Source organism: Mytilus californianus, unplaced genomic scaffold (genome assembly GCF_021869535.1).
Source record: "Mytilus californianus isolate M0D057914Y unplaced genomic scaffold, xbMytCali1.0.p SCAF_4, whole genome shotgun sequence".
In the NCBI taxonomy this organism is placed as follows: domain Eukaryota; kingdom Metazoa; phylum Mollusca; class Bivalvia; order Mytilida; family Mytilidae; genus Mytilus; species Mytilus californianus.
This window is the reverse complement of record NW_026262690.1, coordinates 12,454,707-12,526,795: the sequence shown is the minus strand read 5'-3', so window position 1 is coordinate 12,526,795 and position 72,089 is coordinate 12,454,707. Positions and strand designations below refer to the sequence as shown.

Genomic DNA, 72,089 nt, shown 5'->3' with positions numbered 1-72,089 from the left:
GAGTCCCCGCCCGAAAAGAAAGAAATAGTCTAACTCCAAGATACTATATACCTGAATCACGTGCTTTTTACTACGTGGAGCTTAAATTAGAATAAATAACGAATATGGAAAGTGAAACTACAATTCATAACATAAGGTCCGTTGGCAAATAGAAGAAAAAGAAGATTTTTTTTGGCAAAGGGTACCGGGGTAATCCTCTTTGTGTTCAAAATATACATGAAATATTTGCCACTGCCTCTTGTCTCGGTTCTATGAAAGTTTACCCTGAGTTTTCTATCTGTTACGGGAGAAAGGAAGAAAGACCATTCACAATTTGTCTTACATTTGTTTTTCTCTCTTTCTATTAAATAAAAAAAAATTAAACCTTTCAGATGTAGAGTTTATAAGAAGGAAATATTTCCTGTGGAACACCCCCACCCCCACCCCTTTTTTTTGTGCTCTCTATTTTCAACCCTCTAATCTAATTAAAATTAAAACTTTGATTTCTAACCGATCTATTCATGTACCAGACCGGCAACTTTTTTTATTTAATTAGAAAATCTACAGTGCTGTTATACACATGCATATTGATTGCTTGGAGTCCCCGCCCGAAAAGAAAGAAATAGTCTAACTCCAAGATACTATATTCCTGAATCACGTGATTTTTACTACGTGGAGCTTAAATTAGAATAAATAACGAATATGGAAAGTGAAACTACAATTCATAACATAAGGTCCGTTGGCAAATAGAAGAAAAAGAAGATTATTTTTGGCAAAGGTTACCGGGGTAATCCTCTTTGTATTCAAAATATACATGAAATATTTGCCACTGCCTCTTGTCTCGGTTCTATGAAAGTTTACCCTGAGTTTTCTATCTGTTACGGGAGAAAGGAAGAAAGACCATTCACAATTTGTCTTACATTTGTTTTTCTCTCTTTCTATTAAATAAAAAAAAATTAAACCTTTCAGATGTAGAGTTTATAAGAAGGAAATATTTCCTGTGGAACACCCCCACCCCCACCCCTTTTTTTTTGTGCTCTCTATTTTCAACCCTCTAATCTAATTAAAATTAAAACTTTGATTTCTAACCGATCTATTCATGTACCAGACCGGCAACTTTTTTTATTTAATAAGAAAATCTACAGTGCTGTTATACACATGCATATTGATTGCTTGGAGTCCCCGCCCGAAAAGAAAGAAATAGTCTAACTCCAAGATACTATATACCTGAATCACGTGCTTTTTACTACGTGGAGCTTAAATTAGAATAAATAACGAATATGGAAAGTGAAACTACAATTCATAACATAAGGTCCGTTGGCAAATAGAAGAAAAAGAAGATTTTTTTTGGCAAAGGGTACCGGGGTAATCCTCTTTGTATTCAAAATATACATGAAATATTTGCCACTGCCTCTTGTCTCGGTTCTATGAAAGTTTACCCTGAGTTTTCTATCTGTTACGGGAGAAAGGAAGAAAGACCATTCACAATTTGTCTTACATTTGTTTTTCTCTCTTTCTATTAAATAAAAAAAAATTAAACCTTTCAGATGTAGAGTTTATAAGAAGGAAATATTTCCTGTGGAACACCCCCACCCCCACCCCTTTTTTTTGTGCTCTCTATTTTCAACCCTCTAATCTAATTAAAATTAAAACTTTGATTTCTAACCGATCTATTCATGTACCAGACCGGCAACTTTTTTTATTTAATTAGAAAATCTACAGTGCTGTTATACACATGCATATTGATTGCTTGGAGTCCCCGCCCGAAAAGAAAGAAATAGTCTAACTCCAAGATACTATATTCCTGAATCACGTGATTTTTACTACGTGGAGCTTAAATTAGAATAAATAACGAATATGGAAAGTGAAACTACAATTCATAACATAAGGTCCGTTGGCAAATAGAAGAAAAAGAAGATTATTTTTGGCAAAGGTTACCGGGGTAATCCTCTTTGTATTCAAAATATACATGAAATATTTGCCACTGCCTCTTGTCTCGGTTCTATGAAAGTTTACCCTGAGTTTTCTATCTGTTACGGGAGAAAGGAAGAAAGACCATTCACAATTTGTCTTACATTTGTTTTTCTCTCTTTCTATTAAATAAAAAAAAATTAAACCTTTCAGATGTAGAGTTTATAAGAAGGAAATATTTCCTGTGGAACACCCCCACCCCCACCCCTTTTTTTTTGTGCTCTCTATTTTCAACCCTCTAATCTAATTAAAATTAAAACTTTGATTTCTAACCGATCTATTCATGTACCAGACCGGCAACTTTTTTTATTTAATAAGAAAATCTACAGTGCTGTTATACACATGCATATTGATTGCTTGGAGTCCCCGCCCGAAAAGAAAGAAATAGTCTAACTCCAAGATACTATATACCTGAATCACGTGCTTTTTACTACGTGGAGCTTAAATTAGAATAAATAACGAATATGGAAAGTGAAACTACAATTAACATAAGGTCCGTTGGCAAATAGAAGAAAAAGAAGAATTTTTTTGGCAAAGGGTACCGGGGTAATCCTCTTTGTGTTCAAAATATACATGAAATATTTGCCACTGCCTCTTGTCTCGGTTCTATGAAAGTTTACCCTGAGTTTTCTATCTGTTACTGGGAGAAAGGAAGAAAGACCATTCACAATTTGTCTTACATTTGTTTTTCTCTCTTTCTATTAAATAAAAAAAATTAAACCTTTCAGATGTAGAGTTTATAAGAAGGAAATATTTCCTGTGGAACACCCCTCACCCCCACCCCTTTTTTTGTGCTCTCTATTTTCAACCCTCTAATCTAATTAAAATTAAAACTTTGATTTCTAACCGATCTATTCATGTACCAGACCGGCAACTTTTTTTATTTAATAAGAAAATCTACAGTGCTGTTATACACATGCATATTGATTGCTTGGAGTCCCCGCCCGAAAAGAAAGAAATAGTCTAACTCCAAGATACTATATACCTGAATCACGTGCTTTTTACTACGTGGAGCTTAAATTAGAATAAATAACGAATATGGAAAGTGAAACTACAATTCATAACATAAGGTCCGTTGGCAAATAGAAGAAAAAGAAGATTTTTTTTGGCAAAGGGTACCGGGGTAATCCTCTTTGTGTTCAAAATATACATGAAATATTTGCCACTGCCTCTTGTCTCGGTTCTATGAAAGTTTACCCTGAGTTTTCTATCTGTTACGGGAGAAAGGAAGAAAGACCATTCACAATTTGTCTTACATTTGTTTTTCTCTCTTTCTATTAAATAAAAAAAAATTAAACCTTTCAGATGTAGAGTTTATAAGAAGGAAATATTTCCTGTGGAACACCCCCACCCCCACCCCTTTTTTTTGTGCTCTCTATTTTCAACCCTCTAATCTAATTAAAATTAAAACTTTGATTTCTAACCGATCTATTCATGTACCAGACCGGCAACTTTTTTTATTTAATTAGAAAATCTACAGTGCTGTTATACACATGCATATTGATTGCTTGGAGTCCCCGCCCGAAAAGAAAGAAATAGTCTAACTCCAAGATACTATATTCCTGAATCACGTGATTTTTACTACGTGGAGCTTAAATTAGAATAAATAACGAATATGGAAAGTGAAACTACAATTCATAACATAAGGTCCGTTGGCAAATAGAAGAAAAAGAAGATTATTTTTGGCAAAGGTTACCGGGGTAATCCTCTTTGTATTCAAAATATACATGAAATATTTGCCACTGCCTCTTGTCTCGGTTCTATGAAAGTTTACCCTGAGTTTTCTATCTGTTACGGGAGAAAGGAAGAAAGACCATTCACAATTTGTCTTACATTTGTTTTTCTCTCTTTCTATTAAATAAAAAAAAAATTAAACCTTTCAGATGTAGAGTTTATAAGAAGGAAATATTTCCTGTGGAACACCCCCACCCCCACCCCTTTTTTTTTGTGCTCTCTATTTTCAACCCTCTAATCTAATTAAAATTAAAACTTTGATTTCTAACCGATCTATTCATGTACCAGACCGGCAACTTTTTTTATTTAATTAGAAAATCTACAGTGCTGTTATACACATGCATATTGATTGCTTGGAGTCCCCGCCCGAAAAGAAAGAAATAGTCTAACTCCAAGATACTATATTCCTGAATCACGTGATTTTTACTACGTGGAGCTTAAATTAGAATAAATAACGAATATGGAAAGTGAAACTACAATTCATAACATAAGGTCCGTTGGCAAATAGAAGAAAAAGAAGATTATTTTTGGCAAAGGTTACCGGGGTAATCCTCTTTGTATTCAAAATATACATGAAATATTTGCCACTGCCTCTTGTCTCGGTTCTATGAAAGTTTACCCTGAGTTTTCTATCTGTTACGGGAGAAAGGAAGAAAGACCATTCACAATTTGTCTTACATTTGTTTTTCTCTCTTTCTATTAAATAAAAAAAAAATTAAACCTTTCAGATGTAGAGTTTATAAGAAGGAAATATTTCCTGTGGAACACCCCCACCCCCACCCCTTTTTTTTTGTGCTCTCTATTTTCAACCCTCTAATCTAATTAAAATTAAAACTTTGATTTCTAACCGATCTATTCATGTACCAGACCGGCAACTTTTTTTATTTAATAAGAAAATCTACAGTGCTGTTATACACATGCATATTGATTGCTTGGAGTCCCCGCCCGAAAAGAAAGAAATAGTCTAACTCCAAGATACTATATACCTGAATCACGTGCTTTTTACTACGTGGAGCTTAACTTAGAATAAATAACGAATATGGAAAGTGAAACTACAATTCATAACATAAGGTCCGTTGGCAAATAGAAGAAAAAGAAGATTTTTTTTGGCAAAGGGTACCGGGGTAATCCTCTTTGTGTTCAAAATATACATGAAATATTTGCCACTGCCTCTTGTCTCGGTTCTATGAAAGTTTACCCTGAGTTTTCTATCTGTTACGGGAGAAAGGAAGAAAGACCATTCACAATTTGTCTTACATTTGTTTTTCTCTCTTTCTATTAAATAAAAAAAAAATTAAACCTTTCAGATGTAGAGTTTATAAGAAGGAAATATTTCCTGTGGAACACCCCCACCCCCACCCCTTTTTTTTTGTGCTCTCTATTTTCAACCCTCTAATCTAATTAAAATTAAAACTTTGATTTCTAACCGATCTATTCATGTACCAGACCGGCAACTTTTTTTATTTAATAAGAAAATCTACAGTGCTGTTATACACATGCATATTGATTGCTTGGAGTCCCCGCCCGAAAAGAAAGAAATAGTCTAACTCCAAGATACTATATACCTGAATCACGTGCTTTTTACTACGTGGAGCTTAAATTAGAATAAATAACGAATATGGAAAGTGAAACTACAATTCATAACATAAGGTCCGTTGGCAAATAGAAGAAAAAGAAGATTTTTTTTGGCAAAGGGTACCGGGGTAATCCTCTTTGTGTTCAAAATATACATGAAATATTTGCCACTGCCTCTTGTCTCGGTTCTATGAAAGTTTACCCTGAGTTTTCTATCTGTTACGGGAGAAAGGAAGAAAGACCATTCACAATTTGTCTTACATTTGTTTTTCTCTCTTTCTATTAAATAAAAAAAAATTAAACCTTTCAGATGTAGAGTTTATAAGAAGGAAATATTTCCTGTGGAACACCCCCACCCCCACCCCTTTTTTTTGTGCTCTCTATTTTCAACCCTCTAATCTAATTAAAATTAAAACTTTGATTTCTAACCGATCTATTCATGTACCAGACCGGCAACTTTTTTTATTTAATTAGAAAATCTACAGTGCTGTTATACACATGCATATTGATTGCTTGGAGTCCCCGCCCGAAAAGAAAGAAATAGTCTAACTCCAAGATACTATATTCCTGAATCACGTGATTTTTACTACGTGGAGCTTAAATTAGAATAAATAACGAATATGGAAAGTGAAACTACAATTCATAACATAAGGTCCGTTGGCAAATAGAAGAAAAAGAAGATTATTTTTGGCAAAGGTTACCGGGGTAATCCTCTTTGTATTCAAAATATACATGAAATATTTGCCACTGCCTCTTGTCTCGGTTCTATGAAAGTTTACCCTGAGTTTTCTATCTGTTACGGGAGAAAGGAAGAAAGACCATTCACAATTTGTCTTACATTTGTTTTTCTCTCTTTCTATTAAATAAAAAAAAAATTAAACCTTTCAGATGTAGAGTTTATAAGAAGGAAATATTTCCTGTGGAACACCCCCACCCCCACCCCTTTTTTTTTGTGCTCTCTATTTTCAACCCTCTAATCTAATTAAAATTAAAACTTTGATTTCTAACCGATCTATTCATGTACCAGACCGGCAACTTTTTTTATTTAATTAGAAAATCTACAGTGCTGTTATACACATGCATATTGATTGCTTGGAGTCCCCGCCCGAAAAGAAAGAAATAGTCTAACTCCAAGATACTATATTCCTGAATCACGTGATTTTTACTACGTGGAGCTTAAATTAGAATAAATAACGAATATGGAAAGTGAAACTACAATTCATAACATAAGGTCCGTTGGCAAATAGAAGAAAAAGAAGATTATTTTTGGCAAAGGTTACCGGGGTAATCCTCTTTGTATTCAAAATATACATGAAATATTTGCCACTGCCTCTTGTCTCGGTTCTATGAAAGTTTACCCTGAGTTTTCTATCTGTTACGGGAGAAAGGAAGAAAGACCATTCACAATTTGTCTTACATTTGTTTTTCTCTCTTTCTATTAAATAAAAAAAAAATTAAACCTTTCAGATGTAGAGTTTATAAGAAGGAAATATTTCCTGTGGAACACCCCCACCCCCACCCCTTTTTTTTTGTGCTCTCTATTTTCAACCCTCTAATCTAATTAAAATTAAAACTTTGATTTCTAACCGATCTATTCATGTACCAGACCGGCAACTTTTTTTATTTAATAAGAAAATCTACAGTGCTGTTATACACATGCATATTGATTGCTTGGAGTCCCCGCCCGAAAAGAAAGAAATAGTCTAACTCCAAGATACTATATACCTGAATCACGTGCTTTTTACTACGTGGAGCTTAACTTAGAATAAATAACGAATATGGAAAGTGAAACTACAATTCATAACATAAGGTCCGTTGGCAAATAGAAGAAAAAGAAGATTTTTTTTGGCAAAGGGTACCGGGGTAATCCTCTTTGTGTTCAAAATATACATGAAATATTTGCCACTGCCTCTTGTCTCGGTTCTATGAAAGTTTACCCTGAGTTTTCTATCTGTTACGGGAGAAAGGAAGAAAGACCATTCACAATTTGTCTTACATTTGTTTTTCTCTCTTTCTATTAAATAAAAAAAAAATTAAACCTTTCAGATGTAGAGTTTATAAGAAGGAAATATTTCCTGTGGAACACCCCCACCCCCACCCCTTTTTTTTTGTGCTCTCTATTTTCAACCCTCTAATCTAATTAAAATTAAAACTTTGATTTCTAACCGATCTATTCATGTACCAGACCGGCAACTTTTTTTATTTAATAAGAAAATCTACAGTGCTGTTATACACATGCATATTGATTGCTTGGAGTCCCCGCCCGAAAAGAAAGAAATAGTCTAACTCCAAGATACTATATACCTGAATCACGTGCTTTTTACTACGTGGAGCTTAAATTAGAATAAATAACGAATATGGAAAGTGAAACTACAATTCATAACATAAGGTCCGTTGGCAAATAGAAGAAAAAGAAGATTTTTTTTGGCAAAGGGTACCGGGGTAATCCTCTTTGTGTTCAAAATATACATGAAATATTTGCCACTGCCTCTTGTCTCGGTTCTATGAAAGTTTACCCTGAGTTTTCTATCTGTTACGGGAGAAAGGAAGAAAGACCATTCACAATTTGTCTTACATTTGTTTTTCTCTCTTTCTATTAAATAAAAAAAAATTAAACCTTTCAGATGTAGAGTTTATAAGAAGGAAATATTTCCTGTGGAACACCCCCACCCCCACCCCTTTTTTTTGTGCTCTCTATTTTCAACCCTCTAATCTAATTAAAATTAAAACTTTGATTTCTAACCGATCTATTCATGTACCAGACCGGCAACTTTTTTTATTTAATTAGAAAATCTACAGTGCTGTTATACACATGCATATTGATTGCTTGGAGTCCCCGCCCGAAAAGAAAGAAATAGTCTAACTCCAAGATACTATATTCCTGAATCACGTGATTTTTACTACGTGGAGCTTAAATTAGAATAAATAACGAATATGGAAAGTGAAACTACAATTCATAACATAAGGTCCGTTGGCAAATAGAAGAAAAAGAAGATTATTTTTGGCAAAGGTTACCGGGGTAATCCTCTTTGTATTCAAAATATACATGAAATATTTGCCACTGCCTCTTGTCTCGGTTCTATGAAAGTTTACCCTGAGTTTTCTATCTGTTACGGGAGAAAGGAAGAAAGACCATTCACAATTTGTCTTACATTTGTTTTTCTCTCTTTCTATTAAATAAAAAAAAAATTAAACCTTTCAGATGTAGAGTTTATAAGAAGGAAATATTTCCTGTGGAACACCCCCACCCCCACCCCTTTTTTTTTGTGCTCTCTATTTTCAACCCTCTAATCTAATTAAAATTAAAACTTTGATTTCTAACCGATCTATTCATGTACCAGACCGGCAACTTTTTTTATTTAATTAGAAAATCTACAGTGCTGTTATACACATGCATATTGATTGCTTGGAGTCCCCGCCCGAAAAGAAAGAAATAGTCTAACTCCAAGATACTATATTCCTGAATCACGTGATTTTTACTACGTGGAGCTTAAATTAGAATAAATAACGAATATGGAAAGTGAAACTACAATTCATAACATAAGGTCCGTTGGCAAATAGAAGAAAAAGAAGATTATTTTTGGCAAAGGTTACCGGGGTAATCCTCTTTGTATTCAAAATATACATGAAATATTTGCCACTGCCTCTTGTCTCGGTTCTATGAAAGTTTACCCTGAGTTTTCTATCTGTTACGGGAGAAAGGAAGAAAGACCATTCACAATTTGTCTTACATTTGTTTTTCTCTCTTTCTATTAAATAAAAAAAAAATTAAACCTTTCAGATGTAGAGTTTATAAGAAGGAAATATTTCCTGTGGAACACCCCCACCCCCACCCCTTTTTTTTTGTGCTCTCTATTTTCAACCCTCTAATCTAATTAAAATTAAAACTTTGATTTCTAACCGATCTATTCATGTACCAGACCGGCAACTTTTTTTATTTAATAAGAAAATCTACAGTGCTGTTATACACATGCATATTGATTGCTTGGAGTCCCCGCCCGAAAAGAAAGAAATAGTCTAACTCCAAGATACTATATACCTGAATCACGTGCTTTTTACTACGTGGAGCTTAAATTAGAATAAATAACGAATATGGAAAGTGAAACTACAATTCATAACATAAGGTCCGTTGGCAAATAGAAGAAAAAGAAGATTTTTTTTGGCAAAGGGTACCGGGGTAATCCTCTTTGTGTTCAAAATATACATGAAATATTTGCCACTGCCTCTTGTCTCGGTTCTATGAAAGTTTACCCTGAGTTTTCTATCTGTTACGGGAGAAAGGAAGAAAGACCATTCACAATTTGTCTTACATTTGTTTTTCTCTCTTTCTATTAAATAAAAAAAAATTAAACCTTTCAGATGTAGAGTTTATAAGAAGGAAATATTTCCTGTGGAACACCCCCACCCCCACCCCTTTTTTTTGTGCTCTCTATTTTCAACCCTCTAATCTAATTAAAATTAAAACTTTGATTTCTAACCGATCTATTCATGTACCAGACCGGCAACTTTTTTTATTTAATTAGAAAATCTACAGTGCTGTTATACACATGCATATTGATTGCTTGGAGTCCCCGCCCGAAAAGAAAGAAATAGTCTAACTCCAAGATACTATATTCCTGAATCACGTGATTTTTACTACGTGGAGCTTAAATTAGAATAAATAACGAATATGGAAAGTGAAACTACAATTCATAACATAAGGTCCGTTGGCAAATAGAAGAAAAAGAAGATTATTTTTGGCAAAGGTTACCGGGGTAATCCTCTTTGTATTCAAAATATACATGAAATATTTGCCACTGCCTCTTGTCTCGGTTCTATGAAAGTTTACCCTGAGTTTTCTATCTGTTACGGGAGAAAGGAAGAAAGACCATTCACAATTTGTCTTACATTTGTTTTTCTCTCTTTCTATTAAATAAAAAAAAAATTAAACCTTTCAGATGTAGAGTTTATAAGAAGGAAATATTTCCTGTGGAACACCCCCACCCCCACCCCTTTTTTTTTGTGCTCTCTATTTTCAACCCTCTAATCTAATTAAAATTAAAACTTTGATTTCTAACCGATCTATTCATGTACCAGACCGGCAACTTTTTTTATTTAATTAGAAAATCTACAGTGCTGTTATACACATGCATATTGATTGCTTGGAGTCCCCGCCCGAAAAGAAAGAAATAGTCTAACTCCAAGATACTATATTCCTGAATCACGTGATTTTTACTACGTGGAGCTTAAATTAGAATAAATAACGAATATGGAAAGTGAAACTACAATTCATAACATAAGGTCCGTTGGCAAATAGAAGAAAAAGAAGATTATTTTTGGCAAAGGTTACCGGGGTAATCCTCTTTGTATTCAAAATATACATGAAATATTTGCCACTGCCTCTTGTCTCGGTTCTATGAAAGTTTACCCTGAGTTTTCTATCTGTTACGGGAGAAAGGAAGAAAGACCATTCACAATTTGTCTTACATTTGTTTTTCTCTCTTTCTATTAAATAAAAAAAAAATTAAACCTTTCAGATGTAGAGTTTATAAGAAGGAAATATTTCCTGTGGAACACCCCCACCCCCACCCCTTTTTTTTTGTGCTCTCTATTTTCAACCCTCTAATCTAATTAAAATTAAAACTTTGATTTCTAACCGATCTATTCATGTACCAGACCGGCAACTTTTTTTATTTAATAAGAAAATCTACAGTGCTGTTATACACATGCATATTGATTGCTTGGAGTCCCCGCCCGAAAAGAAAGAAATAGTCTAACTCCAAGATACTATATACCTGAATCACGTGCTTTTTACTACGTGGAGCTTAAATTAGAATAAATAACGAATATGGAAAGTGAAACTACAATTCATAACATAAGGTCCGTTGGCAAATAGAAGAAAAAGAAGATTTTTTTTTGGCAAAGGGTACCGGGGTAATCCTCTTTGTGTTCAAAATATACATGAAATATTTGCCACTGCCTCTTGTCTCGGTTCTATGAAAGTTTACCCTGAGTTTTCTATCTGTTACATGCCAAGAAATCCTCGCTAAAAATTCCGGTCGACCTCCTACGGCATCTATTAGTAGTTAAAGATTTGATTTCATTCAATAAATTAATTTATGACCCGCGTATACGTCTCACTTAAAACACAGCCATATACCAAATGGTCAAAATTAATCATCCATGTAATTTGCTCTATGGGATGTTTGCAAAATTTCAACGGAGGCAATTTCTTGGCATGCGTGCGGGTGTATATTTGTATATAGCGCATTAGCCCACAGGATTTTTCAGTATACGAATATGGCCCGGATAGAAAACAAAGAAATATTTATGCCAACGTTAAAAACGTTAATAGTGTAATACAAATAGACAGGAAATACGAAAAAAGAATTGAAAAACATTGATAAACAAAATTTGAATCTGTTAACCGAGACCCTGGCATTAGCCATGCTACTATGTAGGATCATCTGCCACAACAAATAGTATCATGCAGTACAGTACAGGGATTCAAGAGTATGATCTCAGAATCCGCTCTCATCCCCATTTTCTATCCCTAACTATTTTGTTATCAAATGTATATAGTTTTATCTAAATGAATTTTTCAAATGTACATACATTATTTTGATTTTTTGATTTTGTTTCTTTTTAATTTTCTTGCTACAATGTAAATTATAAAATTTTATAATCGACGCCCGGCGAATAATCTTCAATAATTGAAGGATCGCTAGAAACTTAAAGAAGAAGAAGAAGAGGATGCGCCGATATAGAACGGCGATTCATACCTGTAGAAAGGAGATCAAAGAAAGAATTGATTAACGAAAGAAGAGGAATATGGTGCTCCTAAGAAGGGAGGCTCATAGAAAGCTTTGATATATGCGCATGCGTGAATTTTTGGTAGCCATTTTTTTCCATCTTACACGCTGCAAAAGAAAATAAAAAAATAGGTAAATATTGCTATGTCTCTGTTCACACTTAAACACTTTGCCTTCAGTTGAAAACTTTATCATTTCAGCAATCTGTAGATAACATAGCATAAATAAAGACAAGTATGTGCAGCTTTACGAAGGCAGACGGAAGTTATTTTGGTGGAGAAAAAAAGAATACTTGAAAACCCCAAATGACCAAGTCAGATAAGTTATCAGTAACTCATGACTGAGAAAACATTTCAGTTAATACGGTAGTCGGCGGTTGTGTGAAGAGCTATATTTTTATTACGTTTTAACTGATTCATCGATCTGTTTGGCTTGTGGATGTTGTTTTCTGTACGTTTGTGTCGCCTAGCGGTTGATTGACGAACTAAAATTGCTTTTCAGAATATTGTGTGGGTTCGTGGTCTAGTGGTTAAAACCGATGGCTACAATGCTGCAGGTCCCGAGTATGATTCTGACTCGGGGCACTGGAAATTTCTGTACATCAGAAGAAGTTAAAACTAGAAAGAGTCCTTAAAGCCAAAACACCTTATCGCTATTCCTGGCTGACCCGAGAATCTGTCCCGCTTGAACTATTGACATCATACAACAATCACTTTTCCATTATGGCGTCAGATATTTTGTATTATGACGTCAAAATTTTACGGGAACCTGTGTGATGTCCAGTAATGGCGGACAAATAGCGATAAGGTGTATAAAGGCCTTGGTTGGTGAAAGTTGCCCCTGACTTTGACCTGGAGATCAATCTGCTGATATCTCTTCAGTTTGTCTGTTCCCGCCGAGCAGCCCAGTGGTTCTTTCGAGTACTTCAGCTTCCTCCACCATTATGTTATAATAGACTCTGCCCGGTGTCCTAGCACTCCCTTTGTGTTGGGGTGGGGATTGTCCTTGTAAATATTGTAAATACGTTAGTCACACATCTCCATTAATCCTGATTGTTCGTGTACACGGATTCTACTGAACCCTTGCAGCTGTTAAGGTGTGCTCCGAAAACGGAGGGATCTACGTAGAAACATACTTTGCAAAGATTAACGATAAAATTGTGTTTATTTCAGTTCGGTATCCGGTCGTTCCGGCCCCAAACCGATCCGGCCCCAAGTCAATCCGGCCCAAAGTCGATCCGGCCCAAGTCGATCCGGCCCACGTCGATCCGGCCCCACGTCGATCCGGCCCCATAATAAATGATAAGGAATAAACTATATAGACATTTAATCAGTATAAATGGGAATTGTAAAAAGTATCAATGATGGATGACAACAGGTGAGTAAAGTATGAATATATTGGAGTACCAGTAAGATGAAAGATTTAAAATTTTTAAATGGTTGTGATTGTGTCTGTTTGTATAGCAGCTTCAGCATAATAATATTAAGGTATTTTCCTTGATAACTTTGAATGTCATGGCGATTTTTTAATTATTTAAATCACACTTAGAAGAGATAAATAAATATTTACAATCCAATGAAACCTGTAAAGTTTAACTCATTATAATGACTTGTTTAATCAAATCATTAGTCTATAATAATTGGTTTGTTTATTCAACTATTGTCTGATGATTGTGAACTAAGGTAATGCAACTTGTAATCACTTAATTCAATCAAATCCTGATTGATTAAAGTTACGCAATCAACAAGGCCTTTATAGTTTGATCTTTTGTTTGGTGTTATGTCTTATAATAATTATTTGCCGGTATTTTTTTTTCAGGTAACATCAGAGGCTTCTATAACACTTTTCTTTTTTTTTGTAATATCGAATGTAGTCAATACATTTTTTTTAAAGTTGACAATATTTTGAATAGTTGTGTGTAGATAAAATAAAAACAAGTTATATGAGTATCCATTATTCTTTATTGCAAGATAATAAATAAACAATTACACTGAATGCACATTTTCAGAAAGGATTCGGCAAATCAAACAACGTTTCTCAATTTGAGAAATTTTAAGAACAAAGATTGTATGTATCAGCTTCGAGATCGTCTAGTACCATTGTGTATGTAACTATTTGTTATTACACAGGATGAAAGACTTGTAAAGATCACATTCAGTTGAAAGAAAATGCTAATTACTGCTGATTAATGTTGATGTCTTTTGATTGTCCTAAATTCTGTTATATACGTTTTTAATATAATTATACCCAATAATTTTGAAAACTTGTAATGAAAACATAATCAACCTAGTTGTTTTATACTCATGTAAAGACAATATGTCAAAGGCTTTTTTTTTTACCGTACTGCAGTACACATTTTACATTATAATAAAATTCTATAACATTTATGAATTACAATTAATATATATCTTTATTTTTATTCCTTATAAATATATTTTTATTGGGGCCGGATCGACTTTAAATATGGGCCGGATCGACGTTGGGCCGGATCGACGTGGGCCGGATCGACTTGGGCCGGATCAACGTGGGGCCGGATCGACATGAAAGCTTTCAGTTCAAATAAACAACTGATATACACATTTGTCATCAGTGTCAGGATGTTTATTATATGTGAATCCCAGCCTTATCCCTTTTGGGATTTCAAGTCAGAGCAATCTCTGAATCCCTTTTCAAGTCTATATTTGATAGAATTTTTACAAACTACCTCACCTCAAACTGGCACCTTTTACACCTGAAGCAGGATTGATTAGATGCACATATTTGCCCTTAAGAATCCGTTAAAATTTTGAAAGTACCTTTAAAAGGCCACTTATGTTTAAGCAAGTATGGTATTTGACTTTACAGCTCTTTTCATAATGGTAGCAAGACAAAGGTTTGTTTGGCTTGCTTTGTTTGTATCAATGTTTGCTCAAGCATTGTCATTAAGATTGACATCTGAACACAATATAAAAAGGTGGATTTAAGGTAGCACAATACAAAGATTTTTTCACCCCCAATCAGACAACTTTAAACTGATGTAATTTCTTTCATCCAGCTTTAAATTTTATAAATGAGGTACCAAAAGAAAGAAGAAAGATTAATCTTTCAAATGGTGAAAATGTCAATTTGACATAATTATTACATAGTTATTATGTAATTAGTTGCTATATTGAGATGTCCACACTTGGATGAAAATAGCTTCTTTGTTATTCATAGCATCCCAAAATATTTTATAGATTCTTGTAAAACACTGTTTGACCTCCAAAAGGGTGTCTCAGATTTTTCCTATTGTATTTCATTCTCTCATGAACCTTAATGAAGTTTGCAACCTATATTCATAAGAGATCACTAAATTTGATTGGGTATAAAATTTGTTCTATTGATGTTTTTGGAAATCTGAGACACCCTTTTGAAGATAACTGGTCAAGGAACAACGTGTGAAAGTCAGAAATATAGGGGCACCCATCTAGGAGGTAAATTCATTTAAAACTACATTTTCATGACAAAAATGAATGTGTCTCAATTGAATAAATAAGGATTTTCCTACTTGTACCCCATTAACTTCAATATAATTCACACATGTACCATTGGGATATTTCAGGATTGGCCTTCAATCATAAATCAATTAGGTTTTGACCAGTAAGAAAGCATTCAATTTCAGCAATTCTAAATATAAAGAGAAAATGCACACCCTATGCATCAAAAACCAGATCTGGCGGGAGATGTTATATCATTATTGACCTTGTAAGTCAGTTGCTACTGATATGGTCAAAACTCCACCAACCATGATAAATCTTTACTACTAATGGTCTCAGAAGTTTAATTACACATTGCATTTACTTTTTTCAATATGGATTTTATTCATTTAGTACATAACATATTTTGTTTTTTGATTGTTACAAAAAGTAAGTTATGCATGTGTACACAAAATGATCAGTTGGTCAGTTTAGGGGATCCTTATGGGGGATTTTTAGAATTGTAATTGTATACAAGGACAATATGGTGTTTTACACAAAGTAGATTTTGTTCAATTTTGCAGTTTGAAAATGAAATACTTAATTTGTATTTTTTTTAAAAAGAATTCACATCTAAACATTCTCCCCCAAGAAATTCCAGTACATTAATTGTTATAAAATTACATTTGTTTAATTTCTGTACATTTATATTTTGATTCCCTCTATATCTTCAAATTGTTACTTTGTTTTTTTTCTCCTGGCAGCTCCATTAATGAAATGTATTATTATTTGGAATTCATTTTCTTCATTTTTCCATTAATCCCTAATCCACCTCTTTTTCGTAACTGTGATTTGTATTGCTGGTCAGTGGTCATAAAGCTATCAAATGATTCTATTGATTAACCTCAAAGTACTGCCCACATGTTCTTATCTTGTATCAGTCAGACACGTGCATTTGTTTATAAAACTAATTATCATCAAAACTCATTAACAGTTCAAGATATGTAAATGAATTTTTCTTCTGTGGTTTTGGAATATTAAGAAGTAACAAAAACAGCTTAAAATGAAATTTTGATAAAATTTAGTTGCTTTTGTATTGTGCTACCTTAAACTTGTATACATTATATATAAATTTGATTGGACATTATCAAATAATCAAATTTACCTATACACAGGTTTAACTCCGCCTACTTATATTGTTTGCAGATGTCAATCTTAATTACAAGGCTTGAGCAAACATTTATACAAACAAAGCAAGCAAGCTAAACAATCCTTTGTCTTGCTAGCATTATGAAAAGAGCTGTAATACAAAAAGGGTCATTGTGGTTCAATCTTTCAATGTACGGTAGTTTGTCAAATCATTGGACACTGGTTTCCTGTTTTACAATTTGTTATTGTGGTCAGAAATCACAACTTTTGAACCAGTTAAAGTAATTTGAATGACTGATTATGTTAGTAGTTGGCGAGTGTGAAGGCACTTTGAAAACAGCTGCAATAAGTTGAAGGACTTGAACATTGATAGGGACAAGAATAATCGTGTGTTCATGATTTACTGACCGACCACATAGTTTGGCTTTGACCATCATGTTTTTGTGAGGCTTTCTTCCAAAACCTTTCGGCATCGACTCATTTGTTGTAACAGTAACTATTTAATTGAAATTCTTGACAGAATTAACAAATACCATGTTCATTGACAAAATGCAACTGGCGATTTATTTATTATTATACTGGAACCTGACTACATTAAGACACATTTTTTTCCCCATATTGAATCAATATTTCTCCAGGATTTTCAAAAAATATATTAATATTCTGACCTGCAGACCCGATTATCTAATGTTTCCCACCATAATATGATATATTATAACAAATAAGATAATAATTTCCAAGAAAATGAAGGACCAGCAAAAGTTTGCCTTCTGTTCAGTCCTTGGTCTGACAGAAAAAAAAATGAAATTGCATCTCTGCCACATTGAGGGTTTATCAGGGCCATAGTTAAAAGACTTGCATCGACCCTTCTGCAACTATTATATGCAAAACAATCAACTTCACATTATAAAAGGAATAGCACATATTATACATATATATAAATTGTGTGCAATATGTATGTGTTATATAAATAAGTCTAAATTGAAAACAATGTTCAAACCTATGATTGCGTTGGATGAAAACTGCAATTTTTATACGTGTGCATGTAAAACAAATTTCTTGGTAGAGTGGTCTAAATACAGCACAAACAACATTTTCCAAAAGACCAAAAAAGTGAAAAGTATATTTTAACAAATCACATTTGACTAACAGTGGAACATCTGTCAGATGTTATTAAACCCTGCTGACTGCCATTGACGATTGCCAAATAAATTGATCACGAGATGTAACATGGATCTTAATTATTAATTTAGTACCAATTAGAAAACAATAAACTTGCGGAGAAGATGGTATACCGCAAACATGAGGTGCAAAAATTTGTACACCATATCCGGATTTCGACAATATATGTCTCTTCAGTGATGTTAGGGATCGAAATGGTATTTGGAAGGCCATATAATTTATCTCAATTTAGGATAGACTCTTGAATTTTAAAGAGTCGAAATAGGATGAACGGATCATATAAACCTGAAGGAAAACATGTAGGACTCTAAAGTGCAATGGGGACGCTAAAGTGCGATGGTCACACTAAAGTGCGATGGTCTGCGCTAAAGTGTGATGCCTCCATACGCTTAAGTCCAATGGTCCATGAAAGTATAGACGTAAGAAACTTAGTTGGATTATGATGTTAACAGTTGTTTATACAAACCAAAAATGCACATGCTGGAAGATAAATTAAAATATTTGATTAACTACTTTTAAACCAAATGTCCATGACATTATTTCTAACCTAACTGTGCTTTGTCCGCTGAAGTAAATGTTATTTTTTTTTCGGGTGCTGGAAGAAGGACTTGACAATGTGTCCTGCAGTCGACCATTTTACTATATAGATACAAAATAGTATACGCATAGGTATCCTGTATCCTGCTTCTATTGGAAGCGAACGGACACATTTGATTAAATCATTGTTTACTTTGCGGTCCCTGTTAAAATATTGTCGATTTTTTTGAAAAGTAACATTGGTGAAATAAAGGTACATGTTTTCAATCGTAAATTATAACAGTTTGTACATTGTAGGAAAATATAACATGTATTTGTACTCGCTACGAAAAAGGAGGAAGCTCGAGGCGAACTTCGCCTTTCTCTCGCATTTACATTAAAGCTTGTACAAAAAAATGTTCCTTATATTCCGACAATGAACGAATTTTGTATTTGTAATTTACAATGACGACTGTAAGGGGAGGTGTTCAGATTATTGATAGACTGAGTGAATGGCAAGCTACACCAATTATCCAAATATTTAATACGCCCGAATTGTTAAAAAAATTTATAGTATTTTGTGACATCTAAATGACTTTTTGGCAATTATTACCTGGTCGGTCTTCTAAATTTAGAAACAATCATGTAAGCCTGCCGGTAAATTATAAAGTTGTCACACGTGTTATACCTGAGCATACTAGCTTTTGAAAAAAAAACTATTTTTTAACATCCATGTACTTTAACATTTTAAGCCCTCGAACCTTACCTTATTCGTCCATCGCACTTAAGCGTGATATACCATCGTACTTTAGCAAACAAACAACCATCATACTTTAGCGTAGACAATCGCACTTTAGCGTGACTATCACACTTTTAGAGTACCATCGCATTTTAGAGTCCTATAAATATAATACAAGCCCAAACGAAAAAATATAAACAAGTCTAAATTGAAAACTATGTTCAAACCTATGATTGCGTTGGATAAAAAACGCAATTTTTATACGTGTGCATGTAAAAAAAAAATTCTTGGTAGAGGGGTCTAAATACAGCACAAACAACATTTTCCAAAAGACCAAAAAAGTGAAAAGTATATTTTAACAAAACGCATTTGACTAGTAGGCAATTAAATGAATTTCTTGATGTTTGTTGTTTTAGACCCTGATGCCAATAGATGAACAAGAAAAGGACCGCCCTGGTAAAGTCTTTGTAGGAGGTCTGACACCTGACGTTGCTGAAGAAGATCTAGAAAAAAAGTTCACTGCTTATGGTCGTGTAACAGAAGGTACAAATATCATTATAATATGTTAAACTATAAAAATCACAGTGATCACCTCATATTACACATATGGTACAAACTTCATAAACACCATAACTTTATGTCTCCTACTCACAAGATAAATAAAAAATAGCTCAATAGATGGTGGTGCAAATTCTAAGTAATTGACCTATATTTAGATAAAATATGGTTGAAGCAATTATTGTCAAGTCTGGCCTCAGTAACCAAATAAGACAATGACATATACATATTAACTTGCAAACAAATGAATCTATATCATGTATATTTATAAATATGTATTATGTAAGTTGTTGTCTAATTTCAGATTGAGGCCAAATTTACATGCATGCAACTAATCATTAACCATTTAATATCTGATTCAGTAAGTAGTTCAATTTTTTTCAATACAATTTTATGATAATGATAGGTAATTTTTATTGTGAGAGACAATGATATGACATGTCCTTGAAATGAACAGGATGGAAACAAGGTTGTTCCATTAAGACTAGACTTTCATTCTTTACCTGCAAACCTACTTTGGAAATGTCTAGTTTTATGCATTTTCAAATTCTAGAAATTTTAAAATATTAAAATTAAACCTAAAATAAAGTAATCAATCATAAACATTGTAAATATGTTTTTCAGAAAACAAATTATTTCTATAGCATAACATGTTTTAATGAAACAACCAAAAGAATATTATTGATAATAATTTCTGTAACATAGCTGTATATAATTGCAATATTAACATTGTAGTCATACTAATCAGAGAAAAAGATACCAGTCATTCAAGAGGCTACGGATTTGTAACATTTGAAAACCCACTCGATGCTGAAGATGCAGTGAAAGATTTAGATAAAAAGGTACATATAAAATAAGGAGAAGTGGTACTATTGCCAATGAAACAACTATTTAACAGAGTCCAAATAAAGCAGATTTAAGCAACTATGTCACCGTATGACCTTCAACAATGAGCAAAACCCATATCGTATAGTCGGCTATAAAAGGTCCCAACATGACTAAATGTTTAACAATTCAAAAGTAAATGAAAAAAAACCAGATATGACCGGCAGTAGCTAGGACTACCAATGAATTACAGGCTCCTGGTCTACCAATAACATATAGTATATGGAAGGGTTTAACATGTCTGAATGCTCAACCCTCCCCTAACTTGGAACAGTGCTATAACAGCACAACATAAGAACAAACTGTCAAAATTATAAATAGACAGGTTAAGGTGTATTTGTTCCAAAAAACATATATAACCAACCCTGCCCTCCTGGCAGCCTGGTATGTAGGTCAAATTATTTGAAATAAATATTTTACATAGACTATATGCATGATATAGGGAAACATTCATGACTTAAACATTGCTGAACAAAAAATGTGTTGACTATAACCCTTGCTTGAGCCGGAAATGTCCTTAAAATGTTAAGTTGTGGCAATAAGGGGTAGAAAACAGAATTTTATTTTGTGCAGGTCTTTGGTTAAGATGCAATGAATGACTTCTTTTTAGTCCCCTACCGACAAAGTCAAAGGGGTCTTAAGGTTTGCACTCTGTCTGTCTGTCCATCTGTCAGTCCGGCAAATCAGTTTTCCACACTTTTGTTCTTCGTCCTTGAAGATATTGATTTGATATTTGGTGTATTGCTTTATCATGACAAGTTACAGATCAAGTTCGAATTTTGTTCCGGTCTGATGATTTGGTGCAGGTTTATGGTCCTTGGAATTATAAAATTAACTCAAATTATCAGTTTTCCTCTTTTTTTTCGTCATGCTTGAAAATATTGATTTGATAATTGGTATATAGTTTTATCATGACAAGTTACAGATCAAGTTCGATTTTTTGTTCCTGTCTGATGATTTTGTGTAGAGTTATGGTCCTTGGACATAGAAAATTCACTTAAATAATCAGTTTTCCACACTTTTTTTCATCATGCTTGAAGATATTGACTTGATATTTGTTATAAAGTTAACACCATGACAAGTTATAGATCAAGTTATCATTTTGTTCCAGTACAATGAATTTTTAACCGGTAGGAGACTATGTATTGCCATGCGATACTCTCACAATGCTTGTTTAAATTCAGTTATGAGGCAGTGACAAACTTAGATAGTAAAAAGGTAAAATTAAGTTGTAATACAGTGATAGACTGATCAAAAGGTAAAATGATCTTAAGAATCCATGAAAGACACAGTTAAAAGGTCAGCTTAAATTAAGATATGGTCAAGACAATCAAAAAAGTAAAATTACATTAAAATGTTGTAAAAGACTTAGATAAAAAGGTGAAATTAAGTAAAAAATGTTGTAAAATAGTTACTGCAAATTTAGAAATCATTGTGAGAATTTTATTAATGCGAATAATGTCTGTGTTAGTATCGCAATAATGAGAACTCACATTCACATATCTGATACAAACATTTGTGTGCAGATTTCCCTAAAATCACAATACTGAATCTCAATAATTTCTGAATTTACAGTATATAGCTGTCCAATTTTAACATGCATGGTACCCAAGAAAATCACTTTCTTTCAAAATTTGGAAACCACCTATAGAGGCAAAATCAGAATTTCTTTAACTTTATCAATGTACTTGACACCCACACTGGTAGACCTATTTGGCAAATGACCGCGATTTTTGGATAATCTGCGCGGAACGGAAAATAATTAGAGGTTCATCGTAAATTTGCTGTGTCACAGAAAATTATGCATGTCATCCGGAGATTTACCGTGTCGGCGGGAATTTGCCGTTTGTCCGATAAAACTGGTGTGTATTGAGTCATTGATAGAACCAGTGATGCGTGAGCGACGGTTATTAATAGATCGTTGTATATAGATGTTTACATAATCCATTATACAGTGTCGACGGGAATTAGCCGTTGGTCCGATAAAACTGGTGTGTATTGAGTCGTCAATAGAACTATTGGTGCGTGAGCGACGGTTATTAATAGCTCGTTGTGATATATACAATGTTTACAGTCAGATAAAAAAAACTGTCGTATTACCCTTTTCAGTCGAGATAATAAAGTTACTTAATATTTAAATATCGAATTTGGTTATTGTTCAATAAAGAAAAATCTATTTTAATGTGACCGATGAACAGGATGAATACACGTGGTAACTTTGAAATACACAACTACAAATATTCTCACCTTATAAAATTCTTCTTTATTGTCATGTTTAGAAAAGAAATCAGTTCCTGTACTAATAGTCTTATTACTGTAGATGCCGTAATCCGGCAAGATGTCACATACTGATTTGACACTTGTTTAATAGAAAAATATATGTATATGTCCGAGGCCAGAGATCATTTAAATTTCATTGGCAAATATGAATTTTTACTACGATCTGATTTACCTGTGTGATCCATTAATCTTTATTAATGAAATGCACATTTATACTCCTAGGGGTTGAAGGCATATATAAACAAAACAACATGATTCGATGAGATAATAACAAGTTGCGAATTGTAGTCCGAATGTGTATACTAGTATATAGGAACATTTGGACATTATTTCATATTCATAATTAATTAGTTCATCCGTCATTTGTTTTATTGAATTACTATTCAACTGTGGTTATACAAAAAGAACCGTTTATTGGAACTAAAATACAATGAACCATCTGTTTATTTGATACAGGTGTCAACATTGAATTGAAGCTTTACATTTCTGACGGACAGGGGAAAGTTTTAACCTTAGTTGATATCAGGGGTCAACTGGTATAGCAGTATGTTGGTAATACACCGACCGTCGTTTCATAATATGTATATGTATTTACGCACAATGCAGTCCTTTCAAACTCGATTTCGCTAACTCGTAGGTTGTCTTTTAGACAAATAAGTTCCATTTAAAAGATATGAAAGTTGCGTACATGTATACCTCAATGCACGTCTTGTAAACTAATCTGTTACATTGTGAAAAATAAATAAGTTCTAATTAAAAGATTGGAGGGTTATTTTACATGAATAAAAGTTTTTCTGATCATTATTGTTTTTCAATTATTTTTGAGAGTGCGATCTTAAAACTAAGTTCGTCCCGACATGCATGGAATATTTGCCACTGGAAGTTAAGCAACCAACAATCACTCATCTTAAAATATGCCTGAGAGATAATATTCTTTTAAATTTTAATTGTTAGACAGTTTCTCCGTTTATTATAAAGCACTTTCAGGTGTAATGTTAAAGTGTATATTATATACATTCCGGGATGAGATTAATTTACTATAATTGCCAACAAAAAAAAAAGAAATGATGTTACGTTTCTTTTAATTAAAAATTAGACTGTAACGAATGTAGACCGAACATTTTAAATAATGAAATAATGCACGCCAAAAATATCTGTAATCAACTTGATCTTAAACTTGACTTCGCTCACAAAAGAGAATGTTAAAAATAGCTCAGATCAATTGTGTCGACTGCACGAGATTTTCCAACGGCGGGAAATATCATGTAACTATAAACACAGGTGATGTTACTGACCGATTGTGGAATGTCAATTTAGGGTTAAATTTGATGTGTAATGATTGAAATTATTGTGCGCGATAAAGTTGAGGCTCTAGAAGGTTCATTTCAATTTATAACCGAAAATCTAAAATCAAGTTTTTTTTTCAAATCAACGTTTAAGTTTTGAATCTTGTGGGAGGGAAACTTTATTTTGTTTGTTTTTTAGGGGCAAAGGGGGTTACCATAAAAGTCTATAGGAAAATTAAATAAAACAATTTCGAAGGTCAGAACTTGTAAACTAATGAAAACAATAATATAGCGAATTAGATAACTGTTATTAGATTGCAATAACATGACGGGGTTTTTTTTGTTTCGGGAGTGGGAGTGTGATTACCTTATATACTTGAGATGTTCCATTTTCGGCATTATTTGTTTTAGTTTAACTTGTTCTCGGTGGCGGATCCAGATTTTTTTATATAAGGGGAGGGGGCACTAACTGCTAATATCATTCTTAAGTGATTCCCTATATAATCAACATTTATTTTCCCACAAAAAGGGGGTGGGCACCGTGCCATTCCCCCTATATAGCCGACCGAGCAATGTATAGCCAGTCAAGGTCGTTAAAAACTTCCATATATATGTATAGCCAGTCAAGGTCGTTAAAAACTCACGGTTCTATTAGTTTCATTATATCTTCATCAGCATAACTGTATCGGGAGCATTCGAGTAAGGTAGCACTCCATAGATAGGTGTGTAGTTTCGCATGTATGACACAAGCGCTGCAGTTGGCCTAATGTATTAGAAGGCCAGGATTGGAAGATTATTAAACATTCTGTGGCTCAATTTTAATTTTATTTTCTAACTGTGAAGTGCTACCTAAGCCGTGGCCTGCAGAACCCTACTCATATTTTTAAAGGGTGTTCCAAAAGCACATTAAACCACTTCCAGCATTATACAGGTCGTGAGGTACAATTTGTTGGGGATGAGATTTCAATTGCTGTTCGTTGGGTTAATTTCCTATAACTACGAATTTTCGTTTTTTTTTCATCAGATTTGCCCGAATTGTCTATTCTGTTAACTCCATGTAGACCCTCACACGCAATGTTTTGTCATTTTTTTACCACGAATATTTATATTTGTCAACAAATTAGACAACTTATTTAGTTATTTTTTGTATGTCGAGGATAACTTCAATGTAATTAAAAATCGATCTCTCATCGCTCCCGTTTTCTGATATCTTGTCAAGTTGATTTCCAAATGTTTTTTTTATATTTAAGAATTGAATGCTTCTTTTTGTAACTTCATTTGGGTGTAAAAGCGTTGGCCGAAGTACCTTTTGTATGAAGCGCGGAAGCGCTTCATTCTAAAAATGTGCGCACGGTCAATGCTTTTACACCCCTATGAAGTTACAAAAAGAAGCATCCAATACTTATAATTACATTGTTAATTAGCTAGGATCATGAAAACACGATTTTTATCATTTTTAAAGGCAGTGCTTTAATGCCTTTCTAGTTGCCGTGTTAATCTTTCTTTCCGCGATATCCAACTTATCTACGTGGGGGGTCATTAGGCTCCAAGTAGATCCGGAAAATGTTGATTCTCTCCTCTTCTTATTGTGATATAAAATGTTTTTTGTTTCATTTCATTTACATTGGAAAATAGAGAAACGATCATTGTGTTTTGTTAGTTTTAAAAACTTTTGATATATTTGTATTTTACATTATAAGCAGTCAACCGATTGACAAACTAGAATTATTTGACATGTTTGAATTCCGTGTGGAAAGAGGTCTGGTTAATTTCGAGTGTTATCTGCAAACTAGATGTTTATAAATCATTTCAGTCGTTGATATAATAATTAAAGGTCGACTGAACATGAATTATATTATACAATTTAAAGCGCATTTCTGTTTATGCACGCGAACCCGTCTAACGTTATTGTTATTTTCGCAGTTATATAAAGTAGCAAATTATCGTTCCTGAATAGGTGGCGCCGTGGTAGCCGATCCTGTTCTTCAACTTCCGGTTTCTGCACTGCAACTATTACAGTTGCATTTTTAGTTAACGATTCGCATGCCAAGTACTTGTTGTTGTGTACCTGGATGTCATTTAAGAGGAGGACATGCATTTCCAAATGACTTAAAAAAGAAGGAAAAGTTGGATCAACGCCATGGCCCATACGCAGATTGGACGAGAACACGATGAAATCGTGGAGTCCATCTCAATCAGCTGTTGTTTGCAAGGCAGATTTTACTGAAAAAGACTACGTGCAGGAAACTATTCATGGTAAAACTCTATTTTCTTTTTAAAATATATAGTTATATATGTAATCGCCATGCGAATAAACCAAAGTCTGTTTACAACCGCAATTATCGGTTTAGAATAAAAGGGGGTGGTTACATTGTAATTCAAGACGTCATAATTTTTTGGATTACGATTCAATGTGATCTGTTTGAGATTTTTTGGTGCTTGCTACAATTATAATGATTTCTTACAAGAGGTATATCATACTGAGAATTATTTTAGCAGTAATTATGCTAATGTAGTAACGACAGGAATGCATAAGCTATGCCTCATAGACTTTCTTGAAAAATATCAATGACAATGTTAACAGGAACAAAACATTGACATGCTCTCATCTATATTATAGTTATTTAGGTACAAACAATGTATGTTTGTTGCATACGTCTCTCATTGTTTGTCCTTTGGATTTACATAACATACATTTTGATGTACATTGATTCAGGCTAACATAGTTTTATCCAGATTGTAATGAATAAATCTAGTTAATATTTTGCCAGGTAGTACAAAGTATGCATTGCTAATGGAAGTTCATTTAATTATCAAAAAACTAATGTTTTATAACCTTTTTCAGGGCGCAAACCCACCATACAGAGACTTAAATCTACTGCCATTCCCAGCCTATTTTCCTGGACCAAGCAAGAGACTGAATCGTCCGCAAAAAGAAAAATCAGGGCAGTTTCCTGTGAAAACAAAAGAACTAAACTTGATGAATATTGTAGTAGAAATCTAGAGGAAAGTTTTGATTATAAAGTTGGTTTTCCTGAAGAAGTCATTCATACTGCAGACAGGATTTATGACTGTCCACCACCAACTGCCGAGCTAATGTTGAGCTTCACAGATGGAATTACGCAAACACCATCAATGCCTATATTTTCAGCAGAGAATTTTGAAATGAAGACACGTGACACAGCCATGCATTTTTATACCGGTATTAGAGTTGTATACTAAATTTTTATTTGTTTTCACCACACTTGGTCCAGCAGCACATTGTTTGAGATACATATATTTTCAAATTGATAGGGTGTCATTTGAAAATCAGTTTTTTTATGACTTTGATGAAATTGAGGCATTATACAACCAACTTTGAACTGTCTAGATTCTAGATTGAAACTAGTGTTAAGAATATTGTGTAAACATGGATTGTTTTTATGTCTAAACAGTGGCGTGAGGCTAACACTTGGCCATTAAGTGGTTTAGTCAGGTATTTTTCGCCATCCAACTTCAAATTAAAGTATCCTACAACTTGGATTATTATTGACAGCACAGAATATCCCGTGATAAAACCTAAAGCTCCTAGAGCTCAGGCAACCTTTTCATCATATAAAAACAGAAACACTGAAAATACTTGTATGTTCGACACCTGGTGGTTTAGTCAACTATGTTTCTAATGCATATGTTGGTTGTACCAGTGACTGTGAAATAATTGAAAGATGTAGAATAGTTCAATTATGTGATCCAGGTGACAGTGTGATGGCAGACAAAGGTTTAAATGTGCAAGATTTGTTTGCTCACTTTTTTTCAAAAAAAGAAACAGAATTAGTTCCAAAACTCTTATACGGGATAGAAAAGTCTCCAATTAACACGTGCACATAGAGCTAATTATTGGACTTGGCAAAACATACAAAATTCTAATAAATCCTATGAATGGAACTGAAACAAAACTTTCATCTGAAATAACATTTAGTTGTTTTATGTTGTGTAATTTTAGAACTTGTATTGTGCCAAAGGATGCATAAATAAAAGTGACGCAATGAAGTTTGTTCTGATATAAATATATAAATATTATTTACAATTACATGCACATGTAAATTGTAATGCATATAAAAATAAGGAGATGTGGTATGATATTCAGTGAGTTTATCGAACCAAAGTGCATAAGAAATGGGTTAAGCAGTTACAGGTGTTACTGTTACCGTACAATCTCCAACAACATGAACAATTAGAAAAACTTGTACCGTGTAAAAAATTTCAGAGATCTTACAACTAAGTTTGACTTTGGTGAATTGTTTATATCTGTTGATGTAAATATAAAAAAGAAGATGTGGTATGATTGCAAATGAGACAACTCTCCACAAGAGACCAAATGACACAGAAATTAACAGCTATAGGTCACAGTACGGCCTTCAACAATGAGCAAAGCACATACCGCACAGTGAGCTAAAAAAGGCCCCGAAATGACAATGTAAAACAATTCAAACAAGAAAACTAACGGCCTAATTTATGTACAAAAAATGAACGAATAACAAATATGCAACACATCAACAAACGACAACCACTGAATTACAGGCTCCTGACTTGGGACAGGCACATACATGTACATACAGAATGTGGCGGGGTTAAACATGTTAGCGGGATCCCAACCCACCCCCTAACCTGGGACAGTGGTGTAACAGTACAATATAAGAACGAACTATAAAAATCAGTTGAAAGAGGCTTAACTCATCAGATGGATAAATACAAATACAAGTGGACGTGGCCGGGTAGTTGTACATCCAAACAACAAATAGACACTTAAGTACAGATCTGAGAGTACTCGCATTTACTGACAGCATGTTCAAAGCCACTAACAACTGATAAAAAAATCTTGCATCTAAGACTAAATTATCAATCCGTAAGCTCCCTTTAGAATTTTATAAATTTTAGATTTTACATTTCTGAGTTGTGGGGTTTTATTCATTAAAAAAGGGGGGATTTTCCAGTTTTTGGACAACAACTCAAAAATGTTTTAAGCAGTTCGCATGAAACTTTGGTGAATTATTTATAGCTATTGATGTAATCTCCCTATTGATTTTCATAAATTTCAAATATGACATTGAGAAGAAATTGAACTTTATTTGTTTATAGTCTGGCAACAGATTTATTAAGTATTGCGCAACAGCACAGTGTATTGCACAACAACAAGAAATCTTTTATTGAATATAAATTCAATTCATATAACCGATTTCCAGAGTTCGCGAAAACTTATTTTGACCCGTCGGTCATTATAATATGTCAAATATTTAATTACAATCCAAATTCAGACCTGTATCAAGCTTGAATATTGTGTCCATTTTTGCCCCAACTGTTCAGGGTTGGACCTCTGCAGGTGTATCCAGCTGCGCTCAGCGAATCAGTTTATTTCTTAATTAAGAACTCCTTTTTGTCGAGCCTGCGAATTTTGTCGCAGAAAGCTCGACATAGGGATAGTGATCTGGCGGCAGTGTTAGCTAACTTCTTAAAAGCTTTATATTTTAGAAGGTGGAAGGTCTGGATGCTTCATACTTTGTATATTGATGCCTCATGTTATGAAGTTTCCGTCAGTCACATGTCCAATGTCCTTGACCATGTTGACCTCATTTTCATGGTTCAGTGACTGCTTGAAAAAAAAGTTCAGATTTTTTGTAATGTTAAATTCTCTCTTATTATAAGTAATAGGATAACTATATTTGGTATGTGCGTACCTTGCAAGGTCCTCATGCCCGTCAGACAGTTTTCACTTGACCTCGACCTCATTTCATGGATCAGTGAACAAGTTTAAGTTTTGGTGGTCAAGTCCATATCTCAGATACTATAAGCAATAGGTCTAGTATATTCGGTGTATGGAAGGACTGTCCAACTGGCAGGTGTTATCTGACCTTGACCTCATTTTCATGGTTCAGTGGTTATAGTTAAGTTTTTGTGTTTTGGTCTGTTTTTCTTATACTGTATGCAATAGGTCTATTATATTTGGTGTATGGAATGAGTGTAAGGTGTACATGTCTAGCTGGCAGGTGTCATCTGACCTTGACCTCATTTTCATGGTTCAGTGGTCAAAGTTAAGTTTTTGAGTTTTGGTCTTTTTTCTAATACTATATGCAATAGTTCAACTATATTTGATGTATGGAAATATTTTATGATCTATTTGTCAGTCACATAGGTTTTTTTTTTACTTTGACCTCATTTTCAAGGTTCATTGCTCAGTGTTAAGTTTATGTGTTTTGGTCTGTTTTTCTTAAACTATAAGCAATAGGTCAACTATATTTGTTGTATGGAAGAATTGTTAGCTGTACATGCCTGCCTAGCATGGTTCATCTGACGTTGACCTCATTTTCATGGTTCATTGGTCAATGTTTAGTTTACTTGGTTAATGTTAAGTTTATGTGACAGTTGTAATAAAGCTTTATATTTAGGACTATCAACATAATATCAATGATTAGTAAAGAAGGCGAGACATTTCAGCGTGTGCACTCTTGTTTCATTCATAAATTACTTTATACTTGGAAATATAATTTTGCTTGGAGTTATAGTTTCTAAAAAAAGTATTGTCATTGAAAGAGTTGACATGTTGCAATGTACATTATTCTACATAGTTCTATGGTACCAAATCAAAAGTTTATGTAAAAGAAAGAAGTCAAGGGTTTCCAATCATAGTTAAGTTACATACATTTTTTTTGTACCTGAGGTCGTTGAATATAGATCATTTTATATAAATAAGGAGATGTGTTATGATTGCCAATGAAACAACTATCATCCATACATTGTACTTACCAGTAACAAACCACATTGTTGAATAAAATACAGTTGATAACATTTACTTATTACTAAAAAGAAAATGCCAAACTATTTTAAACAGTATTTGACTATAAACATAGATAAAAAAAGGTACAAACTGGACATAATGCACTAGTTCATAAACAAGTGAGAACAATCGCCTTCATATAGTGCTCAGAATATGACATTCATAAAACTTGTTCAATATCATTAGAGAACTCTAAATCTTAAATACTGAAAGCCACCTCTGATATATAAGTACAATGTACTATGCAAGATAATGATATAACTGGACTAAAAATACACACAACCTGTAATTAACTGCCTTTACAGCGCTTTCGCGCTTTGATTTTATTTAATTTGCCTGTGCACTTTACTGTTGGATCTCGTGTCATCATGAATGATAAATTTCATTGTGTAATGAAGTTGATTAAGGAATAACGCGAGATTTCAGTTAGCCACTCAGAATAACGTATTATAATGAAACATACATCTAATGTAATTATATATTTGTACCACTTATTTTATATTCAGATTATAAAAATAATCCCGAATACAAGTACTCCAAATCCCTGATAGCCCCCCTGAAACACCATACCTATATCAATTTAATTAATTCTTAAGACAACCATTTAACTTCAAAGGGGTGGGTGACTGCTTTTTCCCCCTCATAAAATCATATTCTGATCCCCAATTTGATGAGAGAAAAAAATATTGTGGTTAGGCAGATGACAAAAAAATATTCCGAATTCCAGATTTCCCCATACCGTTTATTTTGAGAAAAAAATTGCTTGGTAACAGTTGGGAATAACGTTGTGTTCCAAATGATTTCTGACTCAGACCAAACCCCCTAACCCCTTGAATTTAAATGTTGCTCCTATACACGTTACTATCATGAATTTTCTATGTTTCATGTATATTTCAGGTCAGGTCCCAGGACATACGCTGTGTTCAAAATTATAAAAACGTATAAAATTTATGATTCGTGTACGTGTAATATGTCTCAAGAAAATGGATTGAATTAAGTACTATAATCATTTTTTTTTATTTGTACAAAAATACACAAAGGCAATGAAAACCGTGTGTGCGCCAAGAACGGTCAATACGTATGACAACTCGGGGGCTGATTTAGGGGGTGGGATGGGGGCAGGCTGTCCAGGTCCCTCCTTATGAAACTACATATTTGGTTAATTCAGACTTTTATTTGCACCTACCCTAATAATTCAGTCGTTATATTCCGCTGATCTACGATTACTTCATTCACAAGTATATAGGAGAAATCGATTACGGGGAGAGACTGAATTTTTCGGGTTTAGTTCAACTCCGACCTTCTTTAGTTTGTACAATACAGCAAGTCTATTTAATCCATTTCTCCGCTGTTTTCGTTATATATAGCACTTTCGTCATACTTAGGCTAGGTCTCAAAGAGTGGGTCATAGATATAAACATATCTAGAAAAAATGCTGTGAAGGTAATATCTTGGATGTGCCAGAGATATGTCTCTGGATGTGCCAACTAATAAACGTGTCAACGCTGTACCATAGGATTTGTATAGTAATATGAAATTTCAGGGTATTGGTGCATGGTCAAGTGGTTAATTAAACTTGGATTATCAATGAGCGAGAATTAATGGCCATTTTAAATTAATCGTAAGATAATGGTGATTGAACTTTTTTATTATTATTAAATAATGAAAGCTTTTTCAGAGGGACGTAAAAGGGGGCGTTCTTGCACGGAAGAACGCGAAATAACATTGCCATTTCACTATGAACGAACAATTAAAAATGTCTTGCACGTTGATCTTTTTACCGATTTCACGAAACACGGTGAATAACGAACCTGTTTTCACAGCTGCACGTGAAATAAAAATGGCAAAACAAGTTGCACGAAAATAACCCTTTACCACCCTCTTTTCAGATATAGGGAGTGACGGACAAAGTTTTAACTCTTAATGAAAGTGTTCTTTAATTCATAAGTAATAAAACATAAAATTAAAGGCATGTTAGGCCCTTCTGTCAAACGGGAAAGATGCGCTTGAAAAATAAGTGGCTGGGTACCAGTCTTCACGATAAACTTTTGAATCCACAAGCCGGAAGCTCAATTTTACGAACATTTAAGTTGGAATCTGTTGGCATGTAGAGAAGAATTTTACAAGCCCCAAAACAATTCTGTACGCCATGGCTGTAGGACTCGTGGTTAAGCTCGAAGACTGGGGTACGAATTAATTTTAATAGTAGTTCACCATGCAAGAAGATCGAATGTATAAATACAATATAGTTTTAAATATAGTGTGGCAGAAGCGGATTTAGAAGGGGCAGGTCCCCCCTTTTCTGGAAAAAAAAAATTGGTTGATTATGTAGGGAATCACTGAAGCATGACTAGAGCGAGCCCCCTTTTAGGCAGCCAATGCATATGAAAATTTCTGGATCCGCCACTGGTGTGCTAGCTAATAAATGATATATTTTTTACTACTTTTATTTTTTTTAATCCTTGGTCCGTCTATGTGAAATAATCTAAGCTTCATCAGGTACTCACGCGGAGAAATAAAATATTGAAGTGATTTGAGTACCGATAAATTAAATGTCTCCTTGGTAGCTGGTATCCCTTGAGGGATTAATAAATTGAACTCAGGCCATAAAAAAGAATATGTTTGTTTGCCCTAACCCTACCTATCCAGAAAATAGCTGCTACTCAAAATCTTTTATTGCCCTGATTTGAAAAGTTTTTTTTAAATCAGATAGTCCTGTATACTAAAACATATCTGATACTTCAACTTCTCTTTGCCGAAAAAAGAAAGAAAATGCCTGCCTACCTACCTACCCACTGTCTCTACCTTTGGGTAGGGTTTGGGCAAACTAAAATATTTTTTTAGTGTGGCCTCATGTGTGTCGGAATAGGTATAATAAATATATTTCATTTTACAGTATTTTACAGTTTTTATGATTATTAATCAACTTATGGTACGGTAATAACTTTTATTTTTGTTTTTTTTTTATTTTTCTTTTGTGTCAATTTCAATTTGTCCTCGTTCTGTGAACAAAATAACACGGCTACACATTTTAAAAGACAAAACACAATTATAATTCGATCAACACTTTGACTTATTATACTAACTTAGCATAAAAAAACCCAGATAAACGAGTTGCATGCTCCTTAAAATCATTTCAGATATTCTATAGAATTTTTAATTCACCAGTAAATCAGAAAATTATGTCCATCTTCAACATTTCTTTTTTCATTTGATGTGTGTTATATCATTTTAAATATCTTACAATGCACATAAAAAAGACTAGGTTTTTGCTATGTCCAATATTACGTGCGATGATGCGTAGCTGCATGGTAGATACTACATGAATTACATCATTTTGATTATCTTTGAAGTCACTCACACGTGGCGGTGTACACATAACACACAATATATGACTTTAAATACCTGGGGCAATTTATACTTCCGTTTATTGTCCCTTTAACTAGCCAGTGTATCTGTGTATAATGTATTTACCGACCGTGCAAGGACTGTAGGTTGAAATAAACAATTAATTTCCCCATAGGCGACAATGATAGCCTTTTTCGAGATACAGACTTTAGAAAGTTGATTTTTTAAACGAAACCTTGCTAGAATTAAAGAAAAGTTATTAGGACAGTATTTTTTGGTCCAAAAAATATAGGTTCGCGTTGCTTTTCTTAGCGTAATTTGTACTTATCTCCCATGCCTATCAATTTTGCACATAAAAATACGTGTCTCATCCTAGCGTTTAAAAGACATCTCAGTTCCGTTAGGGCCAAGGAAAATAATTTATTTGGCCTTTGGTATAATGCAGAATGCACGAAGTCTCTAATAACAAAAAATAACGGGCGCACATATCAACCAATCAGGATTAGCTATACTCTTAATTCTGAATACCATGTTATGCTCATAAAATGGCTGCGCCCATAAAATCTAATGGTGTATTGTAACCTATACGGTATTTAATACTTTCTAGAATCATGCAATTCATAGTTCGTTAGATGCACAAATATATATGCCACACAAAAATCATCTTCAAAACGTTCTGGCATTACTCTCTGAATTTTCACAATTTTTTATCAGAGGTGACCCCAGTCAAAAAATGTGAAAAAAAAATTTCTGATTTTTTGAGTAAATGCGGGTACTGCTAAAAAGGGCCTGAAGATAATGTCCACTTTCTCCAATGATTCTTTATATGTCATCAAGTACTGATTATATTGATACCAAAACCGATCCAATATGTAACTACTACGGTGAATTTTGAACAACAGTTTTAAATGAAACCATTTCCGTATAAAAGTACATTTTTGAAACAGACTATAGCATTTCAAAATATGAAAAATGTGTAAATATTTGTGTTTAAACATCGAAAACTATTCGTTAACTACAAAATGTCATGCCTATTCTAATTTTTATAGTCTGCCATTCGAGTGAACATTTCAATGTTCAATGGGGGTCATTTCTGTACATTTTCACTGAATTTGGTAATTTCGATAACAGCATTTGGATCGAGATTGTCATGTTTAAAAATCGATTTGTATATCCAAACTCTAGACGTGTACGTGCTTTTTCAAACAAATCAGCAGAAGTTCAGAAAACGACATATTCTCTCCACAGTAAGTCAAAAGTCGAACCCACCCTTGTTTCTAAGGTAAAACGCAATACAAATATGAAACAGACTATAGCTTAAAAACTAGTTAATCAATAATTCATTTGTCACCAAAAAATACGGTTTCACATCAAATATCAAGTAAAATTACTGTTTTTGACACTTTTTGAGCACTATGATAAAGAAATGTCGACGCTGTATAGGTTGAAATAAACAATTAATTTCCCCATAGGCGACAATGATAGCCTTTTTCGAGATACAGACTTTAGAAAGTTGATTTTTTAAACGAAACCTTGCTAGAATTAAAGAAAAGTTATTAGGACAGTATTTTTTGGTCCAAAAAATATAGGTTCGCGTTGCTTTTCTTAGCGTAATTTGTACTTATCTCCCATGCCTATCAATTTTGCACATAAAAATACGTGTCTCATCCTAGCGTTTAAAAGACATCTCAGTTCCGTTAGGGCTAAGGAAAATAATTTATTTGGCCTTTGGTATAATGCAGAATGCACGAAGTCTCTAATAACAAAAAATAACGGGCGCACATATCAACCAATCAGGATTAGCTATACTCTTAATTCTGAATACCATGTTATGCTCATAAAATGGCTGCGCCCATAAAATCTAATGGTGTATTGTAACCTATACGGTATTTAATACTTTCTAGAATCATGCAATTCATAGTTCGTTAGATGCACAAATATATATGCCACACAAAAATCATCTTCAAAACGTTCTGGCATTACTCTCTGAATTTTCACAATTTTTTATCAGAGGTGACCCCAGTCAAAAAATGTGAAAAAAAAATTTCTGATTTTTTGAGTAAATGCGGGTACTGCTAAAAAGGGCCTGAAGATAATGTCCACTTTCTCCAATGATTCTTTATATGTCATCAAGTACTGATTATATTGATACCAAAACCGATCCAATATGTAACTACTACGGTGAATTTTGAACAACAGTTTTAAATGAAACCATTTCCGTATAAAAGTACATTTTTGAAACAGACTATAGCATTTCAAAATATGAAAAATGTGTAAATATTTGTGTTTAAACATCGAAAACTATTCGTTAACTACAAAATGTCATGCCTATTCTAATTTTTATAGTCTGCCATTCGAGTGAACATTTCAATGTTCAATGGGGGTCATTTCTGTACATTTTCACTGAATTTGGTAATTTCGATAACAGCATTTGGATCGAGATTGTCATGTTTAAAAATCGATTTGTATATCCAAACTCTAGACGTGTACATGCTTTTTCAAACAAATCAGCAGAAGTTCAGAAAACGACATATTCTCTCCACAGTAAGTCAAAAGTCGAACCCACCCTTGTTTCTAAGGTAAAACGCAATACAAATATGAAACAGACTATAGCTTAAAAACTAGTTAATCAATAATTCATTTGTCACCAAAAAATACGGTTTCACATCAAATATCAAGTAAAATTACTGTTTTTGACACTTTTTGAGCACTATGATAAAGAAATGTCGACGCTGTATAGGTTGAAATAAACAATTAATTTCCCCATAGGCGACAATGATAGCCTTTTTCGAGATACAGACTTTAGAAAGTTGATTTTTTAAACGAAACCTTGCTAGAATTAAAGAAAAGTTATTAGGACAGTATTTTTTGGTCCAAAAAATATAGGTTCGCGTTGCTTTTCTTAGCGTAATTTGTACTTATCTCCCATGCCTATCAATTTTGCACATAAAAATACGTGTCTCATCCTAGCGTTTAAAAGACATCTCAGTTCCGTTAGGGCTAAGGAAAATAATTTATTTGGCCTTTGGTATAATGCAGAATGCACGAAGTCTCTAATAACAAAAAATAACGGGCGCACATATCAACCAATCAGGATTAGCTATACTCTTAATTCTGAATACCATGTTATGCTCATAAAATGGCTGCGCCCATAAAATCTAATGGTGTATTGTAACCTGTATAGCCAGTCAAGGTCGTTGAAACCTCCATTTGTTATGATGTATCTCTGGCTCCATTGATGGACTCCCATAATATAGTCGAGTGCGGATCCCGGATTTTGAAAAAAATGTTGGAGATCGAAAAGACAACATTAGAAATGGGACTAATGTATGAAGTTTATATTATGCATATACCATTGAAGCAGCCTCGATGATAAATTGTCATCTAAGACGGTATAAATTAAAATTCTGTATGACATGTCACGAAGAGGAGTTGAGATATATGCGACATATTTTATTAAATGTCCTCACAAAGGTGGTCTATTTCACATGTTTTCGGACATTAAATCTATTTCTTGTGTGACAGTTTGCTGACTGTTAATGTTCATCATAACCTTTTCGCAAATAGGGCCGTATTTACACTACAAATTTCACTCTGAGTACAGACAAACCTGTGCATCTTGAAAAGTTTTAGAGTATTGGGTGGGGGTGGGGGGGAGGGGGGGGGGGGGGGGGGGGGAGGGGTAGGACCTTTATCGGGACTCCGGGATCGGGTGCTTTTAAGCTCGGGATTTCGGGATTGATCCTTTCGGGATCCGGGAATTCTTTTTTCGAATTTCGGGATGTCGGGATTTACATTTTTTTAAATTCGGGACCTCGGGATTCCATGTTTTTAAGCCCGGGATTTCGGGATCAGGACCCCTCCTACCCCCTCAGTATGGCAGGACCTAGATAAATAAAATTTAAATGCATTTTAAGTTTCAGAATATTGAAAACTTTACTAGATTTTGCTATTCATTTTTTTCGTTCCTGCAGAAGGTGCCAAAATAAACTAAGGTGGAGAGAATCGGAGACGTTAAGGGCTTGAATAATTCGAGTTAGGTCATTACATGGTCCGAGGACACAGTTATCGTTCTTTGGTTTTTGTTTACCTAAAGTCGTGGTGTGAACAGTGTGTAACTAGCATTTTTTTTTTATAATACACTTTCCCAATTTATTTCGTGATATCTAATGCATGAAATTTTATGTAAGTGGATGAAATTACATATTAAAAAAAATTGGGTGCTGAATCTTTATGTTAAGTAGTGATTTGGTCCAGTTAAAAAAGGTCAAATATTAGTACGTCTGAAGCTGTCTAACTGAATTTGAGACCCCCTTAACACAGAATTGTCAATAATATGAGTTATCTAGAGCGTTAATACGTTCCAATTGACTTGGAAAGAGCCGATTTTTAAATTGAATTGATTAATTTAAAAGGCTTGGGCAAATAACATTTGAGAACGTAACTTTATAGCAAGGAACTATAGCGTATGCAGATTTTCTTTGAACACATACGAGGGTCTTGAATATTGGGGGAAAGGGGTGTCTTTCAATCCTGTTTGTCTTTTAATTTGTAAGTCATTTTTTCTCTATTCTTCATATTTTTCTCTATTCCTTATTTTCTTGGCGTCTATTTTCTTCACTTTATTTGGCCCTTTGTTGTGCACTTTTTGTCCATTTATATTCTCTATTCTTCTATAAATCCTATCCAGACCCTCATAAACATACACAATCAATATGTTCCGCTCCTAACCCCAGTTGACATGGATATAGACAATTGTCATCCATGGGGTTTTTCTCATCTGTTGTGATGATATAACATTGCTAAACGAGTCCGTTATAAAAAAGATGTGGTAAGATTGGCAATGAGACAACTCTCCACAAGAGACCAAATGACACAGAAATTAACAACTATAGGTCACCGTACGGCCTTCAACAATGAGCATAGCATATACCGCATAGCCAGCTATAAAAGGACAAAATACTAGGAGTCCATTACTTCTGATATTACATATAGATATATGATTAATGTATAAATACGCAATCACGTATACGTCCGATGCTAAATTGTTGGCTTTGTTGGAAGGCAAAATATTTAGCCCTATACTGACTGGAACTAGTATATACAACTGAAAACTAGATAAATAATGAAAATCAAGGAATCAATACATGCTATAACAGCAAATCTGAACGAAACCAAAACGCATATTGGTAAAATTATAAATATACAACTTGCATTTCAGCAACTGTTTTGTTAGTAATTATTTATGATGCAATTCGTGAATAAATTATCCTACACAGTGGAACAAATGGGAAGTCAAAATACGTTAATTTCTGGATTAATACTTCTGCAAAGACGATGTCATTATATTGTTTCAATAAACCGACTTAAATAAAAATCAAATTATAACTTTGTAATGATTATAAATGTTTACCTTTTGAAATAAATTTTGATATATTGAATATAGATACAGAAAAAATGAACTCAAATGTTTTATTTGCATGTATTGTATGACGTATTTAATAACATCTATGTGTAAAGAAACTTTTGAATTGCCCGATCTTTTTGTAAAGCATGCTATTTTGACGATTACGAATTCAGACTGTGACACTAAGAAAAATCTTATTAGAATAAAAAAAAATTCTGATCGGCCGTATATAAACCTCCCATCACTTTATTCATATCACATATCAATTTATAAAAAATCGCAACGATGTCAAAATAGAAAGGCTGACCAAAATGTTCAACTTGCGGCTAATGATTGACAGGTATGATTAGACCTTGAGGCTCTTGTGGGGAACGTGGTGTCTAAAGTAAAAAGAAGATTATTCAATTATTTATTTTAGGACTCGTACGATATGTCGATCTGATATGGAAAATTGTGAGTTTCTTTTAATAGCACAAAGAAATAAGACGATAGAAGGGTAACAATTTTGTAACCATAAATGAATGACTCGTATATATAATTTACGGGACTGATTGTATCGAAAGTTTGATGAAAACATTCGATTTTAAACCTTCTTGGTTGGAATGAACATGTTCGATGTATATGCAAATAGGTCTTTATTATATAATGTATTTAAATTATCTTCATCAAATACAATACAATATATAACATGTATCTATGATATCCTCCATAAAGAGTAAATATCTGTACAGGTAAAATTTAATTCTGATCAATCGGGTACAGATTGAATTATTTACGACCTTCCACTTGTATTGTACAAGGAATATCACAGCAGGTGTTAATTACACTAGGACAAGTGTCAAATCAGTATGACATCTTGCCGGATAACTGCATCTTCAGTAAAAAGACTCTATTAGTACAGGAACTGATTTTTTTTCTAAACATGACAATAAAGAAGAATTTTATAAGGTGAGAATATTTGTAGTTGTGTATTGCAAAGTTACCACGTGTATTCATCCTGTTCATTGGTCACATTAAAATAGATTTTTCTTTATTGAACAATTACCAAATTCGATATTTAAATCGTAAGTAACTTTATTATCTCGACTGAAAAGAGTAATAAGACAGTTTTGTTTATCTGACTGTAAACATTGTATATATCACAACGAGCTATTAATAACCGTCGCTCACGCACCAGTAGTTCTATTGACGACTCAATACACACCAGTTTTATCGGACCAACGGCTAATTCCCGTCGACACTGTATAATGGATTATGTAAACATCTATATACAACGATCTATTAATAACCGTCGCTCACGCATCACTGGTTCTATCAATGACTCAATACACACCAGTTTTATCGGACAAACGGCAAATTCCCGCCGACACGGTAAATCTCCGGATGACATGCATAATTTTCTGTGACACAGCAAATTTACGATGAACCTCTAATTATTTTCCGTTCCGCGCAGATTATCCAAAAATCGCGGTCATTTGCCAAATAGGTCTACCAGTGCCACCTCTAATGGATATTTCAAAGTGCCTTCCCTTAGTCCAGTTTATTTTTTAATGGAACAGCCTAGATAAAAGGGTATTATTATACCCGCGTAGGGTATAATGGTTTTTGGTCAACTTTTGAAGAAATGAAAAGATATAAGTTTTCAGTTACATTCAAAACAATCTCACAATAGCATATTTGTTATTTATTAATCAACAGGAAGTAAACGGGAAAGTGATTCACGTTGAGCAAGCGGTAAAACCAAAAAGTGAACGAGAACGAATAAGACGTAGAAGTCCAGACACAAGAATGAGAAACGGAGATGACAGAAGAGGAAGTTCAGACAGGAGAGGTGGTGGAAGTTTCAGAGGCTACAGCAGAGGTGGAATGGGAGATCGACGCAGCAGCTTTGAAAAAAGAGGTGGATATTCAGGGAGACGTGGAACTGGTGGAAGTAGTCGTCGTGGTGGATTTGGTGATCGGAGAGGATTCTCAGGAATGAGTGATAGACGTGGTGGTGGAGGTGGAGGTTTCAGAGGAAGCAGAGGCAGCAGTAGAGGCGGTAGTTCAATGAGGTCTTTATTAATATCTACATATAATCTTAATATTTCAATATGGTCAATTCTGCAGTGAAAATCAAATTCTTGAGTACACATTTGGTAAACAAGTTAATGTTATTAAACATGGATAATTGGTGACATGATTGACTCAGAAAACATAGACTTCAAGAGACAAACATGCAGTCTGGAGCAAAATACAGGGGTCTGTAGTATAGCTCTAAATTGCCTCAGGTTTAAAAAGATGGGAAGAAATTCAATAAAGACAATCTCATCTTGACAATAAAAGATGTAACAAAAGATAACTGCTGGTATTAAAGGTTCCTGACATAAATATGTGACAAGGTAAATAAGTGAAATAAGTTTCTTACCATCTCCTCTGCCCTAAATCATTTTTGATCAGTGGGCTAACAAAATGTACATATTAGATTACACTATAAAAATCTCTATAGGAAAAATACGTCTAGAGTTATGTCCCTTTATAACTTGGAAATTGGCAATTTGTTTCGCTTCCACGCCCTTAAGTTTTCATCCTCCAAATTTTTTGAACTCGTACACAATGCTAAGAATGAAAACTCAGTGTTCGAACTTGGGCAGTAGGTCATTTACTGTTCTAGAGTTATGCCCCTTTCTAGCTTGGAAAATTGCAAATTTTTTCTTTCCTGCACTCTAACTTAAGTTTTCCCCTTCCAAATTATATAAAACTTATTCACAATGCTGAAAACCACAGTTTGCAGATAGAGGTCCAAATTGGGCAGTGAGTCATTTACTGTTCTAGAGTTATGCCCTTTTTAACTTTATAAATTTCAAAGCTTGAGCGGGGGTGATGATGGGAGATTTTAACGACCTTGACTGGCTATACAGCCTTCGCACGGTTGGTAAAGATCGGGGGCATTCGTGTCCTCGGACACTTTCTTCTTTTATTGTCGCGAAAGCGAGACGTAGCGATCCTAGATTCCGTCGGTGGCATCAACATTTAGGTTCAGTCTGTGGTTAAAATATAAAATAGAATGTTAACCCTCGCTAATACATAAAAAAAAAAAAAAAAAACTACATCACAACTACATGTATATTTAGTTAGTTACTAGAATGCAAATTTTCTCTTATTTCAAAACAAGTACTTATAAATCTTGACACTGACATATTAACATTTTTAGACACATGACATTAACCAAATAAATTGTTCATACTTTGAAATAAAAAGGAAGTTTTTACATTGAATGCATGCTTCATTAAGAATAAAATTCCGTTCCTTTTCATATGTAGTGCATTCCATTAAAAAATGAAACTCGTCTTCAACCTGCATATTTTTACACTGCCCACAAAATCTTTTTACCATATGTAAACCTTCATGGATTGTTATGAAACTTGTACAGAAGCTCATCTTCAAGACCAAAAAATAGCATCTAAAGAAAAAGATTTTTTTTTTAAATTCTGTATTTTACTGGTAAATGGACTCACTTTTTAAGTCAACATTACACTTTAACACTGACAGCAGCAATTGCATGCGAGACACAGGGTTTTTCAGAACCCCTTATGAATTTTGTCACATTTTTTCTCAGGAACTTCAAATCGAGACTTTCTGAAATTTGGAATTGCGCTTCATATGAGCATGCTTTACCTTGTGATGCATGTTCAAGTCTATTGCTTAATAACTTCCTGTTTAGCAAATACTTATAGCAAGGTATAATTTGTGAGCAACAGCTGATAGCTCACAGTTTAACTTTCTAATTAAGTTTCTACCTCTGACTTGGGACTCAAATAATTTATTACCTTCAAATATTTATTTATGTGCAATGATTCATCTTGGGGAGTAAAGCAGCTTCTGACAGGAAGTACTCTGATTTATATTTTATGCTTCCTTGGCTTCATTTAAGTTTTACATCTGATTTTATGATGAGGTGAACTCTGTTATGGTAGATTTTCTATGTTCTATGAATGGCGGGTCACCCTATAGTGATCAGTCTGTCCGTCCGTAACAAATTGTGTCCACTCTATATCTAGAGAACCGTTATAATTTCATACTTTATACTTGACATGTATATTAACCGACACCAGAGGGTGTGTCATAATGTTTGTACAACTTCCTAGGCCAAAGGTCAAGGTCAAAAACTGGTTTCAGTTAACAACCCCATGTCCTATGGTAAAGATCATGTCCGCTCTATATCTTGAGAACCGTTATAATTTCAAAGTTTATACTTGACATGTATATTAACCGACACCAGAGGGTGTGTCATAATGTATGTACAACTTCCTAGGTCAAAGGTCAAGGTCAAAAACTTTGGTTTCAGTTGACAACCCCATGTCCTATGGTAAAGATAAAAAAAATTTACCACACATTATTCACAGCGGGGCCCACAGAGATGGCTCCCATCTCATTGATGTCTTGTTATCTCATTTTGTGTCTAATCTATACCAAATGTATTGTAAATGCATTGATCTGCAGTTGAATTCACCATAGATAAGATTAAAATTTATTGACGATAACCAAATTCCAGTTTATATTTATTGTAATAATTCATATTGTGCTTGTTTTTCTAGAATCATAGCTGACACCAAAATTTTCTCTTAAAAATATAATTGACAAAGTGATAATTTAAAAGAAATAAAAATTTGAAATAGAATTCTTTTTATATAAAACTCAGCCTTCAGACATTAAGGTGTCCTAGAGCAATCCAAAAGTTATTAATTTTCTAAAAATGATATAAAAACTTTTTTTTACATCAGTACAACTTTTTATCTTGTAAATTATAGCATTGCATTTTTTCTTTTCAGAAGAGATAGATCACCAATCAGAAGAGACTTTGATCCCCCGCCAAGAAGAAGTAAGTCTTCAAAAAACATGAAAGCAAATGTTCACAACAAAATGATAAAAGGAAAAGTTAATTTGTAGAAGATTTATTAACAAAATATCAACATAAGTTGTAATTGTCCTACCAAAGGGTAAGGCATTTAGGTCTTAATTTCTTCCAATATAAAATGTAAATATTTAGAACATACAATAACACAAACCTGTTAAAACATTATTAATTTTTGTGGTATTCATTAGATTTAGAAAATTTTGATTTTTCTTGAGAATGAGATACTATATAAGTAAGAAAATTGCACTCATACTATTTTCCAAATTTTTCTTGGTTTTCATCAAAACGCATAGATTTTAACAGGGAAAAGTATAAGCAGGCCTTAGAAATTTTGTTAAGCATCAATCAACCTAGGCTGAAAACCTTTCAACAGATACAAAAAAGAAATAATAGATTGCATGAAATATTAATATTGAATTTAACTTTAGGTGAAAGTGACAGATTTGGAGGCCCACCACGTTCAAGAGACTATAACCAATCTCCTCCAAGGGACTACAACAGAGGTCCACCAGTAGACAGGTATGTCAACATTCATAGTAGAAACACAATTTCCGTTCTTAAAGAGACCACAAATATTTATTTGGATTTCAAACACTGTCTCAAACTGTTGTAAGCAACAGTAGTTCATCAACAGTTTTTTTACCGATGTTCAAATAAACAAATCCATTAAGAATATACAATCAACATAAAACACAAAAACTGAGGGAATCTCATGAAATCCAAAGCAAGATCAAGTGCATCAACATGATGATTGACCCATATAACCCTTCCTTTACAACGGTTTGAATTGTGGTAATTTTTGAGAGCCCACAGTTCCCATGGCAGTGTATATGCATTATGATTTGCAGACCAAACATGATCTTGCAGACCAAACATGATCTTGCAGACTGTAACTTGTCCTATCCAGTTAAATATACAGAGATCAACAAGATAACAGGTAGGTCTATGTCCATAGTTGAGACCACAAAGGATACATGTATATTGATAAATGACTTTGAATCAACAGAATGCATGATTTAACTAATTATAATTAAACCAGGAAAGATGATTATTTAATATGAATATATATTTGATTGTCTGTTTCAGTGTAATGCATGGTTTGCTTTTGTTTTATGTTTTGCAGTCGCATGCCCCCTAGTCGAAGTGCTTCATCGAGAGATTACCCCAGTCGTGATTATCCCCCACAGTCTAGAGCCTATACTCCTCCACCTCCTTCTAGGGACTATGGGTCAAGAGACTATGATAGAGGTCCTCCTTCCAGGGACAGAGGCCCACCATCCAGGTATGATATTCAAGTTTCTTTAATTCACATTGTGGGATTGGTTGAAAGAAAAACAAATAAAACAATTTTTCCAGGAATGAATAAGTAATGTTACAAGGTTTCTTTTTATTCACCACATATCATCCTTTTAAACAGCCATTTTAACCTTCCCTGTAAAAAAATGTAAGAGATTAAAATTTTTTTTTCTTTTTAATTAAACAGCCTTAATGTGATCCATTGATCAAAAAGTGAAATACATTATTAAGGTGCATTTCACTCCCACCACCCTGTAAAAGATGTTGATATTTTCATTGTAAATGTTATTCAATTTCCCATACCATCAATCATGATTTAGGCCTTCAAACTATTTCTCAGATGGCCCTTGTAGCACTCGCAGTCTGCATGATTTTTTATATGTTGCTTATGTTGGACATTTAATATATTGTCCTAATATATATTAAAAATTTGATAAAGAAGTATCTTTTAGTTTATTTTGTTAAGCTAATCAACTGTACCTTGTGAGACATTATCACATCCACTGCTAATTAACTTCCTGTTAATCAAATACTTAAAACAGGGTATTCATAAGTGAGCAATAGCTTAGGCCAAACAAAAATATATGTCTGTTTAAGGTTACATCATTTAAAAAAATAGGGTAGGTAGGTTGGTTTATCCATTTTAAATTTTTTGCGACATGATTATGAGTGGTGCGGTCCAAGTTATTCATGGGGCGAGTTTACCTGTATTTTTAATGATTGGATTATTCCGCTTTGTTATTGATTAGAAAAAAATGGCGGCAAAGTGTTTATTTAATCACACGAGTGGTGAATTTCCTTAAAACAGCTGTCATATTCATGATTGTGAACATTAGGATGTATTAGGCAATTGATTTCTTTTTTGGCAACTCTAATTTCGCTTTTGACACATGTTCAATTAATTTTTTCACTTTACGACGGAAATAAAATGACTTAGGGTCGCCGCTCAAAAGCAGGGCCGGTCAGGTAACTGTAAACAGACATATTTTTGTTTTGGCCTTATAGTTCATCTTTTTAGCTCACCTGACCTGAAAGGTCAAGTGAGCTTTTCTCATCACTTTGCGTCCGTCGTTCGTCGTCCTGCGTCCGTCGTCCGTCGTCCGTAAACTTTTACAAAAATCTTCTCCTCTGAAACTACTGGGCCAAATTTAACCAAACTTGGCCACAATCATCATTGGGGTATCTAGTTTTAAAAATGTGTGGCGTGACCCTGTCAACCAACCAAGATGGCCGCCACGGCTAAAAATAGAACATAGGGGTAAAATGCAGTTTTTAGCTTATAACTCAAAAACCAAAGCATTAAGAGCAAATCTGACATGGGGTAAAATTGTTTATCAGGTCAAGATCTATCTGCCCTAAAATTTTCAGATGAATCGGACAACCCGTTATTGGGTTGCTGCCCCTGAATTGGTAATTTTAAGGAAATTTTGCTGTTTTTGGTTATTATCTTGAATATTATTATAGATAGAGATAAACTGTAAACAGCAATAATGTTCAGCAAAGTAAGATTTACAAATAAGTCAACATGACCGAAATGGTCAGTTGACCCCTTTAGGAGAAATTGCCCTTTATAGTCAATTTTTAACCATTTTTCGTAAATCTTAGTAATCTTTTACAAAAATCTTCTCCTCTGAAACAACTGGGCCAAATTAAACCAAACTTGGCCACAATCATCATTGGGGTATCTAGTTTAAAAAATGTGTGGCGTGACCCGGCCAACCAACCAAGATGGCCGCCACAGCTAAAAATAAAACATAGGGGTAAAATGCAGTTTTTGGCTTATAACTCAAAAACCAAAGCATTTAGAGCAAATCTGACATGAAGTAAAATTGTTTATCAGGTCAAGATCTATCTGCCCTAAAATTTTCAGATGAATCGAACAACCTGTTGTTGGGTTGCTGCCCCTGAATTGGTAATTTTAAGGAAATTTTGCTGTTTTTGGTTATTATCTTGAATACTATTATAGATAGAGATAAACTGTAAACAGCAATAATGTTCAGCAAAGTAAGATTAACAAATAAGTCAACATGACTGAAATGGTCAGTTGACCCCTTTAGGAGTTATTGCCCTTTATAGTCAATTTTTAACAATTTTTCGTAAATCTTAGTAATCTTTTACAAAAATCTTCTCCTCTGAAACTACGTGGCCAAATTAAACCAAACTTGGCAACAATCATCATTTGGTTATCTAGTTTTAAAAATGTGTGGCGTGACCTGGTCAACCAACCAAGATGGCCGCCACGGCTAAAAATAGAACATAGGGGTAAAATTCAGTTTTTGGCTTTTAACTCAAAAACCAAAGCATTTAAAGCAAATCTGACATGGGGTAAAATTGTTCATCAGGTCAAGATCTATCTGCCCTGAAATTTTCAGATGAATCGGACAACCCGTTATTGGGTTGCTGCCCCTGAATTGGTAATTTTAAGGAAATTTTGCTGTTTTTATACGACCGCAAAAATTAAAAATTTTTTGGTCGTATATTGGTATGACGTTGGCGTCGTCGTCGTCGTCGTCGTCCGGCGTCGTCTGGCGTCGTCCGAAGACACATTGGTTTTCGCACTCTAACTTTAGTTTAAGTGAATGGATCTCCATGAAATTTCACCATAAGGTTCAATACCACGAAAGGAAGGTTGGGATTGATTTTGGGGGTTATGGTACCAACAGTTAAGGAATTAGGGGCCAAAAATAAGCATTTTTGTAATTTTCAGACAATAACTTGTGTGTAAGTGTATAGATCTCTCTGACATTGTACCACAAGGTTCCATATCACAAAGGAAAGGCTGTAATTGATTTTGGGGGTAATTGCCTCAAAATTTTAGGAATTAGGGGCCAAAAAAGGGGCAAAAAACAAGCATTTTTCTAGTTTCATGACAATAACTTGTGTGTAAGTGTTTGGATATTTCTGAAATTGTACTACAAGGTTCCATATCACAAAGGGAAAGCTGGAATTGAGTTTGGGGGTAATTGCCCGAAACGTTTAGGAATTGGGGGCCAAAAAGGGGCCAAAAATAAGCATTTTTCTAGTTTCCAGACAATAACTTGTGTTCAAGTGTATGGATTTCTCTGAAATTGTACTGCAAGGTACCATACCACAAAGGGAAGGCTGGGATTGAGTTTGGGGGTGATGAATCATAAGGGGGTTCAAAAAATTTGGGGGGGGAGATTTTTTTTTTTTTTTTTTTTCTTTTTTTCCTTTTTTTTTTCTTTTAAAATTTTCCATTTTAAGTTGATTATTTCTGATTTATATTTAAAAGCAAATAATAATGATATGGTAGGAGATACACACCAAACAGGATGTGTAAATTATTATATAATAAGTATTGTGCAATAGCAAGAAATTTTCAATTGCACAGTATTGCACAATAGCAAGAAATCTTCAATTGCACAGTATTGCGCAATAGCAAGAAATCTTCAATTGCACAGTATTGCGCAATAGCAAGAAATATCCAATAGCACAATATTGCGCAATAGCAAGAAATTGTCAATTGTACAGTATTGCGCAATAGCAAGAAATATTCAATTGCACAGTGTTGTGCAAAAGAAGATACTTCGTATAAATTGCTTATTTCTTGATCAATTTCAATGGGGTTTTATTCTTGAATTCTTGGGGTTCTTTAATATGCTGAATCTAACCGTGTATTAAGTTTTTGGATTTTGGGCCCCGTTTTTAAATTGGTCCACATTGAGGTCCAAAGGGTCCAAAATTTAACTTTGTTTGATTTCATCAAAAATTGAATTATTGGGGTTCTTTGATATGCCGAATTTAACCGTGTATTTAGATTTTTAATTTGGGGTCCCGTTTTTTAAATTGGTCTACATTAAGGTCCAAAGGGTCCAAAATTAAACTTAATTTGATTTTAACAAAAATTGAATTCTTGGGGTTCTTTGATATGCTGAATCTAAACATGTGTTTAGATTTTTGATTATGGGCCCAGTTTTCAAGTTGGTCCAAGTTGGGGTCCAAAATTAAACTTTGTTTGATTTCAACAAAAATTGAATATATGGGGTTATTTGATATGCAAAATCTAAACATGTATTTAGATTTTAGATTTTTGGCCCAGTTTTCAAGTTGGTCCAAATTGGGGTCCAAAATTAAACTTTGTTTGATTTCAACAAAAATTGAATATATGGGGTTCTTTGATATGCTGAATCTTACCATGTATTTAGATTTTTTATTTGTGGGCCTGCTATCAAATTGGTTCATATTGAGGTCAAAAGGGTCCAAAATTAAACTTTGTTTGATTTCATAAAAAATTGAATTATTGGGGTTCTTTGATATGCCAAATCTAACTGTGTATTTAGATTTTTAATTTTGGGTCCTGTTTTTTAAATTGGTCTACATTAAGGTCCAAAGGGTCCAAAATTAAACTTAGTTTGATTTTAACAAAAATTGAATTTTTGGGGTTCTTTGATATGCTGAATCTAAACATGTGTTTAGATTTTTAATTATGGGACCAGTTTTCAAGTTGGTCCAAGTTGGGGTCCAAAATTAAACTTTGTTTGATTTCAACAAAAATTGAATATATGGGGTTCTTTGATATGCTGAATCTAAACATGTATTTAGATTTTAGATTTTTGGCCCAGTTTTCAAGTTGGTCCAAATTGGGGTCCAAAATTAAACTTTGTTTGATTTCAACAAAAATTGAATATATGGGGTTCTTTGATATGCTGAATCTTACCATGTATTTAGATTTTTTATTTGTGGGCCCGCTATCAAATTGGTTCATATTGAGGTCAAAAGGGTCCAAAATTAAACTTTGTTTGATTTCATCAAAAATTGAATAATTGGGGTTCTTTGATATGCCAAATCTAACCGTGTTTTTAGATTTTTAATTTTGGGTCCCGTTTTTTAAATTTGTCTACATTAAGGTCCAAAGGGTCCAAAATTAAACTTAGTTTGATTTTAACAAAAATTGAATTCTTCGGGTACTTTGATATGCTGAATCTAAACATGTGTTTAGATTTTTGATTATGGGACCAGTTTTCAAGTTTGTCCAAGTTGGGGTCCAAAATTAAACTTTGTTTGATTTCAACAAAAATTGAATATATGGGGTTCTTTGATATGCTGAATCTAACCATGTATTTTGATTTTGGACATTGGACCATAATAGGTAAATTAAAAAAATTGAAGTTCTTAGACCACATTCTTTCTGTGTCAGAAACCTATGCTGTGTCAAATATTTAATCACAATCCAAATTCAGAGCTGTATCAAGCTTGAATGTTGTGTCCATACTTGCCCCAACTGTTCAGGGTTCGACCTCTGCGGTCGTATCAAGCTGCGCCCAGCGAAGCATTTTATTGGTTATTATCTTGAATATTATTATAGATAGAGATAAACTGTAAACAGCAATAATGTTCAGCAAAGAAAGATTTACAAATAAGTCAATATAACCGAAATGGTCAGTTGACCCCTTTAGGAGTAATTGCCCTTTATAGTCAATTTTTACCATTTTTCGTAAATCTTAGTAATCTTTTACAAAAATCTTCTCCTCTGAAACAACTGGGCCAAATTAAACCAAACTTGGCCACAATCATCATTTGGTTATTTAGTTTTAAAAATGTGTGGCGTGACCTGGTCAACCAACCAAGATGGCCGCCACGGCTAAAAATAGAACATAGGGGTAAAATTCAGTTTTTGGCTTTTAACTCAAAAACCAAAGCATTTAAAGCAAATCTGACATGAAGTAAAATTGTTTATCAGGTCAAGATCTATCTGCCCTGAAATTTTCAGATGAATCGGACAACCCGTTGTTGGGTTGCTGCCCCTGAATTGGTAATTTTAAGGTAATTTTGCTGTTTTTGGTTATTATCTTGAATATTATTATAGATAGAGATAAACTGTAAAAAACGATAAATGTCGGCAAAGTAAGATCAACAAATAAGTCAACATGACCGAAATTGTCAGTTGACCCCTTTAGGAGTTATTGCCCTTTATAGTCAATTTTAACCATTTTTTCGTAAATCTTAGTAATCTTTTACAAAAATCTTCTCCTCTGAAACTACTGGGCCAAGTTAATTATAGATAGAGATAATTGTAAGCAGGAAAAATGTTCAGTAAATTAAGATGTACAAACACATCACCATCACCAAAACACAATTTTGTCATGAATCCATCTGCGTCCTTTGTTTAATATTCACATAGACCAAGGTGAGCGACACAGGCTCTTTAGAGCCTCTAGTTTTATATTGTGAAGGAGAAGATTTATTTGTCATTTGTTTTTTTCCAGTAGAAATTGAGATATGAAGACCAGACTTAAATGCAAAGCTATCTTATTTCAAGTAAATACTTTATCCCTGTAGTGTAATCTGTCACCATTGCAAGATATCACATTGGCCAAATTTCTGATGGTCTTTTGTGAAAAGTTTTTAAATGATGAGATTTTCTTAATTTGAATTTTTTCGAAATACTGAGATTTTCTACCCAAGGAATAGATTACCTTTGCTGTCTTTGGCTAAACCTTTTGGAAGTATGGGTCTTCAAAGCTCTTCAAATTAGTACTTTAATTTGTCTTTTTGCCTTTTTTGATTTCATTGATGAATCTTTTGTAGACGAAAGGCACATCTGGCATACAAAATTTGAATCCTTGTATCAATGATGAGTTTATTTGATCAATACAGTCTCCTGTCCGGTTTGATTCCATTACATAAGGATGTAAAAGTAAAGGTCACAAAAGCATTTACTGTAGACCAATCTTTTTCCAGAACTTTTGCACTAAGATTAATTTGACAGAGTGAATAAACATTCATGAAATCATAATTTTTTTAAGCAAATTTCTGCCAAGATTGTTGCTCTATTTCAAATTACACATTTAATTATTCCTAAAAAATGTCTGTTTATTCCTGGAAGAAATGTTTTTATGAGATTTTGTTCTGTCATAATGTTCAGTTTTGAAATTGAATATTAACATTATAGCAGGGACTATGGACCACCAAGCAGAGAATTCAATGGTGGGCCAAGCAGAAGCAGCTTTGGATCAAGGGAGCCTATGAGTTCAATGTCAAGAGATGACTTCCCCAGCAGCCGGGACACATACAGTAGGGATCCTCCCGCACGAGACTACCCAGTGTCCAGGTATGTACCTGGTTCTTCTAGGGACTCCTCTGGACTCCGTGACAGTTATGGAGGCAGCGCTATGGTCCGTGATCTAACTCCAACTAGGTAAGTGTGGATTTGGTGTGGCATGGATGATAATCAATATAACCATTGTATTGTAATCCCAGTCTTTTCCTAGTTATACTGTAGTAACTAATGCACTTAACTCTCATTTTCCCAGCAAATAATTGTCTTAATAGTAGTATTTGTGGTGGTGTTATTAACACTCAAGGATCAGTGGCATTCTAGTAATGTTCAGTGAAGAAAATTATAAATTCACAGCTTTAAGAAATGGAAAAGCTTTTTTTTTTTATAGTAATACCTGAGGCAAAATAGTTTTTTATACGACTGCAAAAAAATTTTGCGGTCGTATATTGGTATGATGTTGTCGTCGTCGTCTTCTGAAAACACATTGGTTTTCGCAATCTAACTTTAGTTTAAGTGAATGGATCTCTATGAAATTTTACCATAAGGTTCAATACCACAAAAGGAAGGTGGGGATTGATTTTGGGGGTTATGGTACCAACAGTTGAGGAATTAGGGGCCAAAAATAAGCATTTTTGTAACTTCCAGACATAACTTGTGTGTTAGTGTATGGATCTCTCTGACATTGTACCACAGGGTTCCATATCACAAAGGGAATGCTGGGATTGATTTTGGGGGTAATTGCCTCCAAATTTTAGGAATTAGGGGCCTAAAAGGGGCAAAAAACAAGCATTTTTCTAGTTTCATGACAATAACTTGTGTGTTAGTGTATGGATCTCTCTGACATTGTACCACAAGGTTCCATATCACAAAGGGAATGCTGGGATTGATTTTGGGGGTAATTGCCTCCAAATTTTAGGAATTAGGGGACAAAAAGGGGCAAAAAACAAGCATTTTTCTAGTTTCATGACAAAAACTTGTGTGTAAGTGTATGGATCTTTATGAAATTGTACTACAAAGTTCCATATCACAAAGGGAAAGCTGGAATTGAGTTTGGGGTTAATTGCCCAAAACGTTTAGGAATAAGGGGCCAAAAATAAGCATTTTTCTAGTTTCCAGACAATAACTTGTGTTCAAGTGTATGGATCTCTCTGAAATTGTACTGCAAGGTACCATACCACAAAGGGAAGGCTGGGATTGATTTTGGGGGTAATTGCCTCAAAATTTTAGGAATTAGGGGCCATAAAGGGGCAAAAAACCAAGCATTTTTCTAGTTTCAGGACTTTACTTGTGTGTAAGTGTATGGATCTTTATGAAATTGTACTACAAGGTTCCATATCACAAATGGAAAGCTGGGTTTGAGTTTGGGAGTAATTGCCCTAAACGTTTAAGAATTTGGGGCATTTTTCTAGTTTCCAGACAATTACTTGTGTTCAAGTGTATGGATCTCTCTGAAATTGTACTGCAAGGTACCATACCACAAAGGGAAGGCTGGGATTGAGTTTGGGGGTGATGAATCATAAGGGGGTTCAAAAAATTGGATGGGGGGGATTTTTTTTTCCTTTTTTTTCTTTAAAATTTTCCATTTTAAATTGGTTATTTCTGATTTATATATAAAAGCAAATAATAATGATATGGTTTGAATAGGTAAATTAAAATTTTTTAAGTTCTTAGACCACATTCATTCTGTGTCAGAAACCTATGCTGTGTCAAATATTTAATTACAATCCAAATTCAGTGCTGTATCAAGCTTGAATGTTGTGTCCATACTTGCCCCAACTGTTCAGGGTTCGACCTCTGCGGTCGTATCAAGCTGCGCCCCAGCGGAGCATTTTATTGACACAGGTGTTTTTTATCTCTGTTGATGAAGTCATTGGTGCATACACCTATAGTAGACCATTGATATTGATATTTTGTATCACCATCCATGTATCTCAATTTTCAGCAAAGTGAACCTGCACAACTTAAAGCCACTGTCCTAGCTTACCCAAAATAGAGGGTGGAGCTCCCCTTTGTTCTTTCTGTGCACCCTTTTTCTGTCCTTATGGTCCTTTCCAATACATTTATGTTTTCTGAAGGAAAATGAATACCTTTCAATGTAAAATAACTTATTTGAACTACTGAAAAAGCATTTACATGTGTACTACGCAAAAATACTGTAAATCAGCAAAAAAAAAAACAGTTGCATATTAAATGATAATTGTGAAGAAATTGACCTTTATTGAACTTAATGACTTTACTCAAATTAAGTAATTAAAGAATACAAACTACAAAGTTGAATCTTAAAGTCCATGGTGAAGAATGAATGCATAATGGGCCAACAGAAAATATGGATTATGATTATATAAACAATATGTGGTAAGATAGCAAAAATTCTGTGCTAGGCAAAATGCTAGAAGTCCTATGAACACTTGATGCTACATAGTTAAAGTAAGTTATACCATGCTGTATTTTGCTTATGTTAAAGTTAGTCTTTTCCAATAAACACTTATCATTTATTATTTTTTAAAAAATCTTTAAAAATCATAGGATTTGTTAAGTTCGACGAGGGTGTTATTTTTTCACTACTAACTGATTAAATATTGGTCATTAAGGTTATAACTTTCACTATATACTGTTCTCTCTACATGTATGTCAATTCTGTTTCACTGTTCAACAATTCTCTTGTCTTGTAGAACTTAAAAAGATATGTTTTCTTCTTGGATATAAAAGTAGATGTTGGATATTGGTCATTGAGACAGCTACACAACAACTAAAAAAATCATAAGTCATCTTAGAGGTCAACAATAGATACTGCATAATGTCCAGCTACAAATTCTATAATTACAAATAAGCAATATATAACTGAAGACCAACTCTGACGAGGTTCCTGGCATTGGCATGCATGTGATTGGTTGAAACATTTTTTTCAGACCTCAATTCTCTCCCTTATAATCTCCATTAGTAGGTTAACAAAAGGAACATATAAAGAAAATACAATAAAAACAGTATAGAACTTACTCTAACCACAGCAAAAGTGATCAGCAATACTGATCTGATACAATATGAATATGGTTGAAACCATCAATTACCTCATGATAGGTGTTATTGCTATACAATGATATTTTTTAACCATGTCAGCAGTTTTATTGGCCTTTGTTGCATGTTTACACCAACAAAAAAATATATAATTAAGAACAAATTATTATTAACTGTAATAAAAATTCCTTCCAAAGCATTTTTGAAAAAGATATTAAAATGACATATTTTTGCCAAGTAAGTTAAGTTATAAATTCCTGCTGGTAGAATCATTCTTCCTATATTTGTGATAATATTTAGTTTTAAAGTTGAAGCCAGTGTATGATATCTATAGCTATGCAGCAATAGTGCTTATAGTAATAAAAGTGAAACAAAGAATTGTTTAATAGTTCAAGCAATTATTATGTGGATGTGATTGAGGGTCAGTTGCTGATTTATTATTGCCACATTGTAGAGATTTTGGTAGCAGTAGAGGCCCACCAGCAAGATCTTATGATGATAGAGGTGCACCCTCAAGAGACAGAGGACCTCCACCACGGGATTATGACTCATACAGAGGTAAGTTTTAAATATGAAGTAAAAAAAGATGCAATAAGTTCTCTAATGAATTTTACACAATTTAAAAAAAATTCTTGGATATTAGATTAGACAAGATGAAAACATAGAATCATGGCTAGGTCTACATGTCTGTCAAACAGGGGGTCGTACTTTGACCTATAATGGTTTACTTTTACAAATTGTGACTTGGATGGAGAGTTGTCTCATTGGCACTCATACCACACCATCTTATATCTATTCACCTGACCTTGACCTCATTTAATGGATGGGTGATCAACATTAAGACCATTTCTCAGATTCTATAAGAAATATGTCTACTTTATTCAATGTATGGAATGATTTTGAGGTGTACGAGTCTGCCTGGCCAGGTTCATCTAACTTCAACCTCAATGGCATGGTTCATTTGTCAGCGTTAAGTTTCCCTTGTTGGGTCTGTTTCTCAGATACTATAAGTAAAAGATCAAGTAATTTGGTGTTTGGAATGATTGCAAGGTGTACATGTTTGTCTTTGATAATGTTAGGTTTATATGATAAAATTATCTGCAGAAAAACTTTCAACACAAAATTCAATCATGATCAGTAAAACAAGCAAGACAGCTCAGATTTTCTGCTATTGTGTTGGCTCATGTATTATTATACTGATTTCAGATAGTGGAAGATCAAGTGGTCCACCTCCAAGCAGATTTAATGGACCAGGTAATGTTTGTCAGGTTGTCAGAAACTCTACTTTCATCTTCCTTTCATTAACCTCAACTTTAAAACAGAAATTTCAAACAAAAGCTTAAAAAAAATGTTAGTTTACTGAGAACATGTAAAAATAGTTTACTGGGAACATGTAAAAAGGAATGCTTTTTAAATCAAATGATACCCAAAAAATTTCTTTTTTAATTTACTACTGTCAAATAAAACCATATCAACTCCAAGAAAATACAAATAAATGTCTTCTGTTTCATTTTGATATGACAATAATGTGTTCTAATAGTTAATTTCTCTAAGTAGTCATAATTTTTTCCAAAGGTTTTTGTCTATATTAGATTTTATGACTATGGCATCATAAACAAACATGTAAGCAAAAGGGACATCTCACTTTTTGTTCACGCTGACAGATATCTCCCCTGAAACTATCAAACCCCTTTAACTGCAATAATTTAACTTTCTATCATAACAGATAGTGGAAGATCAAGTGGTCCTCCCCCTAGTAGAAGTGGCCCTCCACCAAGTAGAAATGGACCTCCCCCAGGAAGGTTTAGCAGCCTTGGTATGTATCTATGACTCCTTTGTCGACTGTGATTTGTCAATTTCCTTTTGAGCTTTTGAGGCAGTTTGTAGATTTTTGAATTTATGCATTTTTGATAAGACTGTTTGTCTATCAATTTGATAAAAATGAATTGTTTTATGGATCCATTCCAACTTTTTATGTTGACCATGAGCAGACTGATAATTTTTTGCTGTCTATTTTTTTCCTTTTTACTAAGTATTGATTGTTAAAGTTATTTTTTCATGCAGTAATTCTTGACAAGTTCACAGTTCTATTTGAAGTACCTCCATAAACAATTGATAGTTCCATCATCAACTGAAATCCCAGAAAGCGAGCCTCTTTTTTTTGTGTGGTGATTTTGGAGAAATGTGTTGTACCCCAATTCAAGGAGTGTATAGTATCTGCTCATGCTGCTATTCCATTGATATGATATTTGATCAAGAACTTCTAAATGCTGAGTTGTACTGTGTAAGCCATTTTCAGATCTGCTAGGCAGTCATTTCCTGTTTTATAATTTAATTTTTGATATTATTTGTGGGATATCAATGTACATGGATTTTATAGGTATAGGTGAAAGACAAATATTCATAAGGAATCTAAGCAGACTTTGGCAAAACAATGAAATCAAAAATACCAAGAAAATTGGTACCCACGAAAATAATGAATCCATAGTGAACCCGTTTTCATCAATATCTGATAACAACTGGGTGTATTCATAATTCTTTGCACAATATCACAAGACACATCTTGTTCATTAAATGCTTCGAAAAGCTCTTTTGTTTATTTACTAAAAGTAGGACATAGACATATAATTTTTTGGGTATAATATTGGTGAGCTGGAATTAAAAGCAAGAGTTTCAAAGGGATAAAAAATGAAATTTCAGTAGAGATTTTATGTAATTTTATGCTTACATCTGACAGAAGACAAGTATTAGATTTCCTGTGGTCGGAAAATTCGTAGAGGTTTTTATAGGTTTTAGGATAACAGTATATTATTACCCATGACATTATAGTTGTATAAGTAGGATATAAACTTGATTGAATAGACTCTCTAGGCCCTGTAATTACTGACTAGTGCTTGTGAATAGTCTTTTTTTTTATTCTGGTTAGGAAAATGTATATATTTAGTGTAGATAAAAAACCATAATGAAAAAAATACTTTATTCTCATCCAACTTTTAACTATCAAAATTGAGTCAGGGCAGGCACATTAAATATTATTCTTTGTATTTTGAATGTATTTTTCCCTTTAAATCGGAAAAATTTAAAGTTGAATTCTGATGGTCAGTTACCTATTAAAATGTTGTGCAGGAATAAGCATATTTCTTTTATTATGGTTTAATAACGTTTACATAGTTAGAGTTTTGTATTTGTTTCTATAATGAAAATTTCATTGATAATTTGACAATGAAGGTAAGAGCAATAGTAAAAGGGAAAGATGTGCAATAAATTCTAGGATATAGCAATAATGGTAAGCAATTCAAATACTAAGACAAATGGAAATACACTAGTTTGAGGAAATAATAAATCAATGGATGAAGAAAGGAATGATGGATAAATACTAAACATAAATTGATACTGATAAGTTGACAATGGATATGATGGAATAAAAGGATAATCCTATACAACATACATGAAATTCAAATGAAACCTATATGTTGCACACACTTCATGGAAAATGCTGCTTTTTGATGAAAATCTCACAACTGTGGAATGGAATTCATTTATCTGTCTGGATAACTTTGGTATGAAGGAACTACCATATAACATCATTACTAAATGAACAACTGAAATGACTGAAGCATTTTACTTAAATTAATATTGGAAAAAAATTATTTTGCCTTGGAACAGGATTGCATCTGCAATACATTGGAATGTATAATAGCGGAATTAATGAAATGATAAAACTGAACTAACATATCATAGATATATGCAATTGGAATGGATATAAAATTATTGTTATACTGACACAAGATGCGTTCTGGACACTTATTTATGAGCAAAGGATGGAACATGTCATTGCAAGGAAAATAGTGGAATTGAAACCTGCCTTATCCGTTGGTCTTTTCAGTCTTAAATTTATTAATTATATCAGTTAACCTAATATATTGAAAATATGATAATAAATTTAAAATGCCTTGTTCCATTAATTTGTATTTAAATTCAGTCACTAGTTGAACCATGATAAGTAATTTTCTGAATTAATTTGATTAAATCTTCCCCAAAAAGATTAAATAAGATGATTCTCAAAAGCACATAGGACTTGCCTTATTATATAACGTCAGGCTTTTACTTGGTAGTCTTCAAATATTAAGGAATGTCAAAAGATAAAAATCTGAATTAAAAATGATCAGAAATAACACAACATTGTGAAAAGATATAATAAAACTTTCAGGGAAGAAATCTACATAAATTCAAAAGATTCCCATATCATTCCTGTTAGCTGGATGTCTCTATAGATATTTTTTTATTATAGATAAGGTACATGCCTTCACCCTATATATGAATTCATATATAAATCAGTTATAGTTGAATAAGAATATTTATAACTCGAAGGACATCAAAGTAAAAAAAAATACAGTAGTAGCTTTTCTTTGTTTATTAACCCTTTAAATGTTTCAACATTTGTAAGGCAGTGACATTAGCTCTAACACCATTCAGATTTCTGTGCATTTCATCTAGTGATAAGCACAGTCAATTAAGATGAGATGTTTCTAGATACATATTTGAAAGTTTATAAAAAAAATACTGAATTTTTTCCAAACAAATTGTAAGTATGGAATAAACAGATGAAGATTTGATGCATAACTAATAGGTAAATAATTTCAGGTCAGCATTTTATCAACAGATTACAAATTTAGGACGATCTCAACAAGTCTACTTTCGTTTAATTTGCCGGTAATAAAGTGCTTCTTACAGGTACATTACATGTGCATTACATGTACAGCCAGATTGGATTAGTGAACATTGGATAAATCAGGCAAGTCATTATTTTTCAAACTGAAATAACAATTATCTTTTACAATCTGCAAATTTTAGGTTCTTCAAGAGAGACTTCAAATATTTCAAGACCATCAAGAGGTCCTCCTAGGGGACCTCCAAGTCCAAGGGGACCACCCCCTAGGGAAGATAGAAGTAGGGACAGAGAAAGCTTTAGTGCTGGAAGTCGAAGACCTGCTCCATCTGATAGCAGAGGACCGCCTGTTAAAAGAGCAAGGCCTGGAGGCCCACCAAGAGGAGGTGGACCTCCATTCAGACGTTAAGTTTTAAAAACTTTTAAAAGTCAGTCATTATGTAAAAAGCTTCATGTCAACTTTGATATCATCGGGACAGAAAATCGTATGGACCGTAACCATTTTATGCTTTTATGTACAACTTTAACATTTTATATTCAATCTAACTGTTGTCTACCCTGATCATGTTTGTGAATAGACAAAAATAAATAAATTGGGATATACAGATAACATATACATATTTTATTCTGCTAGGCCAAGAATTAAACTTCTATGCAAGTTAATCTTCATTACTGATAAGTGCAGGGTATGTGCATGACATAAATGACGTATATCGATTTGTCATAATATTAGTATTGGAATGGTCATGAAAGTTATTTAAATGGCTAAAACCGACTTAACAAAATAATTAATAGCTACTAGTAGGGCTGTCAAGATATGCTGGCATACCATGACATAACATAAACTGCATATTGCAACTTACAAAGTGGCAAACATTCGAAATGGCATGCTGGACATATTGAAGAATTTCAGTCGTGATCTCTACTTCTTTAATCAAGCACTAAACACATCTTAATGATGCAAGAAAAGGTTATCTAATATTATCAGATACAAACGTCAACAAGAAAAAGTTATCTAATATTATCAGATACAAACATCAAAGAAAGTAGTCTTCAGACTTAAGTCCTCTAATTAGCAAGAAATAAGTTATCAGAGAACATCTGAAAATGTGACGGAATATACTTGTAAAATTCCTTGGAGTTGTGATCCATACAAATTTATACAGTATTGCAATATACCAGTGTACCAATTTATTGTGACATCCCTGACAATCTATCAGTGTACTATTAAATTGTGACACCCCTTGCAGCCAATATTCATCTGTTCAGTTGTAAGAAATTATCAATTTCCGTGCATTTTATAGGTTACTTTCTACCTGAAAGATCTGTGCGTTTGTCTTTTGTTTTTCTTGGGAGCTCAGGACAGGAGTCTCAATTTATTCTTTGCACATAATCCAAATTCATGTGTTTTCTTGGTTGGAAGTTGGGTAAGAAAAGATAATTTTCATATCTATGAATAACCACTACATTTTTAAGAGCAATAATTTACATGCTCCGAACAGTTGAAAGACAAGATAACTGCAAGATCTCCGTCAAGAAAATATTTATACATAAGCTAAATGTTGGCTATCAGTTGGCGACTCATTATTACAGTGTTATGAGAGATGAGCTACAAATTAGAAATCCGTCTAGTGAAGAAGAACTTATCTCAATGGTCAAGTGTTGAGAATACCTTGGAGCTCAATGTGATATCAGAATATCATTTGACATGTCTCTCAATAGAATGTACACATCTACAATATTATCCTGTTTAGTATACAAAAGAACATAACCAGAATGTTATTCTGATTGGTATACACCAAGAACCATTGCAGGTTTCAGAACCTTAATCAGATTAATATACGCCAAGAACCGTTTCAGAACCTTATTCCTGCATAATATAAACGTAAGACCCGTTTCAGAATCTGATTTCGATTAATATACACCAGAACAGTTTTAATGTATATTCAGAAACTCATTTCATCTGATATGCACCAAGAATGATTTCAGAATGTTATTCTGTTAACCACAACTGTTTCAATACATACTCAGAATCTTATTCTAAATGATTAACACCAGAACAGTCATTGCTGGTAGATTTTTAATCCAACAGTTACAGCAATATAAACCGACATTGGTATTTAACACAAAACATATACCAGTCTTGTTTTTCGCATAAACCATTCTTTGAAAGGTATCAATCAGCACCACCAAGGATCAAACTGAAGAGGAAAGAGCTAGGATCAACCTATAAAACATCTGCTTTAGACAAGTAAAGGTCAACTAATAAAAAGGTTTCATCCTCAAATACAACAATGTCAATAAGTTAATTGCATCAGCTGTAATAAGAAGTAACTGAAAGGGCAAAAACTCATCAGAGCTACAAAACTTATAATTTGGCATTCCTGACAAGTTCTTCAACATAAGACTCAGTCGTATAACAGGTTCAGGGAGGATCTTCTACATGATGATTTAATATTATTGTTGTTTGTTCAATTGTGAATTTGAGGAAAGAATTTCTGAAGTTTGGAGGTGCATGCAAAGTTAAATCTACAAATCCACACATCATCTACTTCATTATGTTTTACAGAAAGGAAAATAGATCATTCTTTCTATATAAACGTAAATTGTAATGATCATTGCTCAATGATGAGATGAAAAACTGTATTCCCATGGTATTGCTTAGCCTCGTCTAAATTGATATGTATGTTGGAGTTGTAATAGATTTGATCACAACATCCTATTTGGTTTTTAATCGGTCGTCAACTTTTTAACATAATTGAGTTTTTATTCAGAGGACAAAAATTTAGCTGCAGAACTTGTTGCTTGTGCTGAATGGTTACAATTTGATTAAGACTCATCAGTTGCACACGAATGTAGATTATTCCTTGAATATGTACGAGTACCTTCAGTCAACAAGCATGCAAGAAAAGGCACTACAGATTTCTTGACAAATGATTTTTCCCTGTCTCTGAAAATTTATTTGATCCAAAGTATTGGTTTTTTACTCAAAAAAAGTACACACCTTCAACATTTTAATACCAAAGGTGACTGCTTGCACTTGTGTCATGATAATCTATAATTGTGCATATGTCACTACAATATAATTTACATGCATAGAATGAAAGAAACTTATTTGAAAATTCTTGGAGACCGTTTTATGCTAGTTGTAATATTTATGACGTAGTGGTAAAGGAAAATTACAACTATTTTCACCTGTTTCTTGTTTGTATATGGAAATCGTATATTAGAAGACCTTAAATACTTTCCTCTGGGATTGTTGGATACCTTAGATATGAAAACAAGAGAAAAAATATGAAATAAATCTAATAGACTTGATCTGAAGTCTTTCTGATCACTCAACATGCTTGATTACTTGTCAGTCTGATATGACATGTCAGAAATGAATTCAAAATTTACTTCATACCTGGACTACAAGTATATGCTTCTACCAATATACATCTGATATGAAGAAAAGCATCTGTAACTAACACCATGTTAAGAAGACTGAAAAAGATATTTTCACTGCAACAATTGTCTTAGCAGGAAGTCCATGTTGTTATTTCTAATTGCCTGAAGCAATTATTTATAATCTCACAAAATATAACATGGGTGAAATATGAAACAGCTTTTAAATCTTGACTCTCATCGAAAGTTATGAGTGTCTTTTTATACACTGATTGAAATCAGCTGTCCAGTGTACAGTTTTGAGTGGCTCATTTGTTTTTTAAATCATCTATGATTAATTTCAATTCAAAAAGGAATACTGAAATTTATTTGCTCCTACAGCACACATTTATTTATTTTTTGCTGAGGCTAGGGTGCCTTCTAGTTTAAATACACAAGTGAGTTTGATGAATGATATTTAGCACTTGAAAATACAAAAGACAATCAAAGACTTAAATTTATGATCACATGTGTAAAAACAATGATCATAACTAAACAATACAACACTCCAAGCACAATTGAAGCTTGTGACATGATCTTCAAAATGAGCATCCACAAACTCATATGTGATCAATTACTGTTACAGCTGTATGCAAGTTTAATAAGTCCTCATACATGTCGTAAGGCAAAGTAAGGCATATTTTATTAAAGTTAATTAACAAAGCAATAAAAAGCGTTCAATAGGGTGCTCCAGAATGTATGCAATTCTGCTTTTCATATTGTACCATTATAGTAAGATGTGACCATTAGTTGTGCAGCAAGAAAGTAGTAAAAAGGATGGTAAATGGAATATATTTACTCCATTGTTTAAAATGATTCGGTTAAAATATTCACTGTTTGAAGTAGAGAGAGTTGTAGCAGATTTACACCATGATTTATATCCACTCCAAACTCTGATGGACATCATCCAAACGTTATTCTGAACAAGTGATTAAAGTCAGAAGTATATGAAAACTGGACAATTTAGATTACTGAAATCTTGCAGGGCCTCTTTCATCAATGAAGATACCACAGATTCTAAAATATCAGATTGTGACTACCAAAGAATTTTTTAAAGGATTTTGATGGTATAAGATCATTGACATGCTGGAGAGAATTCCACAAAAATAATAATGTGCCTCCATTTAATACTGAACAAGAAAAAACAAATTTGCTGAGGCTTATGGATACATAAAGGATCTGAAGTTTTCAAAGTTATTAAATGCTTTAATGTCTGGAACAGCATAATTCTGAATATGACAATACCTGACTTTGTACAAGCATTCTTATCTAAAAAGATCATTTATAAAGATGATTTTTGATCACAGGAACGTCTCAATTTTACAACATTTGAAAATAGCACAGGAGCTCCTTACTTTAACAGACTTCACATCATGCCTAACTTCAAAGATGAAAGATGTGTAGAAGAAGAAATTGGAAAGTTGTGGTGATGTCTTTAAATGCAGATTAAAACTTAACCCCAAAAATGCAATGACAGGTTTATTTCGTAGATTCAGTTTACTGCAATTTCATGAATGTGTTTAGAAGAGTTCAGTGCACTTTATAACAGTGTGAAAATACTGTGTACAATCAATAAAACATCTAAGTAAATGTCCACTATCCAACTGAAGAAAAGATTTTACACAACTAATTGCTTTTTCCCAAATATGCTTCAATGCCTTGATATGTTTAAGATTTAATGGTATAGAATGGAATACCAAATGAGAATCATACATTTCCTAAAAAAAATTCAGTCCGGAGACTTTAATCACAAATAATATCTCATACTTGATAAAAAGAATTGAAAGCGCTATAAGCAATAAAACTACTGCATGTCTTCTAGTATAATGGAATAACCTCAAAGTCCTTGTCTTCACTTAAACCTGGCACTATACAGTATGTATAAAAGGGAAATTATCTGTACATTGTTTGATAGTAAACATGCTATAATAAGATTGTTTAAACAGTGATTTTAAGCTTACATAGAATTAGCAAAGGAAAAGATGATTGCTGTTCTGACTGAATGAAACATGTTTGAAAAGTGAAGGAATGAAGAACAACTAATGAAATCTTATACACGAAGGCAGCATATATAGATCTACAGATAAATCAATGACATTTTGAAGACAGAAGGTAACATTATTCATTTATACCAAGCAATACGTACAGCTTGAGAAAAACTACTTTTAAGAATTATACTGTTAAACGAGTATTGATGAACAGTTATGTCAAAAGTCATCTATTTGAAATCGGGTAGAATAAAGGAAATTCTACTTGCACAAAGTATATGATATTAAATTATTTAATAACCAACATCAGTGGAAGGGACATGTTTCAAAGAACCAGGTAAATTGAAGAAACAGTAATTATGGTGTAGCAGTGATGGAAAAATATGTATAGGGATTGGATAGCACATTTTGTAATTATATCTTCCCTTTTACCTCAAGGTATTTTCAAAATAAATAGAACACCGTTTGAAGGACCACAATATCTTATCTGTAATTTGCTTAATCATTGGCATGTTTTATGAAATAACTTGTAATATTCAAAAACAATTCCATTACAGTTAAGATGACATATAAGGACATTTAACAAAACTGATGTCTTCCATAAAATTAGATTTTTGAAAATTGTATTAATTGGATGTATTCTTTTGGCAAAGCATATTATCCATTGTAATAAAAACGCTACCAACTTACTCTTTTTTGTGGTGGGTTAATTGACATGAAAAATTCTCTTAAATAGGTCTGTACATTTTTGCTCTTTTTGGTTAAAATTTTAACTCCTGATTCATGGTAAGTTTTTATTAAAAAAAAAAAAAGAAAATTTAACAAATGTGCAATTATTAATGAAATTATTTACATCCTGTAAAAAAATGCAGTATTAGGGCTGTTCCATAAAAACATATATGGTACCCAGGGAAGGCACTTTCATAATGGGGTAACCACCTATAGAGGCAAATTTAGAATTTCAGTTATATTTTTACTGTATTTAACACCCACCCATAATAGTGATTTCAAAGTGCCTTCCCTGGGTCCCATGTATGTTTTTATGGAACAGCCCTTAGAAGAAGTGCCTTCCAGTCCTACTTTACTTGCTATATTTCTTACCATTATATATTTTTGTTTAACAATAAAAAACACTGTTCTTTACAAAATATAGGTAATAGATTGTAATAAGCTTGATCTTGATATAAAGTACACATATTTATCATATGTTTAAATGATATATTTCATTTAGGTTGACTGAGATGTTGGGGGAAAGCATCATATGGACTAAATTTATGACTTCCTGATAGTCTTTTGGTTCCAGACATTGTAAGGAAATAAAAGCAGGCTTATGGACAAAATATGACTTGCTGATAGCTGTTTGGTCCAAGACATTGTAAATAGATATAAGCCAGGTATAAAGTATGTTATGAAAATAATAACTACTCATTTGGTTTTTATGCCCCCAATGTCACCGGATGAGGCATTAAGTGTTACCCTTGTCCGTCTGTACGTTTGTCCGTACATAGTCCCAAAATTGATTTCTATTCTCTAACTTTACTAAACCAAATGTTATGAGCTTATACACAATGCTAATTACCACAAAACACGATCAAGTTCGAATTTGGGTGGCGTCACTTTTACCTTTCTCAAGTTATGTCCCTTTATAACGTTATATGCAAGTAGGGGCATCATCTGTGTCTATGGAACATATTTTCCATTTAATTTTTTTATTGTAAGGAATTTAAATGTCCAACCTTTTGAGGAATAAGGGGCTTGATACACTTTCTCCAGTTATTTTGACAAGATTTGCAAACAAACTTTAAACTTCCCTTTTTATGATTGGCAAAAAAAAAATTGTCATTCTGATGGAATCCATCAGACATTGTCACTTGTTATGCTGTCACAATAGCAAAAATGTCCAGGAACTTTGATGGAACCAAACATTTATTATTTCATAGATATAAATATAAATAACTTATTCGTGACAAATTGAAATTGGTTAATAGCTTTAGCTAATAAGATATTGAAACTGTTGATTAGTTTCATTGAATGTATGACCATATGAAATTTATATTTGGTTCGATTATTGTTTACTATGAAAACAACCAGTTGATACTGATTTTTGTGTGCAATGCTTGTTTCTGTTATAACCTTCTTAGCTATGCTTGAACCAAATGTTCAAATAACCAAAATGCATAAAAAACAAAATCGAAAAAAAACTGCAGAATGTTTGTCCAAATGTAACTTGTCAATACTGATGGCATGGAAATGATATTCTGAGTTAATTGTTCATTGAAAATCTACAATTCATTGTCAGCATTCATAATTTCTATCTTTACCTGCAGCAACAGACCACCTGATGAAATAAGCACCAATGGTTTCAGGGATTGTTCATCTTTCTGAGCTTGAATCAAATGTTTGATACAGGTAAATATTTAAATAACATACTTATTTTATATTAAAGAAAAGATTTCAAAGAAATCAGATTTTGTCAGGTTAATGCTTTTATATAATACAATATAAAGTTTGGCTTTTCTAATTTATCTATTGTGAAGAATACTCCCTGAATTTTTTACATTGAATAAGTAAAACATGAGAAATTTTGAAATTTGAGCAAACATTTGTTCTTGTCATAAGTATAGTGTTTAAAAAAAACGGAGGCTTAACACTCGGGTAATGGAAAGAAATTTTATTTTTAATATATATTTTGATCTATCTGTTGATATCATAACATGTGTACTCCATGCAACAAAAACCTTGAGGCTATGATATGTTGATGTGTCAATCTGCATCTTGTAACTTTTGAATTACAGTCATGAAATATGCAATAACAGGTTTTATACTAATTTCAATAAACATAAGCAGATTTAAGCAGCTATAGATCACTGTAGGGCAAACATAAAGTATAATTCCAGAATAACCTAAATAAAGATAAAAAATATTGGAAGCTAAATAATCTTAAAAAGATTGCTAGTTGCAAATCCAATTTAAAAAAAAAAACAGAAGTAAAGATCACTTTTGCTTTGTGGGAAGTTTTAAACACTATTCACTCTTAGTCAATTTTCATTCAAATGAGCATAAGTTATTCAAAATAAAGTCTTGGAAAGAATAAAAACATTACAGCAACCAATACATTTTACACAACTTTGATGTTCAAAGACATAAAAAAGTCAAGCATATATAATTTAAATACATCATCGAAGAGAAGAGAAAACTATAAAATATTGAAACTAGCCAGAAAAACTTCCATGTTCACAACTGAACTACAATTCAGTAATATTTTGTTAAAATTGATGATCTTGACTTCTTTTTTTCAGAATTGAGGAAATACACGTATGGAATGGTGACACTGACTGAAAGACATTTGTGAAAGATAATGTGTAATTTAGGACTAGTTTTAAATCAGTTCATGATCTTAAACATTTGTTTCATCTGTGCCTTCTCCTTTCATAGACTATTAAAAAAGTAGAAATTTAGTTTTGGTATTTTTATGATATCTTTTAAGATAAGGAGATGTAATATGACTGTGAATGAGACCACAATCCACCAAAGACAAAAAGAACAAACCTCAACATTTTTCATGGATTTCAATTTCTAATTCTTTTGATATTTGACTTATGAGCCTAATACATTTGGCATGCCAGTCCTGGTACAAAAAAAGAAGACACTATGGCTATGATAATTTTTGTTCTTTTTACAATAGAAAATAAAGAATGTGGGGTAGCCATCCAGGACACAAAATCACAGCAAAAACACACCAAAAGCAAAGGAACAATGCTTTTATTGCTGTTCTTCATCTCAAAGTCATAGTGAGGCCTTCAACGCAGAACACAAAAAACTTGCCTCACTGCAAGTTTAAGATGCCATGCTTTAAAAATCTATCTTGCAATAGCATTTTTTGTGTAAAGATTGCATGTTAGTACTAACTTGATATCTTTATCTTCCAAGGTTGATCACTACATTTGATAGTTCAAACAAAATAGTGCAGTGAAGTGAAGTGTCAGTGAGACCTTCAACACGAACAAAAAAAAAACTCTCACCTCACTGCAAGTTTCAGATGGATTCAGCTGAATCCTTTGCAAAAATAATTATATAATTCAGATAGACTTTGTAAGATGTAACACAACCAAATCGTGCCCCGTCAAATAAAAAATTACTGGAAAGTAGTACATATTTAAAACAAAATAGTTCCTACGCATAGGTGTAAATATCAAACTATGTAGAATATATTTTGATAATGAAGATTTCAAATGAAAGGTGAAGGACTGGTGATCCTTGTAGAACACATTTTGACTAATAATTTTGAATAATACAAATATGTATGAATGAATTCTAAAATTGAGGACATACATATATTGCCTGTTTCTCAGATATGAAGTACCTGGTTTAGTGTATCCAAAGTTCCTGTAACCAGTATAGTCTGATGTGTAAATAACAGTATTTCGATCACCCCCATAAATGTTTGAAAGTGAAAAGTTTAATAAGTTCACCTAAACAATATTTTCTGGAATTTAGGAATGTAAAAGCTGAATCATGTTATATTTCTGAATTTGTTTATTTAGTTGTTAATGGTTGTACTGCCCTATTTAGGGCACCATGATTGGATTATTAAAAAAAATATGTCTGTTATTATTGTGTAAGAGTTATATGTAAGACTGAACCTTTTCAAAAAAAATCTTCAGAATTTACTTGTAAAACATGAACATTTCAGCATAACCAACAATTAGTTTTAATCTCAAGATGCTGTGTTTAATGTTGATCAGTTAATATCTTGGGTATCAATATCTAACAAACAAAAATTAGCAAGGGTTCCGCAGAACCCAGTGTCTCGCCTACTTTTGCTGTTGTCTATGTCTTCACTTCAGTGTGATAGGGGAATGCACATAATAGATTTACAGTTAATGAAATAAAACGTTTGAAATGTATGAAAAAAGTTATGCTTGTAAAAAATGAATACAGTATGCAATCAAATCTATAGATTTATAAAAGAGTAGAAACATAAATTTATTGAATGAACAAATGATAAAGAAGATAATTTTTACATTTTCCTCTAGATACTATCTTTTGATTGTAAGAAGCTTCTGTCCAAGTTTGGTAAAAATCAAGGATGGTTTATGAATCTAATAAATGTTTTCAAAAACTTTAACTGCAGACTGTATGTAATGTTAACTGGAAGAAAAACTCAGTCCATTTATAAGTAAAATGGGGATAAACAGGATTTTTTTTTTTACAAAATTTACTTCTAGATACTATCTTATGATCATAAACAAGCTTCTGTCCAAGTTTGGTAGAAATCCAGGATAGTTTAAGAAAGTTATTAAAATTTCAAAAACTTTAACCACAGAGTGAATATTTGTGGACGCTGCCGACGACAACGGAATGTAGGATCGCTATGTCTCGCTTTTGTGACAAAAGTCGCAGGCTCGACAAAAAAAATGGAATGAAACTTAAGGAATGGCATAAAAAAGATCATTTGTGTCTATGGCAACAGTAATCAGTTCCATTTATACATTCATCGCCCATCACATTATTAAAAAGTCACATCTATTTATAAGTGTCGAGGCAATGAATACAACAATAACAGAATGGGTAATACCATCCATGTGAATGTAATGGACAAATGGGAAGTATTACCAAATAAATGTGTCTAGTGAGTTCTGATAAAAACACAATGTAGTTGACCAGCAATTTATAAAGACTATAGAACCTGTGAAACTGAGTTAGTAAAATAACTTTGAAAAGAATAAGCATTTATCATCTGTGTTAAATAAATGGCATAGGCCAGGGTAGATTACTACTTTGAAATAAGAAGTTGGCAGTTAGAACACCAAAATCATTGCAATTGTCATATCTTCCAGTATCAGCTCTAAATGAAAAGAAAAAAACAAAAATGTTTTCCTACCTAGATCAGCTATGTAACTTTGATTACAATTCTGTATTTGGAAAAATATGATGCCATGCTTTGATAGGTTTTATTACAATTCTGTATTTGGAAAAATATGATGCCATGCTTTAAATATCCATCTTTCAATAGGTTTTTTTTTGGGTAATGATTGCATGATAGTACTAACTTGATATCTATCACTACCTTTGATAGTTCAAACAAAATAGTACAGTGAAGTGATCATTATTTAGATCCTATCCAGTCAA

The 72,089-nt window shown here is 33.2% G+C and overlaps 2 protein-coding genes across 12 annotated transcripts; both read left to right on the top strand.

Moving 5' to 3' along the window:
• Nucleotides 1-12,054: 12,054 nt before the first annotated feature.
• On the top strand, nt 12,055-69,415 carry LOC127737479 (RNA-binding motif protein, X chromosome-like). 11 transcript variants are annotated; one of them, XR_007999564.1, is made up of 14 exons: nt 12,055-12,182; nt 19,487-19,613; nt 20,364-20,470; nt 41,344-41,699; nt 44,457-44,506; nt 44,971-45,061; nt 45,666-45,824; nt 52,752-52,997; nt 56,329-56,432; nt 57,081-57,128; nt 57,601-57,690; nt 67,189-67,351; nt 68,285-68,366; nt 69,257-69,415. XR_007999564.1 is itself a non-coding variant. In XM_052248201.1 (12 exons), the coding sequence occupies exons 2-12, from the start codon at nt 19,493-19,495 to the stop codon at nt 60,950-60,952; spliced, it is 1,593 nt and encodes a 530-aa protein (XP_052104161.1). In that variant the 5' UTR covers nt 12,055-12,182; nt 19,487-19,492; the 3' UTR covers nt 60,953-61,157. The 11 variants fall into 11 exon arrangements, 9 of the variants coding, with proteins under 9 accessions (XP_052104161.1, XP_052104164.1, XP_052104160.1 ...); XR_007999565.1 differs by lacking the exon at nt 57,601-57,690; XM_052248201.1 differs by lacking the exons at nt 67,189-67,351; nt 68,285-68,366; nt 69,257-69,415 and adding an exon at nt 60,729-61,157 and having other exon boundaries at nt 52,755-52,997.
• LOC127737481 (uncharacterized) lies at nt 26,129-28,108 on the top strand. Its single transcript, XM_052248215.1, has 2 exons — nt 26,129-26,335; nt 26,925-28,108. The coding sequence occupies exons 1-2, from the start codon at nt 26,251-26,253 to the stop codon at nt 27,299-27,301; spliced, it is 462 nt and encodes a 153-aa protein (XP_052104175.1). The 5' UTR covers nt 26,129-26,250; the 3' UTR covers nt 27,302-28,108.
• Nucleotides 69,416-72,089: the final 2,674 nt, after the last annotated feature.

What these genes read in the sequence shown, in the direction of transcription:
- LOC127737479 (XM_052248200.1), top strand. Translation starts at nt 19,493, where the DNA reads ATGCCAATAGATGAACAAGAAAAGGACCGCCCTGGTAAAGTCTTTGTA. An exon ending in AAGCAGATTTAATGGACCAG is followed by an intron (nt 57,129 to 57,600) that starts GTAATGTTTGTC and finishes CTATCATAACAG; the next exon opens with ATAGTGGAAGATCAAGTGGT. An exon ending in AGGAAGGTTTAGCAGCCTTG is followed by an intron (nt 57,691 to 60,728) that starts GTATGTATCTAT and finishes TGCAAATTTTAG; the next exon opens with GTTCTTCAAGAGAGACTTCA.
- LOC127737481 (XM_052248215.1), top strand. Translation starts at nt 26,251, where the DNA reads ATGAAATCGTGGAGTCCATCTCAATCAGCTGTTGTTTGCAAGGCAGAT. An exon ending in CGTGCAGGAAACTATTCATG is followed by an intron (nt 26,336 to 26,924) that starts GTAAAACTCTAT and finishes AACCTTTTTCAG; the next exon opens with GGCGCAAACCCACCATACAG.